This window comes from Engystomops pustulosus, chromosome 5, assembly GCF_040894005.1.
Source record: "Engystomops pustulosus chromosome 5, aEngPut4.maternal, whole genome shotgun sequence".
NCBI lineage: Eukaryota > Metazoa > Chordata > Amphibia > Anura > Leptodactylidae > Engystomops > Engystomops pustulosus.
In genome coordinates this window covers 26,004,726-26,072,681 of record NC_092415.1, presented here as the reverse complement: position 1 = coordinate 26,072,681, position 67,956 = coordinate 26,004,726, and the positions used below count along the sequence as shown (strand labels likewise).

The 67,956-nt window shown below is 43.6% G+C and overlaps 2 protein-coding genes across 5 annotated transcripts in view; both read right to left on the bottom strand.

Moving 5' to 3' along the window:
* Positions 1 to 30,417: 30,417 nt before the first annotated feature.
* On the bottom strand, positions 30,418 to 38,605 carry KLF10 (KLF transcription factor 10). 2 transcript variants are annotated; one of them, XM_072151410.1, is made up of 4 exons: positions 38,478 to 38,605; positions 34,690 to 34,935; positions 33,744 to 34,551; positions 30,418 to 33,026 (listed from the first exon to the last, which is right to left on the bottom strand). In XM_072151410.1, exons 1-4 carry the CDS (start codon positions 38,556 to 38,558, stop codon positions 32,767 to 32,769), a joined length of 1,395 nt encoding a protein of 464 aa, XP_072007511.1. In that variant the 5' UTR covers positions 38,559 to 38,605; the 3' UTR covers positions 30,418 to 32,766. The 2 variants fall into 2 exon arrangements, with proteins under 2 accessions (XP_072007511.1, XP_072007512.1); XM_072151411.1 differs by lacking the exon at positions 38,478 to 38,605 and adding an exon at positions 36,366 to 36,422.
* A 27,036-nt stretch (positions 38,606 to 65,641) lies between these two features.
* Positions 65,642 to 67,956, bottom strand: part of AZIN1 (antizyme inhibitor 1) — a 20,009-nt gene continuing 17,694 nt past the window's right edge. For all 3 annotated transcript variants that reach the window (XM_072151406.1, XM_072151409.1, XM_072151408.1), the window contains exons 10-12: positions 67,725 to 67,837; positions 67,432 to 67,646; positions 65,642 to 66,314 (exon numbers count right to left, since the gene is read on the bottom strand). In XM_072151406.1, the coding sequence (XP_072007507.1) occupies positions 66,212 to 66,314; positions 67,432 to 67,646; positions 67,725 to 67,837 (431 nt within the window). In that variant the 3' untranslated portion in view covers positions 65,642 to 66,211. The remainder of the gene's footprint in view (positions 66,315 to 67,431; positions 67,647 to 67,724; positions 67,838 to 67,956) is intronic.

The window sequence follows — 67,956 nt, the reverse complement described above, 5'->3', positions numbered from 1 at the left end:
AGAATATAACTACTATAATACGGCCCCTATGTACAAGAATATAACTACTATAATACTGCCCCCTATGTACAGGAATATAACTACTATAATACTGCCCTCTATGTACAAGAATATAACTACTATAATACTGCTCCTATGTACAAGAATATAACTACTACAATACTGCCCCCTATGTACAAGAATATAACTACTATAATACTGCCCCCTATGTACAAGAATATAACTACTATAATACTGTCCCCTATGTACAAGAATATAACTACTATAATGCTGCCCCCTATGTACAAGAATATAACTACTATAATACTGCCTCCTATGTACAAGAATATAACTACTATAATGCTGCCCCCTATGTACAAGAATATAACTACTATAATACTGCCAGCTATGTACAAGAATATAACTACTATAATACTGCCCCCTATGTACAAGAATATAACTACTATAATACTGCCCCCTATGTACAAGAATATAACTACTATAATACTGCCCCCTATGTACAAGAATATAACTACTATAATGCTGCCCCCTATGTACAAGAATATAACTACTATAATACTGCCCCATTTGTACAAGACTATAACTACTATAATACTGCCCCTATGTACAGGAATATAACTACAATAATACTGCCCCCTATATACAGGAATATAACTACTATAATACTGCCCCCTATATACAGGAATATAACTACTATAATACTGCCCCCTATGTAAAAGAATATAACTACTATAATACTGCCCCCTATGTACAAGAATATAACTACTATAATACTGCCCCCTATGTACAAGAATATAAATACTATAATACTGCTCCTATGTACAAGAATATAACTACTATAATACGGCCCCTATGTACAAGAATATAACTACTATAATACTGCCCCCTATGTACAGGAATATAACTACTATAATACTGCCCTCTATGTACAAGAATATAACTACTATAATACTGATCCCTATGTACAAGAATATAACTACTATAATGCTGCCCCCTATGTACAAGAATATAACTACTATAATACTGCCCCTATGTACAAGAATATAACTACTATAATACTGCCCCCTGTGTACAAGAATATAACTACTATAATACTGCCCCCTATGTACAAGAATATAACTACTATAATACTGCCCCCTATGTACAAGAATATAACTACTATAATACTGCCTCCTACGTACAAGAATATAACTACTATAATACTGCCCCCTATGTACAGGAATATAACTACTATAATACTGCCTCCTACGTACAAGAATATAACTACTATAATACTGCCTCCTACGTACAAGAATATAACTACTATAATACTGCCCCCTGTGTACAAGAATATAACTACTATAATACTACCCCTATGTACAAGAATATAACTACTATAATACTGCCCCCTGTGTACAAGAATATAACTACTATAATACTGCCTCCTATGTACAAGAACATAACTACTATAATACTGCCCCCTATGTACAAGAATATAACTACTATAATACTGCCCCCTATGTACAAGAATATAACTACTATAATACTGCCTCCTATGTACAAGAATATAACTACTATAATGCTGCCCCCTATGTACAAGAATATAACTACTATAATACTGCCAGCTATGTACAAGAATATAACTACTATAATACTGCCCCCTATGTACAAGAATATAACTACTATAATACTGCCCCCTATGTACAAGAATATAACTACTATAATACTGCCCCCTATGTACAAGAATATAACTACTATAATGCTGCCCCCTATGTACAAGAATATAACTACTATAATACTGCCCCATTTGTACAAGACTATAACTACTATAATACTGCCCCTATGTACAGGAATATAACTACAATAATACTGCCCCCTATATACAGGAATATAACTACTATAATACTGCCCCCTATATACAGGAATATAACTACTATAATACTGCCCCCTATGTAAAAGAATATAACTACTATAATACTGCCCCCTATGTACAAGAATATAACTACTATAATACTGCCCCCTATGTACAAGAATATAAATACTATAATACTGCTCCTATGTACAAGAATATAACTACTATAATACGGCCCCTATGTACAAGAATATAACTACTATAATACTGCCCCCTATGTACAGGAATATAACTACTATAATACTGCCCTCTATGTACAAGAATATAACTACTATAATACTGATCCCTATGTACAAGAATATAACTACTATAATGCTGCCCCCTATGTACAAGAATATAACTACTATAATACTGCCTCCTACGTACAAGAATATAACTACTATAATACTGCCCCTATGTACAAGAATATAACTACTATAATACTGCCCCCTGTGTACAAGAATATAACTACTATAATACTGCCCCCTATGTACAAGAATATAACTACTATAATACTGCCCCCTATGTACAAGAATATAACTACTATAATACTGCCTCCTACGTACAAGAATATAACTACTATAATACTGCCCCCTATGTACAGGAATATAACTACTATAATACTGCCTCCTACGTACAAGAATATAACTACTATAATACTGCCTCCTACGTACAAGAATATAACTACTATAATACTGCCCCCTGTGTACAAGAATATAACTACTATAATACTACCCCTAAGTACAAGAATATAACTACTATAATACTGCCCCCTGTGTACAAGAATATAACTACTATAATACTACATATATACACAGAAGCGAACATGCAAAAAATCAGTATGTATCATATACAGCTACAGAAAACACATGAGATCCTCACCTATTGCATCCAGTGACATCAGGTGACGTCTCCCCGGATTGTACTCGTTCCTCATCTTCTCCATTAGTTCCACCATCTCCTTGTCTCTTCCTCCAGGTACACAGCTTTCCTGCAGAGGTTACCACACAGACGTCTTATGTTCTGCACTTTCCCATTGTCCCTTCTTCTGCTACCACCAACACTGTGCCCCAAATACTGTAATAGAGCCCCCTGAAATATTAGTACCACACAAATAGTGCCCCATAATGTAACATACTGTAATGGGAAGGATATTTTATTTCTTCTATTCTCTCCTTTAACCCCCTTAACCCCCTTAACCCCCCCCCCCCCCCAGTATTGATAGAGCTCCGACTATGACCCAGGTGTAATAATAATGGCCCTGGCCTACCCCAGTCATAAAATGAATGCCCCCAGCCTGCCCCAGACATAGAATTAATGGCCCCAGCCTACCACAGACATAGAATTAATGGCCCCAGCCTACCCCAGACATAGAATTAATGGCCCCAGCCTACCCCAGTCATAAAATTAATGCCCCCAGCCTACCCCAGACATAGAATTAATGGCCCCAGCCTACCCCAGACATAGAATTAATGGCCCCAGCCTACCCCAGATATAGAATTAATGGCCCCAGCCTACCCCAGACATAGAATTAATGGCCCCAGCCTACCCCAGACATAGAATTAATGGCCCCAGACTACCCCAGACATAGAATTAATGGCCCCAGACTACCCCAGACATAGAATTAATGGCCCCAGCCTACCCCAGACATAGAATTAATGGCCCCAGCCTACCCCAGACATAGAATTAATGACCCCAGCCTACCCCAGACATAGAATTAATGGCCCCAGCCTACCCAAGACATAGAAGTAATGGCCCCAGCCTGCCCCAGACATAGAATTAATGGCCCCAGCCTGCCCCAGACATAGAATTAATGGCCCCAGCCTACCCAAGACATATAAGTAATGGCCCCAGCCTACCCCAGACATAGAATTAATGGCCCCAGCCTACCCAAGACATATAAGTAATGGCCCCAGCCTGCCCCAGACATAGATTTAATGGTCCCAGCCTACCCCAGACATAGAATGAATGGCCCCAGCCTACCCCAGACATAGAATTAATGGCCCCAGCCTACCCCAGATATAGAATTAATGGCCCCAGCCTACCTCAGACATAGAATTAATGGCCCCAGCCTACCTCAGACATAGAATTAATGGCCCCAGCCTACCCCAGACATAGAATTAATGGCCCCAGCCTACCCCAGACATAGAATTAATGGCCCCAGCCTACCCCAGACATAGAATTAATGGCCCCAGCCTACCCAAGACATAGAAGTAATGGCCCCAGCCTACCCCAGACATAGAATTAATGGCCCCAGCCTACCCCAGACATAGAATTAATGGCCCCAGCCTACCCAAGACATAGAAGTAATGGCCCCAGCCTGCCCCAGACATAGATTTAATGGTCCCAGCCTACCCCAGACATAGAATGAATGGCCCCAGCCTACCCCAGACATAGATTTAATGGTCCCAGCCTACCCAAGACATAGAAGTAATGGCCCCAGCCTGCCCCAGACATAGAAGTAATGGCCCCAGCCTGCCCCAGACATAGAATTAATGGCCCCATCCCACCCCAGGAAAAGAATTAATGGCTCCAGCCTACCCCAGACATAGAATTTATACCCCCAACCTACCCCAGACATAGAATAATGCTCCATGCCTGCCCCAGATATATAATAAATGCCCCCTGCCTGCCCCAGATATATAATAAATGCCCCCTGCCTGCCCCAGATATATAATTAATGCCCCCGCCAGCCCAAGATATAGAATAATGCCCCCCCAGACATATAATTAATGCCCCCTGCTAGCTCCAGGTATACAATAATGTCCCCGCCATATAATTTATGCCCCTTGCCAGCCCCAGATATAGAATAATGCCCCCCCCCCCGCCCGAACATATCATTAATGCCCCCTGCCAGCCCCAGATATACAATAATGCCCCCACCATATAATTAATGCCCCCTGCCAGTCCTCGATATACAATAATGCCCCCCGCCCCAGACATATAATTTATGCCCCCTGCTGGAAAATTCCCGGTGGGTACAATGGCCAGTCCGCCCCTGCACATCACTGACCAGTCCACCAGGGTTTCTCCTTGAAAAGTCAAAAGTCTACCCCGGCCTGGGCCCGTGCTCAGCTTATTCAGTAACTACCATTGACTTGCTCACCGCCTCTCCATTCATCCTGCTCTCCAGCAGTCCCCCCTACAGAATACATCATCGGCCATAGAGTACAGGTGGTCCCATACTTAAGAATACCCAACTTACAGATGACCCCTAGTTACAAACAGACGTCTGAATTTACTGTACTTTAACCCTAGATTGCAATAATCAGCTATAACAGTTATCACAGGTGTCTGTAATGAAGCTTTATTGTTAATCCTGGTTCTTACGACAATCCAACATTTTTAAAATCCAATTGTCACAGAGGCCAAAAATATTTGTCTGGAGCTACAATTATAAAATATACAGTTCCGACTTACATACAAATTCAACTAAAGAACAAACCTACAGAACCTATCTTGTACGTAACCCGGGGACTGTCGGTATATTAACACACAGATTATTGTCTGTTATGCTAAACCATCAATTATATCTGAAGCGGTGCTGAATCCATAACCACAGTCATAACCTACAGAGATATTAGGGGTGGCATCTCTGTAGCCACATGTAAACAAAGGAGTAGATGTGGCATTACTGGATCCCCCTCCTAATGTACATATCCATTAATATGGTCTAGAGAGGGGGTGTCAAACTCATTTTCTTCAGGGGGGGCCACATAAGCCTCGTTGTTGCCTTAAAGGATGAAAGATTATAAACCAGGCACTCTGACATACTGGTGTGTGCCCCTTCTGTCAGGATACACTTTTATTGAAGTTATTTTTAATATTAAAAGGCTTTAAAAATTATGAAAAAGAGTCTGATGGGTTCCAGGCTCCATTAAAACCTATGTAGCCCAGAGCCTTTCAGGCTCATTTGCATAATTTTCAAATGCTTTAAAAAAAAAACAAAAACTAGGAAATAATAGCCTAAAACAAGAGTGCACTCTGCATATTAATGAGGCGCATCACTATTCATAAATCTGATTCTATAACTTTTTGTTAGTGGCTTCTGTTCATATAAAAATATCCATAAAAATCTTGATGTAATCTCTCTTGATTCCACTAGGGGTCAGTATACCATTGTGTCATACAGTGTTTCCACGCTACTGTGGCTGCCGTCCTTCTCATCAGATGTGTCTGTCCTGTGGACTATTCACTACATGACTTTATTCCTTCCTCTCGCTGGTCACTTCCACTTCTATAAGATTATCACTCGTCTCTGCAGCAGAGATACGGTCATCTCCATACTCCTACGACTGACCATTACAAACTACACCTGAAAATCCTGAATTATCACATGGAATAAATGTGACAGAGATATGAGTGCAAAATGGACTGTAATTTGGGATTAACGTGAGTAGGGATTATTTCATGAAACGGACAAATCAGGATAAATGAGGCTTTTGAAAAAGGGAAAACTGGATTGCAAACTGCGCACTTAAAGGGAAACTCTACTTTTCCCCCATTATAGTACTAGCCCCCTCATGTATCGCTGGAGAGGAAGTGTCACTTTATAAGCTTTTATCTTGGGTTTTATAGCAGCTAGGTAACAATGGTTCTGGTACTGTATTAAAGAGGATTATCTAGTCTTTCAACAGCATCAGGCCCATGGTTCTATGAGTTACAGAAGCGGAGATACAGGCAGTTAATCCCTTTGCGGGATACCGCCTAACTTGCTGATCAGTGGGGTCTCAGTGCTGAAACCCCCACAGATCGTGAAAACGAGGGGTCGGATGGGGTCCCAGGTACCTCCGTCGGACCCCTCGCCGTGCATAGAGATTAATGGAGCTGACAGAGATCGTTGAGCGCGGCGCTCGCCAATTTCCGTCAGCTCCATAGAAGATTTGTCATCTTCTGGAGCTAATCACCTTTTCATACTTCGGTGCACTGAGCTGTGGGTGGTGTCATTTTGTGCAACTTTTAATGATGTTTTCAATGCTACCATTTTTAGGACTGTACAACCTTTTGATCACTTTTTATAGAATTTTTCAAAATGGCAAAAAAGTGCCATTTTCGAATTTGGGCGCTATTTTCTGTTATGAGGTTAAATACAGTAAAAAAAAAAAACATTCTTATATTTTGATAGATCGGGCATTTTTGGACGCAGTGATACCTAATGTGTTTATGATTTTTACTGTTTTTATATTTATATCAGTTATGTGCAAAGTGTACATTGTAATGAATGGGTTAAAAAGAGACAGTCTCGGGTCATGGCGACTGATTGCCACTCCCCGATGACGTCAAGGGGAGCAACGGTTGTCAACAAGATGGCTGCCGCCGGCAGCTTTGCCTTTTTTTTTGTAAAGCCGGGACATAAGAAACAAAAAGAAGCGTAGATCCTGCCATAGGGGGCGCACACCAGTATGTGAGTGTGCTTGGTTTACAATCCTTCATCCGGATGGTAGATGTCCTTTAAAGGGTAAATAATTTAAAGCCCGTGAGCCCTCTACATGTACCCACACCCCACGCTGGTGACAGTTGTGAATCGCGTCCTCATTAGCATAAGTCTCCACTCTCGTGCCTCCGCGGTGAGCCGTATACCCTAGCGCCTGCGCAGTTCGCTGCTCGGTAGCTCGATACACCCGGCAGCAAACTTTGCATGTGCGGAGTCTCTAGGCAGCACTCAGGTACACAAACTACAGAAATTGTCAAAGATCAGCTACAATCAGACTAAAATCTAAAATCTTTGTCTGACCCAAAGCTGTCATAGTAACGGATCACTGCTCCCTGATGACGTCACGGGGAGCTACGTTCTAAGCCAATATGGTTTGTATTTCCATTACTGTCCATATTCATGCTATAGGTAAACATGACCCCTTGTGACCTTATTAAGGTCAATTTCATAAAATGCTAGTGGAGCAGGGTGACCTGGGTGCTGGCACATTATAAATAGGTGAAAGGGAATCTGTGACTGTAATTCACTGATCAGTAGAGATTAGACGGCATGGCGCCAGGGCGACACTACTGGATTATTATACCGGTGCTTCTATGTATACAGAACATGGAGCCTTATTTTTTCTTTCTTAAAGAATATCTACTACCAGGATGAAGGGTTGTAAATCAAGCACACTGACATACTGGTGTGTGACCCTCTGGCACTCATCCTCTCCACCAGCACTCATTTTAAATCCGTCGATGTGAACAGTTATCTGGACTTCCACAGTGCACACCACACCCCATGGCTCCGCAACATCCCCTACGGACAATTCAAACGCATCCGAAAAAATTGCTCAGACACTACCACCTTCATCAACCAGGCCAATATCCTCAAACAAAGGTTCAAGGACAAACACTACCCCAAACAACTAGTACAGGATGCATACACCAAAACACTATCACTCACCCAGAACCAATGCCTTCAACCCAGCAACCCAATCCCCACACCCCACCAACAACCGAGCAACAAAACTACCCCCCCATTCAACTTCATTACAACATATAACACCAGCCATAGCAATATCAAACGCATCCTGACCAAACACTGGCCCATCCTACTCAGTGACCCCCACCTCAAACTCTCCCTACCCGAGCGACCATCAGTTACCTTCAGACGTGCCAGAACCCTTCGTAATATTCTCGCCCCCAGCAAACTCAAAACAACTACAAAAACCCAACCTACCACTTTCCTGACACTCAAAGGATCCTATAAGTGCGGCACACCTAGATGTCTATGTTGCTCTAACATTCAGCACAAGAGAAAAACCTTCATCTCCACCACCACAGGCGAGTCCTTCGAAATTGTCTCCTTCCTCAACTGCCACTCATCTTACATCATTTACCTTCTGGAATGCCCATGCAACCTGCAGTACATTGGCAGAACCACCCAGGAACTACACATCCGTATGAATAACCACAGGTCCAACATTACAAATGGCTACCTGAAGCACAGCGTTTCGAGCCACTTCGCTCTCAAACATGGCAAGGATTTCAGCGACATCAGAATTACCCCGATTGAAGAGATACCCTCCACCACCAGCAATAGATTTCAGAGACTTCGCCAACGAGAATCATACTGGATCTACAAATTGGACACCCTTTCCCCCGCTGGCCTAAACGATATGGTTGAAACATCATTCTAATCTCGCATCTATATCACCCCTTCCCCTGGATTCCATTATGATTATTCCCGACTACACACTTACTAATAACCTTTTGTTAACATCTTTCTGCTAACCATGTTCCATATTACGTCCATGTGCCTTCACCATCTGTTTTTTGATTCCCACACTGTATTGTACTTTCTGTATTCATTTAGATTTATTTTTCTTTTCTTTTTTTATTATTATTATATTTACCATTTTTTATATATATTCTTGTGTACATTTCTTTGTATTTTTGTATCTTTTTGTATTTCTTTGCATTTTTTGTACTTTGTGGTTTTTGTACTTTTTGTACTTTGTGTTCACACCCATATCCATATGTATAATTAAGTAATTTAAGTTCACCAACTCAACTCATCATATCATATTTCATCATATATATTCCATATATATTTCCTACCATTGATGCCATCGTCACCCATCTATTCACTTATCTAATAACTTATCCAATATCCTCAATACCTAATATTCATTCATTATGATTCATCCCGATTCTCCCAATACAACTAAACGGCTTCATCTATCTATAGACCTACATTCCACTCTATGCCACACAATTCATTATCTATTCCTACCCCTTCATCCCCTTTTATAACCCAAGTACTCATTGACCTTCCCTAGAGAACATTATCACCATTAAAACTCCCGTTCTGCCACCATACAATCACTTTAACTCCCTTTCTGCCACCATACAATTACATCATCCTCCGTTTCCACTCTCCGCTCTGAGACCCGCGCAGGCGCACTGCCTTCACACCCTTCAAACGCATCTGCCAAATCAATAAAAAACCGCGTGTCTTCCTGGCGCGCCTTCACTCCATCCCGCGCCAGTGACAGCATGCAGCCCTCTTCCCCGCTACACTGAACGCAGCGGTAAGTTTCTCTTCACACCAACACCCCCTCCGGACCTCCTTTACCCCCGTTCTTCACCCTTCCATCGCTCTCATTTAAACTCATTTATACCCATCTTCCCTCCACCAGGATCGGACCCCTAGGCAGCACAGCATCTGCCACAAGCAACAGCAGGCCTTTCTGCAGGTACCCTATTACCTACACCTATCCCTGCAGTCACCAATCATTCCCATATCTGTCTGCCAACTCTTTGTACATACATTTATTCATCCATCTATTTATCTATTTATTTATTTATATATTTAATGGTATTTTTACTATCTTATTTCTTTTCAATACACACATAGTTGTATACATATATCTATCTTTATATTTTCATATATATACCTACACTATTTATGTGTCGACCCAATGCCTAATGTTGAATTTGACGTTCATCATTTTTATAACCCTGTTTTTATAACCCTGTTCTTAACCTCTGTGTCTTATACTTATATATATTTTACTAATTACTAATTACTAACCAGTTTACTCTATATGTCTTTTTCTGTCTGTTTTTACCATGCAACCCCACAGTGTTTGACCTGATGAAGACGCCAATACGGTGTCGAAACGCGTAGTCACAGTTCTAATAAAAACTAAAAACTCAATACATTTAGGGTGTAGCGCGTCTCACTACTCGACCCCGTTTTTTCCTCCATTTCTGTACACATCTGGATTCACATCCAGTTCCGGGGCGAAACGCTGCAACACCACCCTAACACCTCTTTCCCGTTTTTTGTGCATACATTTTTGGCGCCTAGCTCTCGAATATCCCTTGTTTTTCTCTTCCCTTCCTAATATACAGAGACACAGACATCAGCTACACATGAATCTGACATGTTCTGCTATAACATGGCTGCCTGGAGCTGCTGTATCTCTCCTATACACACACATGCACACACAGGCTGCAGGGGGCGCCAGCACCAGGAAGCACATCATTATACAGCCTCACATCATTATACAGGCTGTCAGTCAAGCACTGGGGGTGTGGCTGTGCCTCCCACTCATGAATAAGCTGGACAGCTTGAATATGCTAATGATTCATTGGACATTTCACAGGTCATTTGCATACAGCTTTAGGACCTCATTGCTTAGGTTTACAGGCATGTAGAGGGACAATGAAGGGATAGAGGCAATGCTCTCTAATGGCAGTTTATGAAAATATATTTAGTTTAGGGGGGTTATTTTGCATGACGGGTTCTCTTTAAGGGGTAAATAATTTAAAGGTGTTTAAAGAGGATCCTGTTCTCATTAATTGATGGAGCAGCATGACACCCGCCCCATTCCTGATGCTCATCCTGCAACTCCACCCATTAGTGAGAATGGGACCGCTGTTCTTTGGATCGCTAGGGGTTTATTCTCGTGGTCGCTGAGGGTCCCAGAAGTCAGACCCTCACCAATCAGCTTGTTGTGCCCTATGCTGTGGGGATAGGGGATAACATGCTTACTTGGTACAACCCCTTTAATATATTGACCCCATAGAGCAGGAACCTATCCATATCTGAGAATAGACAGAGACGACATGTAGCCAGTCAGGGCATTCCTGCTAGGGACCCGGAGGACCCGGATATAAGCAGTGAGGACACATGAACAGACTGGGAAGACATATGAGAACCTAGACACATACAGTAAGTGATGACATACTTATCTGAAAAGCCTTTATAGAGACAAGAATATCACAGTTTTACGCGTTGACGGGAAACAAACTGGACCGAACTATTCATGATTTTCCCGTACATCGCTACAGCATATGACGGTGCTATATAAATAAAACTATATTTCTATTATTATCATCCCCTTTCACATAATAGGGATAAGTGACTGATTGCCCTGGAAGATCCATATAAGTTAAAGAGGACTTGTCACCCCTGAAAAATACCCCCACCAAATATGTTCCCCCTAATCCTGTCCCCAGACCCTTTATATTTATTACATTTTGATTACAATTTGTGTGTGAAAACTTAGTTTTAATAAATAAGAGGTCGGATCGTCGTACAGTTCCCCGGGCAGTTGGCCGTATTCATGGGGGGGGGGGGGGGGGGGGGGGGAGACCGACACACCCCCTTCACGCCCCTGTCAATCAGGGACCTGTAAGAGTAGCCGGCAGCAGCGCATGTATTGTGCCACCGCTGCCGGCTCTATGCGATGCGGCACGCTGACAGCGGCTGCAGAGGGGCTTATTCACCGAAAATTCAACCGGCGCTGAATGTAAATGCATTTTCAACTGAGCATGATGCAGCTGCTACCTAAAATGTCTTAGGACAGCCCAAAATGTTTGCAAAATGTTAAATACCTGCCGCCTATGTTAACTTTATCCACACAGAAGCATCCACCCCTCCGTAGGGCCAATAAGCAGAGGCCTTCCGGCTCTATAGGTTAATCCACTTTTATATTATATGTAATATACTATACATTTTGCGGCTCATAAGATATATAAAGTTTCTCTTTTACATGCACAGACCAGACTGAAAGCCCCTGACGGCCCCATCTATCATCAGCAATGGTTAGAGATTCCTCGCCTGTAAACAGGACGGTGTGTCCCCCGCCCCCCATGTGCTTCCACCAAGGTACTTTCCGTCTTTTCAAGTTCATTTGACCTTGTGGGCTTCCCCTCATAGCTACAAATCCCCCAGTTTATGCCTGCAGCTGGTAGATGCCAGGATGCTCCGCTCCTCCGTCTATTTTCAGCTCCGCTACATTCCTGTACAACGTGGAGCCGTTGACCTGTTCATTTTCTGTCTTCCTAGAATAACTTGTGGCATTGCAGGAAAACTTAATGTAGATCTGTTCAACCTAATAGCACGTGGATGGCAGTTCCCTGAAACAATAATTGTCCTAGCAAAGCTACACTGACAAGCAGTGATGGCCACCAACTCCAAAGTAGAATTTTTTTCACCATTCTTAGGCAATCAGTGCCAATAGTTTCCGCACAATACCCCGTACCCGCCTCTTATGGCTCCAATCAAGCTGATTTTATTACTATAATTGGATCTGCGGCTCCTTGGGGTCACTAAGAAGATATACACCAGATATGCATATTAGGTTCTGGACTGTCAAGTAAACTATAGCCTGGCACCACCCATGTGATGTAGTGACCCTGAGTGGGGTCTCTCCGGAAAGTTATCCTGGATAACTCCGGTGCTACAAGGGAAGAGTGGCCATCTCATTCCTGCTAGTCACTGCTGGTGATCTCAGTGTCCTGTCTGAGTAGGGAAGGTTGAGCAACTAGGCCACTTACTGACCTTAATTTTGCACTATGTTGCATGTCAACATTAGCTCACCAGGGCCTGACCGCGCTGTGGGGAAATCGGGATTCCCTGGGACCGTAGAGTGACAGAAATATGTCATGGTTGCTCCGCGAGAACAAGCCTCGTCCACGCCTATCAGGGCCAGTGGGGAGAAGCAAGAAAAGTGGAAGGCTGCAATGTAGAGAAACAAAAGTTTCAACATACGATAGACATCACTTTTTAACCCTTCAATAGTAGGCATGATGTACTGCAGGTGTCAATACTACATTTAAGCAGTAGGTGGCAGCAAAGGATAGTTATTAAACATGATAGATGTCAAAGAGGGGAAACTCTAGCCTTACAGGAGAAGGAAGCCTAAAGGTAGCATGGAAGAGCTGGCCTTTGCAGTCGACCAGGAGACTAACTGGAGCTAAATTTAGTGATGACCTGTCCACCAGGTCATTACACAGGTTAATTATAATATTTTTATATTCATGTCCTTTAGCTGTTATATGGTACTAGGCAGGCTTTCTTTATTGGTTGGCAGCCAAGAACCTTCCAGATTGGGTAACCCAGAATTAATAACACCTCTGGGGTTTTGTGGGGATCGAAGTGGTGTAGCAAAGTCAGAAAGAGTAATGGAGAAGCAGTATGTTAAGCGAAATTGCAAGTGGTGTAGTAGAGTCCAGTGTGCTGAGCAGTGAAGGTAGGGAGCCAGCTTGCAAACCTTTATTGCAGAGCTGCAAAAGTCTGTTCCAGCCCCAGAGTTAAGTGGATATTTAGTATTAAGTGGACAGCATCAAGCCTGAGGAAGCCAACTGGGCCAGAGTCTCAGCCTGCTACTAGAGATTGAGCATTTCACGAATAAACAACTGTAAGTTGGATACCATCTTGGTCCTCGTCTTTAACTGGGAGGACAGTTACCAGCCAGGCGGGTCCCATTTGGATCCTAACAGCTGTGGTATAGTGGAAAGATCATCATCAGCCTAGGGAGCTCCACCGTGACCACCCAGCTAGGGCTCACTTGCTTCCTGGGTATCAGAAATGTAGCAGCCCCAATAGTCCCCCCACCTGTTTTATAACATCACCCATCAATAGTTCTGACCTGTATTAAAAAAAGACTAGTAATATCTAAATTTAGAGATATAAGGCGACCATTGCCCTGTGCTCCCACGTCTCACACTTTATGAGCCAGGAGATAATATTTCTTTCCGATAGCACGCCCATAAAAGAGAAATGAAATTAGCTGTATCCCTCAACAACATCTCTAACCAGACTAATAAAATGTAATTCATCTCAGATCCAAGGGTAATATATCCTATGCTGCCACCGTAGCACATCATTAAAGTGTAAACTGGATTATATTTGAAGCCTCATAAAATATGTTTTATACTACCCGCTGACACAGATATCTGTGAAGCAACACCACAGAGGGGCTCCGGTAATGCCCCATAGCACTTATGGCTCATTAGCATAATTATAAAAGTTGATTTTAAAAGGAAGGAGGCCATGGATAACAAATATAAGAATATAACCACAGTCACATTCCCTGGATCCATGAGCTTCCGGCAGAGGTAAAAAGCGTGGGCGCCAACATCTTAGCTTCGATTGCCGCTCCCCATAACATCATCGGGGTATTCATGATCTGTTGCTATGACACATATGGGGCACATTTACTTACCCGGTCCTGCGCGATCCCCGAGGCGCATTGTCCGACGATCATGCACAGCTGCCGCGATTCATAAAGATTGTGCGCCCGATTTCCTACATGTGTGGCTTCCCCGCTCAGGTCCGCTGGAGTTCACCATCTTCTTCCCGGTGTATGTAAGTGCATGGCTTGCGACACAATTTTGTAAGTTAAATCCCGCGGTTTGTCTGAATCCGTCGGATCGTCCTCACCAATCTGATACTGTTGACCTCTCCTGAGGATAAGCCATTAGCATCAAATATGACCCTTATATGAGTGGACAACCCCTTTAAATCTTCTCCAACTCCTTGCATACTTTTATAGGTGTTTTCTAAATATTTTGTGTAAACGTCTGTTGTCTATTATGTTATGTTATTATGTTATGTGCCCCTCTATATTCCCCAGTAGGGGATAGTAGTAGGGTTTTTTCTTTCTCTCTTCTGTATATTCTTATGTTAAAATAAAAGTGTAAAAATTCACTGCCCCCCAGCTGTATGCGGCAGTACACAGGCTGCTTTTGTTTCAGCAGAGATCCAAATTGAGACTTTCCGGATTTCGTAAATCTTAGTACAGAACGTCCTCTTGATCAGAGAGTGACATAGCCGCCACCTCTAAATATGGCAACTTGATGCTGCCCTCCTGCCAGTCACCTCGGGCAGCCTGTGCCTCCTGCCAGTCACCTCGGGCACCCCGTGCCTCCTGCTAGTCACCTTGGGCACCCCGTGCCTCCTGCCAGTCACCTCGGGCACCCTGTGCCTCCTGCTAGTCACCTCGGGCACCCTGTGCCTCCTGCCAGTCACCTCGGGCACCCCGTGCCTCCTGCAGGGAGGTTCATGTTGCTGTTTACTAGAAAAGCAGCTCAGAAGTTCTTCTACTTCCCAAGTATTGGGGGTAAACAAGTAAAATATTGCACAATGACACCATCTTCTCCATACACCTCCGTGTTCATCCAGCTACAGAACAGAGGGATATACAGGGTTATTACTGTACGCATACGACTGTAAGTGGACGCTTGCCAGGGTACATGGAGGCAAAAGAGGTCACTGCTCTCAGATACTTCACCATAATCGCCTTTATTTATGGCCATGAAGGTTACGCAGGGGAAGCGAATCAAGATTTACCTAATTCTTCCAAGAAATTGTCCTTGTTTGCACTTTGGAATATAATGTGGTCGAGGATATAAAAATATCACTTAAAAGGATTGTCAACCACACTTAAAGGTATTTGTTGATTGGCGATGAAACCCATGTAGATGAAGTCCTGTTAAAAGAGTATTGGGGCTTATTAACTAAGGCCTCTTGCACACTAGCGTTGCGTTTCACGTGCGGGTGCAATGCGTGAAAAACTGACGTTTTTGCTGCGTTTTTGTTCCATTTTTCCTAAAGAGTAATTTGCGTTTTTGTTGCGTTTTCGGCGCATTTTTGACGCACGATTCAATGGGAGACTCGAGCATATTTCAAAGGGACCATGGTTTGGGATTAAAATGTGTTATTTAATTGAAAAATAATGTCTTCTTATAATTTGCAAACATCTGCGATCTATTCTTCACTGTTCCGCGCGTATATTATCTCCCGACAATTTAGCAGATGTGAAGAACAGTGAAGAATAGAATAAAATCATTGTACACAGTGAACACAGTGACCACAGGATCATTTAAGATAAAAACACAGTGCAGAACACAGTGCAGAATAGATTACAGATGTTCGGCACATCTGCTTACTTGTCGGGAGATACGCGCGGAACGGTGCGGCCAAAATAGCATGTGAAGAACAATATATATGTGTGTAAAGAACACATTGCAGATGTTTCCATACATCTGCAATGTCTTCTGCACACATATATATTGTTCTTCACATGCTATTTTGTTCGCACCGCTCCGCGCGTATCTCCCGACAAGTAAGCAGATGTGCCGAACATCTGTAATCTATTCTGCACTGTGTTCTGCACTGTGTTTTTATCTTAAATGATCCTGTGGTCACTGTGTACACTGTGTACAATGATTTTATTCTATTCTTCACTGTTCTTCACTGTGTTTTATTAATTAAATGATCGTTCGCGAGCAGGGGAAATAATGTTATTCTGGTCACCTAGCAACCCTTACGTTAAAAACGCATTGCACTCGCATTGCACTTGCAATGATTGCGAGTGCAATGCGTTCTTGATGCATCTCCATAGACTTGAATGGTGCGTGAAAATTGCGCGTGACTCGCAAAAATAGAGCATGCTGCGATTTTGACGCGCGTGCAAACGAACGCAAGCACGCGCGTTGAAAACCACGCAAATGGAGAAAGACCCATTGCATACAATGGGACAGAGTGCAATGCGAGTTCTGAGCGTCAAATGCACGCGCAGAACTCGCGCGTGAAAAACGCCAGTGTAGAAGGGGCCTAAGGGTCGCCAATCGCACTTAAGTCGGGATGTTTGCTGTTTTTGGGATTTGCACAGGGGTTTGCGCTGGGATGGGATTGTGGCACACCTGCACTTTGGGCGCGGGTCGTCGAACGATCAGACTGATTTGGACTGAGCACAGGATTTAAGTTTCAAATTTTTTTCCAAGACAATGCACTTACATACACCAGGAAGAAGAAGGTGAACTCTGTAGGACCTAAGCGGGAAGCGACACATGCAAGATATCGGGCGTACAATCTTAGTGAATCGCGGCACAGAGCATTATCATCGGACAATGCACTTTCTGTGAACTCCTCTGACCTAGTAAGTAAATGTGACCCATTGGGGGTCATTTACTAAGGGCCCGATTCGCGTTTTCCCGATGTGTTACCTGAATATTTCCAATTTGCGCCGATTTTCCCTGTATTGCCCCGGGATTTTGGCGCACGCGATCGGATTGTGGCGCATCGGCGCTGGCATGCACGCGGCAGAAATCGGGGGGCGTGGCCGAACGAAAACCCGACGGATTTAAAAAACATTTAAAAAACAAAAAGTGTCGCGGGACTTGCACTTCACCAGGAATAGGCCGGTGAACTTGAGTGCATTCCAGCGGGCCTCGGGGAACTTCAGCGCAGCAGCAACACCTGGTGGACGTCGGAGGAACTACCTTAGTGAATCCCGGCCGGACCCGAATCCACCGCAGAGAATGGGCCGCTGGATCGCGAATTGACCAGGTAAGTAAATCTGCCCCATTATCTTCATGAACAGTTTTAGCCCATAGGGAAATAGAATCCACACTTGATACTATTTCCTAGTGGAGCAAAGGACCTCAGATGATGCAGGACCTTTTGCCACTGGGAGAACTGCAAAGAGAAGACAGTAAGTACCTGTCTAAGGTCTGTAAGGAACATAATATAGATGAAAGGAGATCTACATTCAAGATCCATCATGATAAACCAGGAGCACTTACTTGTAGATCCCGGCACAGTAACTGTGGTGATCTTCCTTCAAAAATCAACGTTACCAGATCCCCTCGGTAGTGTAGCTTCAGAGGTTGTCACACTGTAAGGGTCCATTCACATGCGGTATGCCCGCCGTGTGCTGGAGAGGAGGAGGTGGCCCCTCCGCCCTCCATAGAGAATAGCGGCGCACGGCCGCACACACGCCAAAAGATAGAGCATGCTCTATCTTTTTGCGGTGTGTGGGCCGGATCAGTGCCACACATGTGTGGCACCGTATCTGCGCCGCTATTGCCGTCTATGGGGACGTACATGCGGCCGCAAATTTGCGGCCGCATGTACGTCCCCACAGACGGCCATGTGAATAAGCCCTAAAGCAGTTAGCCCCCCCCCCTTCCATCTGTGTGAGATTATATTAGGGAGGGGGAAGGGGAACACATGCACCTGCACAGTGTTATACCATGTGAAGCTGATCAGCATGGAGGGGTTTTAGTAACGTCCGCCTGCTTTGCCTCAGGAGAAGCCACAAAACTTACATTTAAACATAAATACAACATTAACTCTTTAGTAGCAGCACAGAATTAAATGCAACTAAGCACATTCTTACTCTTAGGCAGCTTGATAAATCTGCCCCAATACTTTAACAGGGTAAGTATGATATGGATTATCCTATGAGGGTCTTATTCTTACTTAGTTAAAATGGCCCCCTTTAGTTGTTGCCACATCCAAGAAAAACATCTGCCCCCTGTAGGCTGCAAGTAAATAGTTCTCAATATTGTGTGTGTTCCCGAGTTTGAAAGACTATGCTTGGAGTGCCAATTGCATTAACCTACTTTTCAAACCTACATTGTTTTTTTGGTCAGGTTTTAATACCTTAACCCAGTAATGGCGAACCTTTTATAGACCGAGTGCCCAAACAACATCCAAAATCCACCTATTTACTGTGACGTGCCAACATGGCATTTTAAGAAGTAGCTCATTGTTACCTGTTCTTTTAATATTTTCATTGGCCGCCCAGAGGCCACCAATAGCGTTGAAAGAAGGAGGGCAAATTCAGACTATCGTTGTAGCTTCTCTCCAGGGTCTCCCTGTACGGGAAGAATGGTGGGTCCAACAGGATGACCTCCAAAGATCTTCTATCAAAACCTTTTAATTTTTCGTGCAGTTCCAAACAGTCGCTTTAAAATAGCGCTGAGAGCAGTCGTTTGGGACTTCAGGAAGATTCTGTGCATTTGGTCCTGTTTGGTGAACTCTGTCCCAGGGCAATGGCATGAGTGCCCACAGAAAGTGCTCTGAGTGCCACCTCTGGCACCAGTGCCATAGGTTCGCCACCACTGCCTTAACCCCTTAACGAGCTATGACGTAATAGTATGTACAAGGCCATTAAGGGAGTTTGGAGAGGACTCACAGGCTGAGGTGAACTGGCACCGATCGCAGGTTGTGAACTCTTTAAAGGGAACCTGTCATCGGAAATTGGTCTCATAAACCCATACCAATTTGAGGTGAAGCAGCTGAACACCTTCCACATCATTTTCCTTTATGAAAACCAATAAGTCCAGCTTCAAAAACGGAATCCAGAGTTGGGAGAAAACATGCAAGATGTATTTCGGCAGTTTAAAAAGAGACATGGTAGTCATCCAAAATGCAGGAATTCACACTGGGTAAAAAGAGGCAAAAAGAAGAAATCGCCTACAAGTTTCAGAAAACAATTTCCTTACTCATGGCTGAGTAGCATGTGTCCTACCGCTCCATTCAATGGCATGGGAGTGTCGGAAATTGCAGTGCACAACTACCATACAAACCAATGGAGAGGTCAGATGCATGCTTAACCTGCAATTCCATAAACCAGTAAAAACTAATTTTCCTGACTATTGGGACCCCCGGGTCCCATCAGTTGGACCCTCACCGATCAGCTTGCTATCTACTTTACTGTGGATAGGGGATAACTTGCTAGCTGGGGTACAACCCCTTTAACTAGGTGCACTACCTGCCTAACACTGGGTAAAGGTTATGAGGACTAGAAATCTCTATTTCATAGTATTTTTGCTTCCTGGAGAGAGTGTGTGCACTGCACCAGCGAGGCTGGAGATTAAGCTACGATGGAGGTACAGTTACAGGAATGTTCTTTCTAGGAAAAGACAGACATGTCAGAGCAGATGTATGTTCCCACATGACATATGACTACATGTGTCTCCGCCAAACGAAGGAGCACAATTTACAATAATAGATGCAGTGTTACAGATGTGATGCTCATTGTTTAGGTTGACAGCTTTATTTGCTATGAAGGATGTTTTATATTTGAAAAAAAATGTTTGCATCATGAATTGTATTAGTTATGTGTTGTTGGGTTATATTTACTATATAAAGACATTGCAAGCCGCTGTTACACAATGCAATTAAAACACATTGCAAAGTCACCGGGCAAAACGCATCATTATAATTGATGGTAAAAAGGCCTACGTGTTTAGAGCTGCGCTATTCCTGATGTGTTAGCTTTTGAATTGCATTTTGAAATTTCAAGAGCATCTGGATTAACCCCTCCCCAAATACACATGTGTTTATACCTAAATACTTGCATTTGGTAAGTAGTCCCACTTGTTTTGCCACATTAAAAAACACTTAGTAGCATTTAGGTCAAAACACATTCCAAGCACCATCTAATGAACGCAGCCAGGAATCAGAATCCGTCATGATAAACCAGGGACACTTACTCATAGATCCGGGCACCGTGACTGGATCTTCTTATATTTGTTATCCATGGCCTTCCTTTTAAATTCAACTTTTAAAATTATGCTAAGGAGCCACATGGTGTTCTGGAGGGTGTTATACCAGAGTCCCTCCGTGTTGCAGTTTCATACATGGCCATAAGGTTTTATAATGGTAATTTGCATATACTCCAGAATGTTATAAAGAGTGATCAGCTTAACAGCAATTAATTGCAAAGTCAATGTTTGCCTAGAAAATTAACTTTTTCCCCCAAAACACATTTCAACTTCATTGCAGGCCTGCCTTAATAGGAGCAGATAACATGGTTTCAGTGATTGCTCCAGTAATGCAGGTGCGGGTGAGGACAGGGCTGGAGATCAGTCTGTCATGATTAAGTAAGAATCACACCACTGGACACTTTACAAGGAGGCTGGTGCTAGGTATCATTGTTTCTCTTCTGTTAACCATGGTTATCTCTAAACACGTGCAATCATCATTGCACTGCACAAAACTGGCCTAACAGGGAAGAGTATCGCAGCTAGAAAGATTGCACCTCAGTCACCAATCTATTGCATCATCAAGAAATTCAAGGAGAGAGGTCCCATTGTTGCCAAAAAGGCTCCAGGGCTCCCAAGAAGGACCAGCAAGCGCCAGGACCGTCTCTTAAAAGTGTTTCAGCTTGGGGATGGGGCTCCCAGCAGTGCAGAGCTTGCTCAGGAATGGCAGCAGGCAGGTGTGAGGCATCTGCACGCACTGAGAAACTGCGGAGACTCTTGGAGCAAGGCCTGGTGTCAAGGAGGGCAGCAAAGAAGCCACTTCTCCCCAGAAAAAACATCAGGGACAGACGGATATGCTGCAAAAGGTACAGGGAGTGGACTGCTGAGGACTGGGGGAAAGTCATTTTCTCGGATGAATCCCCTTTCCGATTGTTTGGAACATGTGAAAGACACCTTGTTGGGAGAAGACAAGGTGAGCGATACCACCAGTCTTGTCTCATGCCAACTGTAAAGCCTCCTGCAACCATTCATGTGTGGGGCGGCTTCTCAGCCAAGGGAATCGGCTCTCCCACAGTCTTGCCTAAAAACACATCCATGAATAAAGAATGGGACCAGAATGTCCTCCAAGAGCAACTTCTCCCAACCCTCCAAGAGCAGTTTGGTGACAACAATGGCTTTTCCAGCATGATGGAGCACCTTGCCATAAAGCAAAGGTGATAACTAAATGGCTCAGGGAACAAAACATAGAGATTTTGGGTCCATGGCCTGGAAACTCCCAAGATCTTAATCCCATTGAGAACTTGTGGTCAATCATCAGGAGACGGGTGGACAAACAAAAAACAACAAATTGTGACAAAATGCAAGCATTGATTTTGCAAGAATGGACTGCATAGATACAGAACTGGAACTAAGCTTGCTACATAGACGTAGCATCAGAACCGTGAATACAATGGATGTAAATGGATATTGTATCAGAACCAAACCTACCACATAGAAACAGCACTGTAACCAAGGTTACAACATGGATACAGGTCCAGAGGTACCAGAATTCGGGCTCTAGGATGATGCAGGCAGAGCAAACTGAGCCCTTGACTGGAGTCCCACTATTCCACCCCCTTCCCTGATGGTGGCCATCTTGGGTCCCTCAGAAATAAATAGAGAAAAGGGCTATATGGGACCTCCATTCTTGAGCATCATATTACGTTGATATCCCCTATCCTAAGGATAGATGATTGAACCTCCCATAGAGACCAGAAACTAATGTACATGACTAGGTTAACTTAAAGGGACCATTTGATTTCATGCATTATAAACCAAAACATACGTTGAGATTGCTGTAGCTACACCGATGCAGACACATATCTTGTTTAAAAAAAACCTCATCTGAGTGGTTTTGCTGAAAAAACAATTATAACATTCTGGACCTTGGGAAATCTGGGTTGCATGCTGCTTGTCGTTTATAAACACATTACACGGAGCTGTCTACACTGTCCAGACAGGACTAATCAACCTGAGCTGGATGACTCATACACAGTAGCTGGGGGCTGGTGCAGCAATTGATTACTTCTGCCTGTCAGGGACTACACAGTGCAATAGGAGAAGCACCAAGCTAGGCACAGGAGTGACGGAGTGTAAAGGGACGGATATTTTTATCACTTATTATGCCGTATAACGGTTAATATCACTACCTTAATTGTACTGTTTACAATATTCTGTATCTTCTGTATGTACATGAACAGACACTTCCCTTTACACATAGCCTCATTATCCTGAATTGTATAATTGTTTTTTCAGCAAAACCACTCAGCTCAGGCGTTAAACAAGATATGTTTCTGCATCAGTGTAGCTACAGCATTCTCAAGGTGTCTTTGGTTCATAATGCATGAAATCAAATGAGGACACGAAGGTTGCAAAACAACAATCAATACTAGGATCCCAAATTAAACTTGCCGGGGAAGTTTCTACTATAAAGATTAAATTTCCTAATGGATAATTTTGATAATACGTTTTGATGGATTTAGCAACCTGCTGCAAGACATGACCTGCTAGCTATCTCTTATAGAGCACCTACACCAGCTTGTCCATCCTCTGCATATCACATGGGATAGCCACAGTCCTCAGTATTGGAGTAAGGAGTATATGTGGTATTATGTGAAAGATTCTAGATTATTGTGCTTGTATTTCTGCTATTCTCTGAATTGTGTCTATTTTAAGAAGTGCTCTCCCGCACCCAGGGAGGTGTTTGTCGACCATAAGGGTTATCACTGGGATGACCTCGACAGAAGAACTGACTCTCTGAGAGCTGGCGGGATGAGAATGTGTCCTGTCAGCAGCACTGTTTATTTTTGGCTGTCTGAGAGTAGCAGTCTGTTCCCCACGACTTATGTTGTACATGGTACAGTGTCATTACAGTACGTGTTGATATGAGTATTTTTCCTCTTAAACACCAAGGTGAACTAAATTTTCGTAATAAAAGCTTTGAACAACTTTGACAACTTTTATTTCTTTTCTGTCTATTGTACTTATAAAGAGACTAAAGATCTTATGTATACAATTAAGACAGTCAACGCAATCTCTCTCCACACTAACAAGCCTCTTTTACAAACTCCAGAAAGCCAGGCATCTCCTACCAACTCACAGCAGACAGCTCAGTGTGATACACTTCCATAGTGCTGTATCCCATCTTCAGCCACTCCTCCTCCCATCTCACAGCAGACAGCTCAGTGTGATACCACTCTATGGTGCTATATCCCATCTTCAGCCACTCTTCCTCCCATCTCACAGCAGACAGCTCAGTGTGATACCACTCTATGGTGCTGTATCCCTTCCTCAGCCATGCCCCTCCCATCTCACATCAGACAGCTTAGTGTGATACTGCTCTATGGTGCTGTATCCCTTCCTCAGCCATGCCCCTCCCATCTCACAGCAAACAGCTCAGTGTGATACACTTCCATAGTGCTGTATCCCATCTTCAGCCACACCCCCTCACAGCAGACAGCTCAGTGTGATACCACTCTATGATGCTATATCCCATCTTCAGCCACTCCTCCTCCCATCTCACAGCAGACAGCTCAGTGTGATACCACTCTATGGTGCTGTATCCCTTCCTCAGCCATGCCCCTCCCATCTCACAGCAGACAGCTCAGTGTGATACACTTCCATAGTGCTGTATCCCATCTTCAGCCACACCCCCTCACAGCAGACAGCTCAGTGTGATACCACTCTATGGTGCTTTATCCCATCTTCAGCCACACCCCCTCTCATCTCACAGCAGACAGCTCAGTATGATACCGTTCTATGGTGCTGTATCCCTTCCTCAGGCATGCCCCTCCCATCTCACATCAGACAGCTCAGTGATACCGCTCTATAGTGCTGTATTTCTTCCTCAGCCACCCCCACCCATCTCATAGCAAACAGCTCAGTGTGATACACTACAATGGTTCTGTATCCCATCTTCAGCGACTCCTCCTCCCATCTCACAGAAGGCATCTCAATGTGATATAGTTCTATGCTCAGTGTGATACAGCTCTATGCTGCTTTCCTGCCCTCCCTCAGCCAAACCCCTTTCCCTTCTATCTCACAGTAGACAGTGTGATGCAGCTCAATCCTGAAGCTTCTCTCCATCAGCCATGCCACTTCCTCTGTGTGGAACACTTTCTGTAAATTCTCCTGTCAAAAGGTTATTATTCTCAATAGAAAAAAGACACAAATTAACCCCTTAGCATAGCAGTACATCTTGGTGTGGCAGCAAGTATATGAGACTTCTTCATGTATACTGGGTGTTTCCTGCATAATGCAGCAAACACCCACCACTAACACTCGTGATCAGTTCTGACACCGATCATGGGTGTTAACCATTTCAATATTGCCAAGAAAGCCATCGAAGATGCCGGCAGTGGGTGGTCACTGAAAAGTTTATTATGTTTCTATAGCTGTATTATCTGGGGGCGGGGTAATTCTAATATACATTCATTACCTTATTGCGGCCATTTGCCTGCTAATCCTCTTCCCTCTGCCTCAGCCCCACTTCCTTCAGCCTTGCACTCTGGTTGTCATGATGAATCTATATTTTGCAGCAGGAGATAACAGGATGATTTTCACGGGAGGGGTTGAGCAAAAACATCTACCTTTGCATAACAGGAAGTCTGGAGCTGAAGTGCAAGTCTGTTCTCTCCTGTCTACTGTCTGCCTTCATGTTCACACACACAGTGGGGCACATTCACTATGAGACATGCACCAGTTTCCTGTTAGACTTTGCACATTCTTTTCTGTTAAACTGTCCGAGATACATTTGTGTCACACGCGACCGTCCAACAGGAGTGTGTCCCACTCCATATGTTAAAAGTGCACCAAAAATAAAAGGTGCGCACTGAGCCATGCAGAGGGTGCCATATTTATGAAAAACGGGAGCCAGAGTGATGGTACCTGCTGAACAGACTGGCGGACACATCCATCCTAACAGGCAGTGTGCACAGAAGTAGATTTTTGTGCAGTGAACTACTGTGTATTCAGTACATGAAGCAGGGATCCAAGCTCAGTGTCTTTCCTCTGTGCTTTGCTCTGTAGAAGATCTCTGTTCAGCAGCTACGCTGAGGAGAGGCTTCAGCCTGAGATACTGGGGGTCATTTACTAAGGGCCCGATTTGCGTTTTCCCAACGTGTTACCCGAATATTTCCGATTTGCGCAGATTTTCCCTGTATTGCCCCGGGTTTTTGGCGCACGCGATCGTATTGTGGCGCATCGGCGCCAGCATGCACGCAATGGAAATCGGGGGGCGTGGCAGAACGAAAACCCAACGGATTCGGAAAAACCGCCGCATTTAAAAAAAAAACAGTGTCGCTCGGCACGTGCTTACCTTCACTCAGCCCGACTCGGTGAACTCCAGTCCGATGCTCTTCAGCGCAGCAGCGACATCTGGTGGCCTTCGGAGGAACTGCCTTAGTGGATCGCTGGAAGACCTGAATCCACCGCAGAGAACACGCCGCTGGATCGCGTATGGGCTGGGTAAGTAAATCTGCCCCACTGTGTCCTGATTGGCTGTGTTTGTGTTGGTGCATGAAAGGAGATCTCAACATTATGGGAAGTGGGTGAAGCTGCTCTGACCTCAATGCCTTAGCAGGAAGTGCCCGCCCACTTTAGGAGAAGCTGGAGAGAATTTTACCAGTAGGGCTTATAGATATATCAGGCTGGATCTCAGGCTAGGAAGAAGCTAGAAGCATGATATGGGTATTGTTGGAAGTGTTGTACAAGGTTCTCTCTATCCCTGTTAAGACAATTTTGAGCAGGTAACTTCAAAGTAACGTTTTGAAGAAACATCTTTTCTACAACAGTAAACATCGAATTTTGTAAGCCAGGAAGCATACGAGAATGGGACAGAACTTACGGTGCCCCTAAGCTGCTCCCTTGACCGATAAATAATGGATGAAGCTTTGTTCTTGTGGCTCCAACCCTAGTATATAACAGTTGATTGGTGCAGTTTCTAGGTGACATACCTACAAAGATCAACTCTTAATGGCCTAACCTATGGATAGGTCATTAATAGTTTTAGGCTGGAAATCCCCTTTAAACAGGATTCTCTGCAGTGAATCATCCATCAATTACCTTTTTAACAGTTTGTTGGGGATAGTAACTAAGGTGATGGTTTCTTTCTATTTCTCTTTCCACCCTTTCCTTCCTTCCTTCGCTGATATATTACATGTATGCTTTCATTTTGCAGCAATTCTTTGGCTAAAAGGTGCCCCGGGAACTGGGGAATTTCCCTGAAAAATTCCTGTGTTTTCTTCCCCTTTAAAAGAACTGATGAATGATGATATCAGATGGCTCTCATGCTGCAAGGATAGAATGGACACAAAGCCATAAAGGGGCCGTTCTGCAAAAGTAACTTATCCCATATCCATATAATAGGGGATAAGCTGCAGATTGTAGACAATTAGGCCTCATTCACACTGACGTTCTGGGAATGTATATTTGCAGCCAGATATACGTCCCCATAGTGTACTGACACTGTCAGAACTGATTGGACAATATCATTGTATGCAGGGACATGAACCCAAGTATTAGTTAATTCATATTTTTCAAAACATAATGGGGCTTATTTACTACGGGTCCGCGGATCACATTTTTGTCGGACTTCCTGACGTTTTCGGGATTTGCACCACAGGGAGAGGTATTTAGAAGGGGATTGTATCGCACACGATCAGATTTTGGCGCAGCGGCGCCGTCTTCCATGCGACAGAAACTGGCCCGGGGCGGGCCGTCGGACGATCCAACTAATTCGGACTGAGCGCGGGACTTAGGATTCAAATTTTGTCGCATCCAATGCACTTACATGCACCAGGAAGAAGAAGGTGAACTCCGGCGGACCTGAGTGGGGAAGCAACACTTGCAGGACATCGGGCGCACAGTGAATCGCGACACAGTGCATTGTTGTCGGACAATGCACTTTCGGGAACTTCGAGGGACCGGGTAAGTAACTGTGCCCCAATAAATTGAACAGTGCAAAATTTAGGACTATAATGACTTCCTAAAATGTCATATCATGGGATGTGATAGATCCTATATTTTACTAGCACTACCCCAGGCCTCAAATCTTTACCATAGGCAAAAAGCATGAATACAGGTGGTCCCCCTACTTAAGAACACCCCACTTACGGACGACCCCTAGTTACAAACGTACCTCTGTATGTCTGCAGTTAAGCTTTATTGTTAATCCTGGTTCATATGACATATGACATTGTCGCAGAGACCAAAAAAAATTCTGTCTGGGGTTACAATCTTAAAATATACAGTTCTGACTTGCATATAAATTCAACTTAAGAACAAACCTACAGAAGCTATCTTGTACATAACCCCGGGGACTGCCTGTATATGAGAAAAAGAGCTATCCTTGTGTTCTATCTTAGTGTGACAGCTCTTCATGTTCCCTTCCTCCATTACACATCACTGGATGTAGAGATTTATCCCGGGCAGGAAACAGGAAGTGGTGGAGAAGAGGTCACTACAGGAGGAGCTTCCGCTATGTTTGTGATCTGCAGGGTCCATAAGGGTCTGTTGTGAAAACATGTAACTTCATACTAACCTAACAGTAGTCACATACACATAATTCCAGCCTAACCCTGACCCTAAATCTAATCGCTCTACCACGTCTGTATTGAAACCTCTTCAGGACGCAGCCTTTTTTTTTATCCTTTTTCATTCTGCACCTTCAAAAATCGTTTTTTTTTTCTATGTACAAAGCTGTGATATGGCTAATTTTCTGCATAACAAATTGCACTTCACAGTGATAATAATTTATAATTTACAGCACACATGTAAGTAGCAGGACTGCTGAATCACTTGATGATCATTCAGGGATTATTTCTATTAAGGGTGATGCACGTGTGGCATCATCCTAAAACAGTAAAGATTGGCCAACCCCTTTAAATAATAATAATAAATCTAATAAATCTTCCAAAGCATTCTTTGTAAACTAGTGTGTTGAATGTTCACCGGTCTCTATACTGAGTACAGCAGAGAGTAGGAGCCATAGGGCACTAAACATAATGCCTATAGTTTCTTACTGTGGTGCAGTTGCTTTTTTATTCTCCCTCTCCATCCATAATTTATGATTGTTTTGTTTTTGTTTCGGTATCCTCAGAGATTATCTGAGCTAGCAGTGAGTAATGCTCTCGATTGGTTTGTCTTCCGGTTTGTGTTCATGCTTTGAGCAATGTACGATTGCATTGTGTGTTTTTATTAGGACGTTTTGTGCATTGCAGACATTGCATTGAGCGGCTTGTAGCATCCGTCCTATAACGTCAGGTAGAAATTGTTCAGACAGATACGGATGTGGTTTGTGTACTGAATGCTAGAGGGACTTTGTGTTCTTAATGGGCATTTTGCCTAAATCATAAAATAAATGCCAATTTCTAGCTCTATGGAAGTTACCACAACTGTAGTGGAATCAAGATCCTGCATCCATGTTCGCCAGGGCCGCCATCAGAGGGGTTTAGTGTAACTGTGTTCAAGGGGCCCGAGGAGGAGAAGGGCCCCAAATCACAGAAAACCCTCTTCCCTAACCAAGTGCAGGGAACTCACCGTGAATACAGAGCCGCATTATCATTCTGTGTGGGGCCCACAAAATATACCAGTCAGGGGCCCCAAACCCCTTGTTGCAGTTCTGTTATCCACTATTATTTTGCTACCTGGTGGGTCAAGGAAACCCTGCTCCCATGTGGTGCAAGTCCCCTCCATATAAAAAATCCCTCCCCTCCGACATGCAGTGCCATTTAAAACAAACAAGCTCTACAAGGTTCTGTTTCTAACTACTGTGCATCCATCCAGCCCCATGTAAATACACCCCTTTTGTCTCTCCAGCCCCAGGTAAATGATATCACTATTGTCCACTCCCACTGCACATCCAGTCCTGCTCTGTCTCACACACCTTAAATTCTGACTCCCCCACACCCGGCTCCACAAGCCTCCACTGTTCTCCTCCATGAACTGTCCTGTCTGCACACATATCTGAGGCTTCTCTGTTTCTTGGTGATGGCTCCGCCCCCAGTTGCAACAGGCCACACCTCATCCATAACATGCAAGCAACCAACTACAGCCTAACATGATGCTCACATAACCCAATTGCATGACATGTGATCAGCTCGAAGAGCAGCCATTTTCACTCCACTACCTGATACACTTGGAAAGGGCCCTGGGACTAATTAAAGGGCCAGTAGCAATTTAATTCTTCATTACAATGTATGTCCACAACATTTTTCGGAAGCAAAATGTAGTTTAACCAACTAATTACATATTACCTTTTATATTAATGACCCATTTGAACATCAATTCAACTTATTCCTGGATTACCCCTTTAACTTTAGACCTCCTATTTGTTTTAAATGTATTTTTCAGTTCAACTGGGCCACACCCATTTTCTGTGAAGCCACACCCCTTTTGTTGTAGATCATAAATTTGGTGCCAATCACAACATCTTTCTGCCCTAAATAAATTGAAAATATTCCCCCATTTTGTATAGAATATTGTGTGTAATAATATCGCCGTCCACTCACCAATGATACAAAATTGTTCTTTATTTTATTTTTTTTTTTAATTGTATAAAGTACAACATATGAAATACTGTGCAAAAAGTATATATATAAAATAGCCACAAGAATGTCCCTTCTGGTCTGTGCGTTTATCCATTCCTAGAAGGAACAAGTAAAGGTCTTCTTCATACATGACATTCTAGATCATCTCCAGACAAAGCCACGTTCACATTACAGACGTCTGTGACCAAAGTGCAGTTCAAAGAAAACAAAAATGAACAAAATACATAAATTAAGAATAAAAATGCACTTAAAGCAACTGAAACCCGCAGATTCTTCTCTTACTGTAGTATAAACCATGAAGAATCGGATACTGTAAACATTTAGAGGGGTTGGAAATCGTCACCTGTACCCCATAAGATGTCACATCCAGAAATACTGACATAAAGCTAAGCTGTCAGCCATAATAGTCATATATACGTGCAGGCGTGTACTTCCCCTGAATACCTGGATGCGGAAACTAGAGTATAACATATTGATATGCATAGTCACGCATTGAGGGAAGTTTTGTTGTCAGGTATCTAATAATTCCAGTGTACATTGTGTGCGTTCACGGCCATGGGGCTCAGTCAAAAAGATTAAAACAGGGCAAGTACTCGGCCCGATATGTGACCATAGACTCCAAAAAAGACGCCAGGTAGACAATGCACATAAAGACAATGTAACAATTCTGGAGCATAGTTTTACAGCTCTGCTTTGTGTCGTTATTTTACATAGAAATTAAATTGACACGTGGGATGGGGGGCCGTTATCCAATCAGGGTTAGGCAAGCAGCCCACGATCCTGAGGTCGGGATCTTGTACATCATAGTGTTATATGATACAAGGAGTCCCTTCTTCCCAGCAGAATCATGTTTTCAGTTCAGAGCTACTGTTTTGCTGGAGAAAGGGGATCCTTGCATCACATAGCACCATGATGCACATGGTTTTGTCCTCAACACTGTCTGGGATATCCGGCCAGCGTGTGGTTTGTTTTCAAAGACCAACAGTGGTCGCGTGCTTGTAGCCTTAACTTTGCCAGACAGTATAGACACACACCCCTGTGATAAGAAAAATGGTAACACCCAATTGCCAGCAACGGCTCGACACATAAACAATACTCCAAACCCGGTATTTCATGAAGAACACCAGTATTTAGTCAAATGAAAATAATTATTTTTGTTTGATTGGATACATGGTGAACCCCGGACCAGGGCTGACTAATTGCGAGCACTCTCCACGCTTTCTCGACATACGACTTAGGGTTTACTGTCCGTACTAAGCCAAACATGTCAGGAATTGTGATGGGACCTCAGTAGGATATTTTTTATCTATTCCCTGATTTTTTTGGTTGATGTCTGTTTGGCTATTCATTTGCTCTAATTGGCTCCTGAAGTGTATAATAATTTTTAGCCCCTGTGGGATAGTTGCCATCATACTAGAGATCACGTATGAACTCTTAGTTAATAATCAGGGATTTGTTCTATAAAAACAGTGCAAAACAAAAGAGTTTTCTCTCTTATCCTTTAAATTGCTGGAAAGTTTTTGCAATTCCAAACCATTTAAACTTAAAAGCTTAAAATAAAAATGTAATTTTCCTTGGACAGAATTTTCTTTTCTTAATCTCTCTTTTATATCTTATACCTTTACTAAAGGTGTATATCTAAAAAAAAAAAAAAAACACTTACCCCCCCCCCAAAAAAAAAAATGCCCTTGGTATCTTTAACAAGGTGCACAGGTTCCTAAAGGAATGGGAAAGGTTAAAGGTAACTTGCAAAAAAAAAGTGAAAAAAAACTGCATAATTCCTGAGTGACGTTAACGCATCGAAAAATACTACTGCCACTATAGATACCTATGAAAAGCTTAGTAAAGGCATTATCTGGTAAGCAGATCAACTATTCAGTACAACTGGTGCGTATAAACTAGTTCTTATATTAGCCGTAAGTAAATCAGGCACTGGTTACTATTCAGTATGGTCTTAGCATAGTCCTAAGTTATGTCCTCTTGACAGGTAACCTTAACAAGCTGACATTACAGGATAAGCAGTGAAAATATTCACACCCCATCATCCCGGCCACGTTGTGTCCTTGATAACTCTACACAAAAGTGTCTGCACATGATAGAGTTTGAAAATGCAGACAAAAATACATATACATGAACCTGAGTCGTCATCAAAGTCTGTCTGTATTTGCTACCGTTCCTTCTCGGACCACATTTCCTTCTGGGAAAGGTGGTTCGAACCAGACTCACATCCATAACGTAGTGGAAGTGATCTTCCATCATGGTTGGGACCATGACCAACTTTTAACCCGAGAGACGTCTGCTCTGCGGGCGGATTCACTGGACGGGAGCCGAGGACTGTGCCACTGCGATGTCACTTAGCCTGCTCACTTCCATCTGCCAAGTTGGAAGTTTTTTCGTTGAGAGGTGGCGCCGTGTGTGCTTGGTCAGGTGATCGCTGCGCATGAATCGACGGTCACACTTTGGACAGGCAAACTTCTTCTCTCCAGTGTGTGTTCGGCGATGCCGGGACAGTTCGTCGGATCGTGCAAACTTTCTTTCGCAGCCGTCCCAACTACAGCTGAAGGGTTTTTCTCCTGTAAAAAAAATTTAAGAAGATGTATAAATATACATTCAAAAATATGAAAATTACATTTACATGGGGGGGGAATTATTATACACTGGTGCAAGATGAAGTCCCCTGCCCCTCCGGAGCCACCAGATACATCGGGTAGCTGAGTTGCACAGCTTAAAATTTACGCCAGGCCCAGTCTGGCATAGAAATGTACCATGACCTGCAAACTTTCATGCCCCCTTCACACCCAGTAGAGGTGGCGAAAAGTAGGAAATAATGGCAATTACCGGTTGGTTCACTAGTAATTTTGATTATTTCAGGGCTTGTATGCCAGAAAAATGGTGTACATACCCTGAAAAGCGTCCCCCAACTGTGTAAAAATCTTCTAATGAAGTTAAAAGTTTGTTGACCCTAGTATACCCCCCTGTTCACTAACCGGACATAGTCCTGTGACTATGCATTTATGTAAAATTTGTGCAAATAGTTTTTCATGTAGTAAATAATTGAAGCAGAAAACCCAATCCATCGACATATTGACCAGTTGCTAAATGTCAGACAGGAGAAGAGGTGTGGTGACAACTACTTCTGCTGCCTACCGGTTCTGCATTCCTGAAATACTCTTTGCTGCTGTGACCACTATAGTGACAAGACTGCTGATTGTCTTTTGTTTACATATCTACTTCCAAAATTAGTAGCTAACCACCCGTTAGACTAAGTACTCTTGAGTATGGTAACTTACCTGTATGTGTTCGCATATGTGCCTTTAAATGGGAACTCTTGAAGTAGGTCTTGCCACACCCAGGCTGGCTGCAGATATGACTTCTAATTCGGGAGTTATCAAGGTGTGATGAGACTTTTCCTTCTGAAGGTGCAACGCCCGGTGCTGGTGCAATCGGTGATAGTCGATGACCACTGGACACGACAGTCTTTGTGCTCTGCACTACAGGCTGGGGCATTACAAACATCACTGCCCCTTTTGGCACTTGTGCCCCCATGTAAAACAGAGGCTGCATGACGGCTGGGGACTGGGCAGGAGCGTTTCCCACTACGGTTGTCACCATTGAATTATTAGAGGAGAAGGGAACCATTTGACACAAGACTGGCACCTGCGGCATGGCATTTGTAGGTAGCGGTGCGGAGACTAGAAGAGGTGGGGATGGGATTTTCATTGGAATGAGACAGGCTTCAGTATTTTCTTTGCAGGTAGGTGGATTATTATGTGCAGGCGGGACAGCGGGTGCTGTCTGTCTTTCAGTCTTGACTTGGTCGGACCTATTATTTTCACTTATACCAGGTGAAGCCCTTTGCTGAGTGCTGCTGTTTACAACAGGGCGTTCACAATTCTTTGGCAAAACCGGATGTTGATTGTAGAGCTGTGCGTCTGCTGTATGGCGAATGACACTGGTCACCTGGGCTTTTGGTTGGATTGGGTTTGTATTGCTATGGGTTATTGCACTTGCACTACTAGTGGCTGCTGGATAGGCGGTGCCGATGCCAGGGGAATGCGTCATCTCGAATTCAGAAGGGCTGTACGGTGGGGTCAGGCACTGGAAAGACATATAAAGAGTGGTAAGTATATTTGATATGTGAATAGTTATGCAATTAACAAAATAATGAAACTCTTTAAGGACGGGTCAAAGCAATACATTGTAGTGAAATTGCACAATAAAATTCGGGACACTTACAAAGGCTGGCATGCTGCTACCGCCTCCGCTGCTGCTGAACTCTGCTGTCATCAGGCTATCTTCACTCTCCGAGAGATCGGACGCCGGAGTAATCGGTCTCAGATCAGCGTAACAACTGGACTCAGGCTTCCAGCGGTTGCTCATGTACATAAGAGCCTCCACGGCTTCAAAGTCGCCTTTCTCTGGGGCAGATTTCCACGGGGCTCTACCAAAGTGATGATTTCCAAGGATTTCCATTTTATTCATCTGGTATGAAGGAAGAATACATTTGAGTTAGGCTGATTTATTAGGGGTTTGTTAATAAAAGCATGCCCACACTGGGACATATTCATCATTTTGGGCCACAGTATGTGCTACAGTTCTATTGTGATTGTTTATGTATTGGCCTCCATGACACCTCTATTGGGTGGTATGTCTACTTTTCTGGCAGTGCTAACATTTTAAGGAGAGTTGGCAAGTAGGATAAACCCTTAAAGGGACTTTTCCACTATTAATCCTTATTCCTAGACCAAAGAAACGGTGATAAATGCTTAAAGGGGTTGTCTCGGGTGGCTTTTTTTTTTTTCTATATGGGCATCCATTGTAGCGGGTGTGACAGAAGGTGCCGTACTGGTCCAAAGCACCGGAGGGACACAAGTATAAGGTGTTATTTTTACACCATTGAGGCCCATATAATTATATAATGATCCAAGACAACACTTTTAAACTCTGGAGGTCCTCAAGTACCTATGCAGAAAGATCAGCGTAGCCATTGATCTACTTATTTCTACCTTGGGACTGAAGCCCAAAAGCTAGTTTGGAGTTTTCCGGACTAAATTTAGAATCAATGAACTGAACTCAGTCTCTCCATTCAGTGATTTGAGATCCGGTACAGGAAATCCCGCAAGAGGACATAGGGAACTTCTTGGGCCAAAATTTTCCCATGGGTAGAAATTAGAGGACCGTATGTTTTTCCACTCGGGTTCGGGAATCCAATCAGTCATGCTTTTTTACTAGGCCAAGAATACGGCAAATTGACACCCCTAACAATGAGCAATATGTACCGGTCGCACAGGCTAAACCAAATCCAAAAAATTGGGTCCGCTCATCTCTACTCATGGGCAATGGGCGTGACGTAGATAGCCCAGAGCACCAATAATTTCCACTCACATTTATGACATTGGACCCCATATCTCTTAGTCAATTTGTAGGGGGTTGGGTAACACCCTAAGCGATCAGACACCCCTTATTTTGTGTATAAGGGGGGCGGTCACACGCTGCGCTGCGTTTCTAGGCGCAGGGGGCTTTGCCTTGGCCCAATCTCATTAGTGCTTCTAGTTAAACGCATGCATCAGTTTAGCGATCGCATGCGTTCACACGAGGCACGCCACCATTGCGCTAGTGCTGCATGTGACCGCACCCTAAGAGATAAACATTTATGGAAAACCCCTTTAAGGGCCTGTTCACATTGTATTTGGGCCATAATACTGATGTATACCTCAAGTGTGAGGTAAATATAGCATAGCTCCATGTATCAGGACATGTATGGTGTTGTACAGATGTATAGGTCATCTCCTTCCCCTGAATAAGCCCTTGTGGGTGTTTTATGATAACATGTCAGTCTTTATTTATTAGAAGCTACGTGCACACTTGGACTAGTTGGACACATTAGGTTATAATTATATTTCTTTTATAACCTTTACCCCCGCCCTAGTGGGCCTGCTGCCAGCACTAGTCATGTGTCTGGGGCACTCATTACACCTCACGTCAGCCTTTTGTGTTATTCTCCCACACGCCTCACTCCCGCCTTTCTACACCCACCTCCCCCAGTTACACAAACACAGTGTGCCGCGTCTTAGCCAATCAACGACCTAGGCGACGCCCATTGGCTGTAAAACCGCTACTTGGTGTCGTCGCTATTGGCTGGCGGCCTGCGGGGCGTGCGCGTGAAGGAAGCGTGATCAGCTGCTGCTTTACAACCCTCAGGAAGCGTGAACTCGGAGACCTGTAGCGCCGTTACCTTTCACCCAGTTTTCTGTCAAGTGCGCGCTCCCGCTCTATGGACATTTATATACACACACAGCGCGCGGGGGCGAGCGCCGCCTCTCCACAATAATACAGTAGTGGAGGCAATGAGCAGCTTTATGTCTGCGCTAAAGTCTATGGGGATAATGGCAGCAATTACCAGTGATGCCTCAGGCAGCCAGTACCTCACCATAGCAATAAACATAGTGCGCTAAAGAGCCGAATAACCACCTGTAATGTGTATATATAACACCCATATATGAAGACCTAACAAAGGTCCTCTATGGTGTGGCACTACAACTCCCAACATGCCCTGGAGGTTGTATAACATGACCTAGCTACTAAAATGTACACTATGTACCAGTATGCATCACATAATACCCTCCCAAACGGCTTGCAAAACAAAGAAAAGCGTCTGTGTTCAGACACTACAACCCCCATCATCCTTATTGGTTGCAAAACAAAACATCACCGCATCCAATGCACAAACTTGTCTGCTATATACCAGTATATGTCACATAATATCCTTCCAAGGACTTGCAAGACAAATAAAAGCATTAGTGTTGTAATACTACAACTCCCAGCATGCCCTGGATGATGTACAACATGATCTATGCACTAAAGTGTACCCTATGCATCTGTAGGAATATCCCCCCCCCCCCAAAAAAAAAAAAAAAGCCTTTGGGGTGTGACACTACAACTCCCAGCATCCCCTGAGGTTTGCAAAACAAGAGATAACTGTATTCAACACACATAAAATGTACAGTTTATACCAGGGCCCATCACATATCTCCACCCCAAGAGCTTACAAGGCAAAGAAAAGCCATTATGCAGTGACACTACAACTCCGAGCATCCCCTGAGGTTTGCAAAACAAGATATAACTGTAGTCAATGCACAAAAATGTGCAGTATACACCAGTAAGCATCACATATCACCTCCCCAAGGGCTTACAAGGCAAAGAAAAGCCATTATGTTGAAAGACTACAACTCCCAGCATGTCCTCAATGTTGCAAAGAGTTCACTATGTATCCTATATCCACCTCCATGATTCTTGCAAGACAAAAAAAACCCAAATTGTGTTGTGACACTGAACGTTGCATCCAATGCACAAAAGTGGCCATTATATACCAAAAGGTCTCATATCTGCACCTCCCAATGTCTTGTAAAACAAAGAAAAGCCCCTGTCATGTGACACTACAACTCCCAGCATGTCCTGGCGGTTGCACAACACTACAGTGTAAACTATATAACAATATGCATCACATAATAACACCACAATGGCTTGCAAGACAAATACAAACAACTTTACAACCTTTGTTGTGCTACTACGACTCCCAGCATCCCTTCCCAAAGAGCAAAAATAAACACGCCTCTTGTCACTTTGCAACTTGTGGCTGTGACACTACAACTCCCAGCAGGTGCTGAAGGTAACAAAGCACCCCCCCCCCCCCCCCATCAGAGCATTATGTAGCGGTATAATAACAAACAATTTCAATACACATAAGTTGCCTGTTGGGGAGTATTCACACACGCAGGTTGTACAATGCGTTTTACATTTACATTTTTAAGTTTTGGCTTCAAATACTGCATCAGAAAACCTGATGCGTGTGAATTACACCTTGAATTGTCACTACATTATTTTGTGATGTGATGTTGACCAAGTTGATCAACCAGATTGGATGAGTTTGTCGTCACATTGATTGGAACAATTCAATGAAATGATTCATTTCCTGAGAACTAGTGATCGGCTGTATGGAGTGTGAAGGGTTGGCACTGACTTACCTCGCAGGGCATCTGATGTGCAGTGTGAGGTGCTCTGTGCTGCTCTGGCTGCTCTATACTCAGCCTCTGCAGCTGCTCCATTCAGATAGTGCAGCAGCTCCTAGAACGTACACCCGGGCGGGGAGTGCCTCAGCCAATCAGCTGCAAAGGTGTGTAAGGCGGCGGCCAATCAGCGGGCCGGCCGCACGTGATCAGCTGCTGCTCCGCGGCGTGGTAAGGCTGTAGCGGGTGCGTGGTCCAGAGCGGCCGGGAAGTCCCATAGTGATGCAGCATCCCCGGCATCTCCACTCATCCAGGGGCGGGGGAGGCCGCGTGACTAATTGTCACGTCTCAATCCTTACTTATATTCCCTTCCCCCTCCTCAAAGACCACAAAATGCAGAGCAAGGTCTGGAGAGCTAATCTGTAAGCCCTGCGGCCATTGTGCCCAGGGGAATTCTCACATACAGTATATATATATATTATCTAGTATATAGGTGCTGTAAGGGCCCCCCACTCCATACTGATGCCCCACTAAGCCCTTCATATAGTATGATGTCATCTCTTCCCGCAGACAGTGTGAAGCCCCCTTGGCGTCCCCAAAATTTCATTTTGGGGCTTATTTACTAAGGGTCCCGCGGATCGCGTCTCCGTCGGACATCCCATCATTTTCGAGATTTGCGCCGCTGTGACATATATAGAAGGGGATTGTATCGGACGCGATCGGATTTTGGCGCAGCTGAGACAGAAATCAGGGGGTGGGCTGTCAGACGATCCGAAGGATTCGGACTGAGCGCGGGATTTAAGATTCTAATTGCACTTATATACGCCGGGTAGAAGATGGTGAACTCTGTCGGACCTGAGTGGGGAAGCGACACATGCAGGATATCGGACGCACCATCTTAGTGAATCGCAGACAATCGGACAATGCACTTTTTGGAACTCCGAGGGACCAGGTAAGTAAATGTGCCCCATTTTGTCCACCAAGTGCACATAGGGGGTAGAGTCTTCATCATTTTAAGGGTTTTGCAACCCACAGGTCACTTTTTTTTTCGAAAAGTAAGTGTAAAGTCGCAGTCCAGGGCGCGGATGCCATGGCCCCCTGTACTTACTAGAGCTGGTGACGGCGGCTACAGCTGAAATATTCACAGGGGAAGATTTCATTATGGCGCACAACGCCACCTCGGATTGGCTAAGTGACCGGAGTCTGTTTGTTAGTCCGGCGTGCTGCGCAGCAGTAGGGGGGAGTTGTAAGATTGGCGCACAATGCAACAACTTTTAATAAATTCTCCCCATAAAGTCTGATGTCCGCTCTATGGCCTCCACATTATAGTATAAGCGTTCATTCACACAGCTATGTGCTCGCCTGGATCGGATCCTGGGCCAGCACAGGTCAGGATGGAAAAGGGGTGATGATCATTCCTCACCCCTCCCCTCTCCATTGAAAGCCAAGCGACTGCACTGCAAATTCCACCCAAATATAGGACATGCCTTATATTTGTGAGATACTTTGTGCCATAGACCTCCATGGTGGCCACAATTTGGCTGCAAATTGTGTGGTCAGATCACGGCCCCCATCATGGTCATGTAGACAGCGCTCATTACCCCTACCCTTTACATTGAAAGGCGAGAGGCCCAGCTAGGTCACGGTGCGGTACACAGGTCTCGTAGTCCTCTATGGCGGCCATGATACAGCCACAAATTGTGTGGACAGATCCCGGGACCCCCATACAGTCATGTGCTTGATCGCATCCATAGGAGCAAACAGTTGCACTGGATTGATCACAGTTTTGAGGAGTAAAAATTGGCGCACATAGTCTGCACGCGATGAAATACAGAACTGTGATTAATGACCCCCCACCCAAGTGTTGACTGTATTGTATACGCATCTTTTTTCCACATCCCTAGGTCATCGTTTTTCTCTCACGTCCATACAAAAAAAAAAGAAGGTCAGCGAAAATTAAATGGCAGAACACCCGGAGCTCTTGAAGAAAAAAAATCTCATGGCAAAATTGTAAAGTTATGGAAATCCGTGGTCCGCAGGTTCAAAAAAATAGAACATGGTGCGATTTTTTAAAAACGCAGATATGAAAAAACTCAGGACGCGTTCACATGCGTTAGCTGGCATGAAGGTGCTTAGAGACCTACCCAGAGAACGTCATCCTAAAGTCACGTTGCATTTCTAAACGCAATCCAATCAGATCGTGGAGGGGCTTGGCCCAATCACGTAAGAGCTTCAAATGAAACACATGCGATGGGTAGCAAGCAGCACTTTTTTTGCATGCAAAACATGTGGTGCTTGCTACCAATCCAAGCTCATTTCATAAATACATCACCAGGACCAAGCTAAGTGCCAATCTACAGTACCAGAACCAAGCTCAGTGCATAAATACATCACCAGGACCAAGCTCAGTGCATAAATACATCACCAGGACCAAGCTCAGTGCAAATCTACAGCACCAGAACCAAGCTTAGGGCATAAATGCAGCAACAGAACCAAGCTACATGCATAGTGCACAAGATAAATTGTGAAAAATGAGGTTAGGCAATTAAAACGAGGGACACACCTAGGCTGTAAAAATGGCCGCTGTGACATATAGTGACTATATGTTGGTTTTACAAGCATTTACTCTAATTCTGGTGACTCACAGATGACGTCAGTTCTCTTTCATTTTCTCTTGGGTTTCTCAGTAGCCTTTATAGTAACCAGCGGCTTCCAGTACCAATATTTTTTTTTAACAGTACAGGCGGTCCCCTATTTAAGGACACCTGACTTACAGACGACCCCTAGTTACAGACGGACCCCTCTGCCCACTGTTGGTCCCATTACAGCTAAAAATTTTGAAACTCCAATTGTCACTGGGGCAAAAAAGAAAATTTGCCTTGAACTACAATTATAAAACATACAATTTTGACTTACATACAAATTCAACTTAACCTTAACCTTTCCAAACCTTTGGAATCTATTTTGTATGTAACCCGGGGACTGCCTGTATTGTCATATGTGCTTCTATAGAAATGATGAAAACTAATTTTTTAAATTTATTTTTAACCTAGTGGGAGCGGGTTGGAAAATTTTAACAGGGCAAGTATGAAACCCTCATAGGGTCCCCCATATTTACTGTTTGCTGTCAGGAGCCATGTGTCACGTGACCACTTTGGCAGCAGGACTTGGGACTTCCTGTAGTGTCCTGTGTCCTGCTGGCTTCCAGCAGATGGAGGGTTGCATGCGGTTCTTACTGTCTGCATCCACACCCCCCTCCAGCCTCTCATATTGGAGTGGTTATTACAAAGGGGGCATGAAGACAGTAATGACTGCATGATCCCCTTCTTCCACCTCCATCCAGCAGGACATGGGATGTTACTGGAACTTCCAAGTCCTGCTGCCCAGGGTCTTGTGACTGGTCGTTCCTAGATGTGTACTGTACACCTTATCAGGTTAATTGTAATATGGGTGACCCTATTAGGGTGTTCTGCATACATAAAATCCATTCGCGAAATCCAACTAAAGTGCGCCCCACGGACCCTTAGTAAATAAGCTCCAATGTCCTAACTATATTTTGATTGGGGGGGGGGTCTTTTTATTTGATAAACCCCCAGGAATAACTAAATCTGATCCTGCCTGGGCCAAAAAATCAATTGAATAAATTTGTAGTCACATGAGAAGTTTTCACAAATTTATTTGTGCATAGCACCTCCTGCTCTATAAAATGTTGCCTGTAGATAGGACACTATGTACAATCTGCTTAGCTCCTCCTGCTCTATGACATGCTGCCTGCAGATAGGACACTATGTACAATCTGCTCAGCTCCTCCTGCTCTACAACATGCACCCTGCAGATAGGACACTATGCACAATCTGCTCAACTCCTCCTGCTCTATAACATGCTACCTACAGATAGGACACTATGTACAATCTGCTCAGCTCCTCCTGCTCCATAACATGCTGCATGCAAATAGAACAATACGTACAACTTGCTCAGCTCCTCCTTCTCTATAACATGCTGCCTGCAGATAGGACACTATGTACAATCTGCTCAGCTCCTCCTGCTCTATAACATGCTCCCTGCAGATAGGGCACTATGTACAATCCACTCAGCTCCTCCTGCTCTATAACATGCTGCCTGCAGATAGGACACTATGTACAATCTGCTCAGCTCCTCCTGCTCTATAACATGCTGCCTGCAGATAGGACACTATGTACAATCTGCTCAGCTCCTCCTGCTCTATAACATGCTGCCTGCAGATTAGACATATATAACATGACATGATGCCTTTGATATTCTTCCTAAATGACCCTGGCTTTACAAAGAGGAATGGCGGCATGGAAAATATGTTCTTTAACCCTGTGGCCTATCATGTCCATGTATGAAATATAACACATTTTGCCTCTGATGACCGTGAGATAAAATGATTTGTACGAGGTCTTGAAAAATGAGAAAGCAGCTACAGATGTGGCAACTGCAATGTCATATCCCCGCAGAGACCAGAATGGAGAGAATACATGTGTCCTCTGTTCCCTTATAATTGTCCTGACTGCAATAACCTTAAACAAGCTTCCTCAAAAAATGACATCTTTCCCAGTACAGGTGTCGGAATATGGTGGAATATTTTTTTAAAATGTACTTTTTTTTTTGAGCACTATATAAAGGAATTATTATTTATTATTATTATAATTATTATTTTTTATTATTTATTTATTTATTTGGGTTTTTTCAAGGCAATAAGATAAAACAATTTGTAATGTCTGTCGCACTGACCCAAAGAATAATGGGGAGGAGTCATTTGTGGCGCACAGCAAAAGCCATAAAATAAAAACTCTTAAACAAATAGAGAAAATGTGGGGGGGGGGGGGGGGGGGGGTTTTGTCAATTTTACCGAACTTGGGATTTTTTTTTCCCAGCTTCCCAGTACATGGCACTGAATATTAAACGGTGTCACAGGGAAGCACAAAACAAGCCCTCATGTGTTTTTTGTAAACAAAAAAATTTAAAAGAGTTATGTTTTTTGGGTGGGTAAGAAAATTAGGAAAGATCTGCTGTGCAATTGTAAAGGAAAAAAAATTAAAAACTACAAAATAACGACAGCTAGACATCTCCTGCTTAATGTGTGCTTGCAACTACTTTACTTTATTTCCATGTTACCCAGAAAAAAAAAACCCTGCATATTTGTAAGTGAGCGGGTGCATGTGGGACGGGATGGGTGTGCCAGGGGGTGTGTGGAGGAGGAGGCCATGAATGCCTGGCTTATGTAATGTTCAGCAAACCCCTACGGTGACACTAAACGAGTGTCTGGGGAGATGTGTTTTCCACAGAGGAGAGGACGCTGCTGTAATACCGATGTAAAAAATATAAGACTAAAAAAACATGATCTATTTATAAGGAGAAGCGGACACGCGCCAATGTGAGCTGTATAGTGTAGTACACGTTACGTAAATAATTCTGGGAAAAGCTTTCTACAGGACACCTGTGATGTTCATATAGGGCCAGATATTACAGAAACACAGATCTAGAAAGAGTAGGACGTGCACTATGGGGGTCATTTATCTTACGCCAGTGCTCTGCGCGCTGTACTCCACGGTGCTGGATACATCAGGAGTCTCCGTCCTCCTGATGTTGCCGGTGCCCGGCTGTGCTGGTGTACAATCCTACGTGGAATACAGTTGTGCCGTTACCAGTAATAAGTTATAGTGAGCAGGACATAGTGGGGCACATTTACTTACCCGTCCTGACGCGTTCCCCAAAAGTGCATTGTCCGACCGGAATGCACATCTGCCGCGGTTCACTAAGATCGTGCGCCCGATATCCTGCATGTGTCGCTTCCCCGCTCAGGTCCGCCGGGGTTCACCTTTTTCTTCCTGGTGCATGTAAGTGCTTGATTTTGCGACACAATTTGAAAGTTAAATCCCGCGCTCAGTCCAAATCAGTCAGGTCGTCCGACAGGGCGTAACCCGATTTCTGTCGAATGAAAGCAAGACGATTTCAGGGCTTGTGCGCTAGAAAGTCCTAATACATTTTCCCCTGTGTTTTTTGGAATAAACATAGATTAGTTACAAATGGGTTAATAGCCCCTTAGATTTTTAGGGGATCTGTGTGTTAGAAAAACACGCCAAAAACGCTTTGACCCAAAACACAAAAGCTCTGAACAAAAACCCATGCTTTTGCAAACAGCAACAAACGTTTCTGCAATTACACAAAAACATAAAAAAACATAAATATGCAGGAATAAATTCTGCAGCGCTGTACAGATCATGGGGTACACGTAAATAAGACATTACAGCCATAAGGTCTAAAATACATAAATATAATAAATAATACTGAACGAACCAATCACCAGACACTACCTATAGTAACAGAATCCATGGTGCAAGCTTTGGTATTAGTCTGAGGCATTCCAGGGAATTGGTGCAGCTCGAGAGAAGTCCTGGAGACATGAGTGGGAGGTTCAAATGAAAGAGATGAATAATCTTAGATCTCTGGAATATATGATAGGCTGAGATGATAGAGGAGAGGTAGGGAGGTGCGGCATTGTGCAGAGCTTTGTGGATGAGGGTGATTAGTTTGAACTGTGTTCGGAAGGAGACGGGCAGCCAGTGCAGTGACTGACCAGAGTGAAGGCATCCGCGTAGTGTCTAGAAGAGTCTGGTCACTGTGTTAAGAATAAGTTGTAGAGGAGAGAGTTTAATAAGTGGAATAGCAATTAGTAGGGAGTTACAGTAGTCGAGGCGAGAGCTACCGTAATCAGAACAACAATTTGGGTTTTAGAGGTGTCCATGGTCAGAAGAGGACAAAATCATTTTGAGGTGCATGGGGAATAAACATGCGCTTATTTACAAAACGCTGGCGTTTGCTCATTCGAATGCATCATGTAAACGCGGCTTTATTGTCCTGTGGTCTTGTTGATAAACAACTTGTAGGACAATATTCACAACCATGTCAGAATTTACATGTTTTTTGTTTTATTTGTCCAAAAAAAAATGTCCCATCGAGCATGGCTTTATCATTTTATGCAAAAATATTCTGATGGAACCTAATCACAATAATTGGGTCGGTCAGTATTCTGTTCTGCAGATGATGGCGGCTCCTAACAGAAGGAGGTGTGAACAAAGTCTAACAAGGTCCTGTACAGTTATCAGGTCTCAGTCCTTTGTAATGTGTAACCAGACTGCAGCTCCGGTTACTTCTACGGACATACCAGCTGTTCAAGAAGTGCCCTGAAAAGGGAGAGACCTCATGGAATCCGGAAACTCCCAGGCTTTGCGGGATTCTCCCTCATACACCTGACTTGTGTTAATAATAATAATTCCTTGCTGCACAGAGCTCGCCAAATCAGTCCCTGTCCCCATGGGGCTCACAATCGAATCAATCTACCAGTATGTTTTGGAGTGTGGGAGGAAACCGGAGAACCTGGAGGAAACCCACACAAACACTGAGAGAATGTTATATATAACGTGGGCACATTATGATCATATAAAAGAGGGCACGACTGGCTGGGTTCTCTCGTCGTGTTAAAAGATTGTAATATGCCCTCTGATGGTGGCAAATCGATTGGAGATTGTGTACATCACCGCTTCATTCACCTGGACCCCTGTTTTTTTAAGGTCCAAGGGATCAGACCCTCCCCCAGCAATGTAATGTAATATTAGACTTTTCATATTTGGAAGCCACCATCACATCCCCAATTGTATTTGTCCCATCTCTGAATAGTACAAGCGGTCCCCTGCTTAAGAACACCCGACTTACAGACGACCCCTAGTTACAAACGGAGCTCTGGATGTTGGTAATTACTGTACTTTATCCTTAGGCTACAATAATCAGCTGTAACAGTTATCACAGGTGTCTGTAATGAAGATTTAGTGTTACTCCTGGTTCTTATGACAACCCAACATTTTTAAAATCCAATTGTCACAGAGACCAAAAAAATTTTTTGCCTGGAGTTACAAATATAAAATATACAGTTCCGACTTACATACAAATTCTACTTAAGAACAAACCTACAGAACCTATCCTGTACGTAACCCGGGGACTGCCTGTCATTTCTCTTAGAACATTCCGTATAGAATGCACAGAGTCGGATTACAGCTTCCCTAGTAATTCAGGGCATTGTCACTATACCCTGGCGGTCTGCATTACTGACATGTCAGCGCTATGCATTCAGGATGCGGCACTCCCACCCACAGCTGAGACATACGAATACCGGGTAAAGTGATCTCATTCACTGACTAAGAGGACGGCAAAGAGGATTGGCAACGTCACAAGCTAAAGATGAACATGCACTCAGCAGGCGATGAGAGTAGAGGGGGGGGGGGGTATATAGATATAGCTGCTACATAGGAGGGGGCATTGTATATCTACAGTAATGAATGCTGTGGACATCTTAAGTGCAGAGACTGAGAAATACTTTGCTTTAATACTGGGGATCATCCACTGTATCATCACGGTTAGAAGAATTTCTAGAGGTCAGTGGGTAAAGAACCTTAATAATAATAATATTTCTTTATTTATATAGCACACACAGATTACACAGCGCTGCACAGAACTTGCCATATCAGTCCCTGTCCCCATGGGTCCCACAATCTAATCAACCTATTAGTATGTTTCGGATTGTAGGAGGAAACTGGAGGACCTGGGGGAAACCCACACAAACACAGAGAGAACATACAAACTCTTTGCAGATGTTGATCTGGACGGGACTTGAACCCCAGACCCTGGCGCTGCAAGGATAGAGTTCTAACCACTGAGCCACCATGACCATAAAAGAAGTTTTACATGAGATCTAGTAATTTGATACAGACTGTAGACTTCATTCTTCCATTTTGTGTATACAGCTCCTGTGCAGACCTATGTTTCACCATGTAACAGACTACAAAGAAATGTTGTGTGGTCTGATTCCACTCATTTTCTAAAAGTACTGAATACTCTATATATTGGAATAAAATGCAAAAAGATTCAGGGGACCGGGCTCCTTGATCCCACACTTAGACCCAAAAGTAGCGCGGGAATCTGCACTCCTCAGATACAGTCAACATTATTCACCCAGTCAATTCTAATGGCTCCATGGAGTAGCTGAAACATTGTGGGTCACATTTGCTCCAGCTTTTAGCACCAGTGTATGATAAATGTAAATGTGTAAATGTGTTAATAATGTTCTCTATATCTTTTGGAGTGCTACTACGTATCCCATTGGAAAAAAATGCCGTGTTGAGTATCTGACTACACGGTTCATGCTTGTAGTCTGTTACCATAGAGACACTTAGATCTGCATAGGAGCAGTGGACTCCAAACAGTAGTGAATTTTTAATCAAGATAATGTATACGATTATAATCAAGAAATTATATCCTCAGTGCTACCCACGGTGGCTGAGTGGGTAGCACCTCAGCCTTGCAGCGCTGGGGTCCTGGGTTCGAATCCCACCCAGGTCAACATCTGCAAAGAGATTGTATGTTCTCTCTGTGTTTCCATGGGTTTCCTCCGGGTCCTCCTGTTTCCTCCTACACTCCAAAACATACTGTTAGATTGTGAGCCCCATGGGGACAGGGACCAATATTTCATGCTTTGTGCAGCGCTGCGTAATCTGTGTGCGCTACAGGTGAGGCTTCTCATCTGCAGCTGCTGTGTATGAGACCCTTGCCGCTCCTCTATAGGTGACATAACAGTTTTGGCTGCCTGATACCCCTTCTGTCCCATGTAAGACCTCAGGCGTGGTGTCCCACATGTGGGATGCAATGAATGGTGGAGCCTAATAGTATATAGGACAACTCACCCCTGTAGATAGATCTTTGTGACATGTCACCTGATCTTGTCCTCCAGAGGTGTTGGTGCACAGGTATTGTCATGGAAAGGCTCCAGTTCCTCGTAAAACTAGGACATGACTGATTCAAGTCATTGCCAAAACTGATTTTGTTTTCCCAAACTTTAACTTTTTTTTTTTTTTTTGAGGCAAGAAGTCAAATTCCAACATGTGACTTATTAATGTGATGTGACTTGTGAGAAGAGAATCCCTGAGCTCAGCAGTTCCTGCCCATGTAATGCCCGGGCACAGTCTAACTGTGCAGGTCTCACGGATAGTAATAGGTTTGCACAACTCACAAAAAACATTCAACAGGGGATGTCACTTTATACTGAACTATAAGGGACTTTAAAAGTAAGTTTTCACTGCAAAAAGGTAGAGATATTTGGTTGTTGGGTAAAATGTATAATAAAAAAAGTTCCCGCTGCAGTAATGAGAGGATGATGGGGGTGACACAAGAGCTTACAGTCTATGAGGATGATGGGGTGACACAAGAGCTTACAGTCTATGAGGATGAGGGGGTGATACAAGAGCTTACAGTCTATGAGGATGAGGGGTGACACAAGAGCTTACAGTCTATGAGGATGAGGGGGTGACACAAGAGCTTACAGTCTATGAGGATAAGGGGGTGACACAAGAGCTTACAGTCTATGAGGATGAGGGGGTGACACAAGAGCTTACAGTCTATGAGAATGAGATGGAGACACAAGAGCTTACAGTCTATGAGGATGAGGGGTGACACAAGAGCTTACAGTCTATGAGGGTGAGGGGGTGACACAAGAGCTTACAGCCTATGAGGATGAGGGGGTGACACAAGAGCTTACAGCCTATGAGGATGAGGGGGAGACACAAGAGCTTACAGTCTATGAGGATGAGGGGTGACACAAGAGCTTACAGTCTATGAGGATGAGGGGGTGACACAAGAGCTTACAGTCTATGAGGATAAGGGGGTGACGCAAGAGCTTACAGTCTATGAGGATGATGGGGTGACACAAGAGCTTACAGTCTATGAGGATGAGGGGGTGACACAAGAGCTTACCGTCTATGAGGATGAGAGGGTGACACAAGAGCTTACAGTCTATGAGGATGAGGGGTGACACAAGAGCTTACAGCCTATGAGGATGAGGGGGAGACACAAGAGCTTACAGTCTATGAGGATGAGGGGGTGACGCTAGAGCTTACAGTCTATGAGGATGATGGGGTGACACAAGAGCTTACAGTCTATGAGGATGAGGGGGTGACACAAGAGCTTACAGTCTATGAGGATGAGGGGGTGATACAAGAGCTTACAGTCTATGAGGATGAGGGGTGACACAAGAGCTTACAGTCTATAAGGATGAGGGGGGTGACACAAGAGCTTACAGTCTATGAGGATGAGGGGGGTGACACAAGAGCTTACAGTCTATGAGGGTGAGGGGGTGACACAAGAGCTTACAGCCTATGAGGATGAGGGGGTGACACAAGAGCTTACAGCCTATGAGGATGAGGGGGAGACACAAGAGCTTACAGTCTATGAGGATGAGGGGTGACACAAGAGCTTACAGTCTATGAGGATGAGGGGGTGACACAAGAGCTTACAGTCTATGAGGATAAGGGGGTGACGCAAGAGCTTACAGTCTATGAGGATGATGGGGTGACACAAGAGCTTACAGTCTATGAGGATGAGGGGTTGACACAAGAGCTTACCGTCTATGAGGATGAGAGGGTGACACAAGAGCTTACAGTCTATGAGGATGAGGGGTGACACAAGAGCTTACAGCCTATGAGGATGAGGGGGAGACACAAGAGCTTACAGTCTATGAGGGTGAGGGGGTGACACAAGAGCTTACAGCCTATGAGGATGAGGGGGTGACACAAGAGCTTACAGCCTATGAGGATGAGGGGGAGACACAAGAGCTTACAGTCTATGAGGATGAGGGGTGACACAAGTGCTTACAGTCTATGAGGATGAGGGGGTGACACAAGAGCTTACAGTCTATGAGGATAAGGGGGTGACACAAGAGCTTACAGTCTATGAGGATGATGGGGTGACACAAGAGCTTACAGTCTATGAGGATGAGGGGGTGACACAAGAGCTTACCGTCTATGAGGATGAGAGGGTGACACAAGAGCTTACAGTCTATGAGGATGAGGGGTGACACAAGAGCTTACAGTCTATGAGGATGAGGGGGTGACACAAGAGCTTACAGTCTATGAGGATGAGGGGTGACACAAGAGCTTACAGTCTATGAGGGTGAGGGGGTGACACAAGAGCTTACAGCCTATGAGGATGAGGGGGAGACACAAGAGCTTACAGTCTATGAGGATGAGGGGTGACACAAGAGCTTACAGTCTATGAGGATGAGGGGGTGACACAAGAGCTTACAGTCTATGAGGATAAGGGGGTGACGCAAGAGCTTACAGTCTATGAGGATGATGGGGTGACACAAGAGCTTACAGTCTATGAGGATGAGGGGGTGACACAAGAGCTTACCGTCTATGAGGATGAGAGGGTGACACAAGAGCTTACAGTCTATGAGGATGAGGGGTGACACAAGAGCTTACAGCCTATGAGGATGAGGGGGAGACACAAGAGCTTACAGTCTATGAGGATGAGGGGGTGACGCAAGAGCTTACAGTCTATGAGGATGATGGGGTGACACAAGAGCTTACAGTCTATGAGGATGAGGGGGTGACACAAGAGCTTACCGTCTATGAGGATGAGAGGGTGACACAAGAGCTTACAGTCTATGAGGATGAGGGTGACACAAGAGCTTACAATCTATGAGGATAAGGGGGTGACACAAGAGCTTACAGTCTATGAGGATGAGGGGTAACACAAGACCTTACAGTCTATGAGGATGAGGGGGTGACACAAGAGCTTACAGTCTATGAGGATGAGGGGGAGACACAAGAGCTTACAGTCTGAGGATGAGGGGGTGACACAAGAGCTTACAGTCTATGAGGATGAGGGGGTGACACAAGAGCTTACAGTCTATGAGGGTGAGGGGGTGACACAAGAGCTTACAGTCTATAAGGATGAGGGGTGACACAAGAGCTTACAGTCTATGAGGATGAGGGGGTGACACAAGAGCTTACAGTCTATGAGGATGAGGGGTGACACAAGAGCTTACAGTCTATGAGGATGAGGGGTGACACAAGAGCTTACAGTCTATGAGGATGAGGGGGAGACACAAGAGCTTACAGTCTATGAGGATGAGGGGGTGACACAAGAGCTTACAGTCTATGAGGATGAGGGGAGACACAAGAGCTTACAGTCAATGAGGATGAGCGGTGACACAAGAGCTTACAGTCTATGAGGATGAGGGGGTGACACAAGAGCTTACAGTCTATGAGGATTAGGGGGTGACACAAGAGCTTAAAGTCTATGAGGATGAGGGGGTGACACAAGAGCTTACAGCCTATGAGGATGAGGGGGAGACACAAGAGCTTACAGTCTATGAGGATGAGGGGGTGACACAAGAGCTTACAGTCTATGAGGATGATGGGGTGACACAAGAGCTTACAGTCTATGAGGATGAGGGTGACACAAGAGCTTACAATCTATGAGGATAAGGGGGTGACACAAGAGCTTACAGTCTATGAGGATGAGGGGTAACACAAGAGCTTACAGTCTATGAGGATGAGGGGGTGACACAAGAGCTTACAGTCTATGAGGATGAGGGGGTGACACAAGAGCTTACAGTCTATGAGGATGAGGGGGAGACACAAGAGCTTACAGTCTGAGGATGAGGGGGTGACACAAGAGCTTACAGTCTATGAGGATGAGGGGGTGACACAAGAGCTTACAGTCTATGAGGGGGATGACACAATAGCTTACAGTCTATGAGGATGAGGGGGTGACACAAGAGCTTACAGTCTATGAGGATGAGGGGGTGACACAAGAGCTTACAGTCTATGAGGATGAGAGGAGACACAAGAGCTTACAGTCTATGAGGATGAGGGGTGACACAAGAGCTTCCAGTCTATGAGGATGAGGGGGTGACACAAGAGCTTACAGTCTATGAGGATGAGGGGGTGACACAAGAGCTTACAGCCTACAAGGATTAGGGGGTGACACAAGAGCTTACAGTCTATGAGGATGAGGGAGGACACAAGAGCTTACAGTCTATAAGGATGAGGGGTGACACAAGAGCTTACAGTCTATGAGGATGAGGGAGGACACAAGAGCTTACAGTCTATGAGGATGAGGGGGTGACACAAGAGCTTACAATCTATGAGGATGAGGGGTTGACACAAGAGCTTACAGTCTATGAGGTTGAGCGGGTGACACAAGAGCTTACAGTCTATGAGGATGAGGGGATGACACAAGAGCTTACAGCCTACGAGGATTAGGGGGTGACACAAGAGCTTACAGTCTATGAGGATGAGGGAGGACACAAGAGCTTACAGTCTATAAGGATGAGGGTTGACACAAGAGCTTACAGTCTATGAGGATGAGGGAGGACACAAGAGCTTACAGTCTATGAGGATGAGGGGTGACACAAGAGCTTACAGTCTATGAGGATGATGGGGTGACACAAGAGCTTACAGTCTATGAGGATGAAAGGGTGACACAAGAGCTTACAGTCTATGAGGGTGAGGGGGTGACACAAGAGCTTACAGCCTATGAGGATGAGGGGGTGACACAAGAGCTTGCAGTCTATGAGGATGAGGGGGAGACACAAGAGCTTACAGTCTATGAGGATGAGGGGGTGACACAAGAGCTAACAATCTATGAGGATGAGGGGTTGACACAAGAACTTACAGTCTATGAGGTTGAGCGGGTGACACAAGAGCTTACAGTCTATGAGGATGAGGGGATGACACAAGAGCTTACAGTCTATGAGGATGAGGGGGTGACACAAGAGCTTACAGTCTATGAGGATGATGGGGTGACACAAGAGCTTACAGTCTATGAGGATGAAAGGGTGACACAAGAGCTTACAGTCTATGAGGGTGAGGGGGTGACACAAGAGCTTACAGCCTATGAGGATGAGGGGGTGACACAAGAGCTTACAATCTATGAGGATGAGGGGGTGACACAAGAGCTTACAGTCTATGAGGATGATGGGGTAACACCAGAGCTTACAGTCTATGAGGATGAGGGGGTGACACAAGAGCTTACAGTCTATGAGGATGAGAGGGTGACACAAGAGCTTACAGTCTATGAGGATGAGGGTGACACAAGAGCTTACAGTCTATGAGGATGAGGGGGTGACACAAGAGCTTACAATCTATGAGGATGAGGGGGTGACACAAGAGCTATACAATCAATTGGGGATTCACAGATATTACATTAGGACAAGAACAGTTGCAAGTACAGTACAAAATACAAGAGTTCAGTGATCAGGAAACACTAATCGTGACTCTGATCCAAACATCTGCCTCCACAGGGGGCCGTTTTCCGCTGCAACTGAGGCTCTTATAGATGCCCGAGTTACAGGTAAAAACCAGAAAGTAAAAAATAAATAAATGAAAAATATGAAATGTCCCCCATGGGTCTTTTTTTTACCTCATGAGGGACATATAACATAGACTATACTATAAAAATACATTACCAAAGTGTTTTTATAGAAAACTAGCTTTTTCTGCAAAAAAAAGATATGGGAGGGTTTTTTTAAATTTGAAATTGTTCTATGACGGATCGGTTTCCTGAGGGGGAAGAGATGACTCCTCATTGGTCACTCCCATGGGACTACAGACACAGCTCTGCATAGAGAACTGTAAACTTTGATCTAACTTATCTTTTTTTGGAAAAAGCCGGTTTTACTATAAAAACTCTTTGGCAATGTGCACACTATTCTATATGGGGGCATGGGCGAGCCAGAAATGTTCTCTCCGTGTTTGCATGGGTTAACTCCGGGTCCTCCGGTTTCCTCCCACACTCCAAAACATACTGGTAGATTACATTGTGAACCCCATGGTGGCTTAGTGGTTATCATTATAGCCTTGCAGAGCTGGGTATCTGGGTTCAATTCCCAGGGTCAACATCTGCAAAGAGTTTGTATGTTCTCTCTGTGTTTGTGTGGGTTCTTCCAGGTCCTCCAGTTACTTCCCACACTCCAAAGGATACTGGTAGGTTGATTAGATTGTGAGCCCCATGGGGACCGATTTGGTAAGCTCTGTACAGCGCTGGGGAATATGTGTGCACTATATAAATAAATAATAATTATTATTATTTTAAAAAGTTCTCCTGATGACAGGTTCCCTTTCAGGTCAGAAAGGAGTTACAGGAGAGAGACAGAATTGTTGCTGTTTGGTAGGTGATCAAATAAATAAAATTAGCAATAAAATGCTAATTGATTATTTACTAATCGTACAATTTTTGTTTAGATTGTGTCTCTCAAAGTTGAAGTTTTACTTATGATAAAAATTCCGGACCTCCCCATTCTCTGTAGGTGGGAAATGTTACCAACTCGCTGTTGTATCATATACCTATTGTCCCCAGTGTACATGCCTCAAGGTGATATAACAGCAGCACAAACTAGCAGTCCTTGAAGAGTCACGCACACATGATGTAACAAGAAGCAACACTGTATCCTAGACATACAAAGCAGAGGGATGAGACATCATACACGACTATGCACATTACTAATGAGCGCCCGCTGCAGACAAAGCACAGTACTGGATGTATGAGTATAGAATATGTCCTCAGGCGGGAGAAATCCCCATCATGTCTCAATTTGTTTCCCAGGTCCGTTGCACACTTGGCCTTTTGTTGAATTTTTATTCAAGTTTTTATTTATATATCTATATTGCTGCATGGTGGCTCAGTGGTTAGCACTACAGTCTTGCAGCGCTGGGGTCCTGGGTTCAAGTCCCAGGGTCAACAACTGCAAAGAGTTTGTATGTTCTCTCCGTGTTTGCAGGGGTTTCCTCCGGGTCCTCCGGTTTCCTCCCACACTCCAAGACAAACTGGTAGGTTGATAAGATTGTGAGCCCCATTGGGGACAGGGACTGATTTGTTAAGTTCTGTGCAGCGCTGCGTAATATGTGTGCGCTATATAAATAAAGGAATTATTATTAATTATTTTGCAGCATTTTGATTTTCTAAAAAATGATATCTGTGACATTTCTCAAAACTATGTTATTTTATTCTGATCTCTTCTACACCACAGGACAGGTGCTAATGTCACGAGGATCCATCACCAGCCCCTTATTCCAACACACCACAGTCATGCCTTGAATGGAGGGATGGTTGAGTCCCCATATATTTAAAGGGAACCTATCATTAGCCCTTTTTCTGGCTCTCCCCATAGAGAATAGTGTGCACATTCCAAAGAATTTTTATAGTAAAACTGTCTTTTTCTGATTAAGAAAAGTTGAATGAAAGTTTACCTTTCTCTCTGCAGAGCAGTGTCCCGAGTCACATGGGAGTGGCCAGTGAGGAGCATTCTCCCCCCCCCCCCTCACCCTATGGAAACCGCTGCGTCATGTGTCTATTTAAAACAGGAGGGATATGGGCGTTTTTTATATATAGGGATATAGATGCATGACGGAGAGGTTTCCCAATGTTGGGGGGACGGTCCTCACTGGCCACTCCCATGGGACACTGCTCTTCAGAAAGAAAGGTAAACTTTAATCTCTTTGGGAATGTGCACACTATTCTCTATGGGGACATGGGGGAGCCAGAAAAAGGGCTCCTGATGACAGGTTCCCTTTAAGTAAAGCAGCATCACTTAAACTCTAGTGGTAATAGGTTGTGATCCAAATAATGTGGGTCCCAAAGATCAGGCAGACGTTAGCTATTCTGTGGATATTGAATGATTTTAATAAAACAAACAAAGTAGGCAGCACTCCAACTTTAGGAAAGTGAGAACATGTAGGTTAGTGCTGGAGCGGCCATAGAAGGGGCAGAGCTTCATTATCATAATGTTATATCTGTTTTATCAGCAAAACCACTCAGCACAGGGATTAACCAAGATCTGATCCTGCATCTGTGTAGCTACAGCATTCTCATGGTATGTTTGCTTCATACTGCATCAAATCAAATGGTAGGTTTCCTTTAATAAACCCACACATGTTCACTTTCCTAAAAAGTGGACCTGATGGATCGTGTCCTGGGGTAGCAGTCACCATTCCTAAAGTTAATCATTGTAGATTTTTGGGAAATATCCTTTCATCTTTGATTCCTGTGTATTGTTGACCAAGATGCTATGCCTCACTTTACCCTCTCTAGATATTACGTGGCAAAAGTACAGAAATAAGTTGTGATACATGACCCACCACTGCCCTCTGGTGCTGAGTGATAGGATTGCATCAGTCACTATAAATAATTATGGGGCACATTTACTTACATATCCGCGGAGTTCACAGGAATTGCATTGGCCGACAATAATGCACCGTGCCGCGATATCCTGCATGTGTCACATGTTCACATGTTCTATCCATGATCTTCCTGAATAGTATCCATCATTCATCATACTGGGGCACATTTACTTACCCGTCCGGAGGAGTTCACCTAAAGTGCATTGTCTGTGTATAATGCACTGTGCCGCTATCCACGAAGATCGGGCGCCCGATATCCTGCATGTGTCGCTTCCCCGCTCAGGTCCGCCGGAGTTCATCATCTTCTTCCTGGTGCATGTAAGTGAATTGTCTTGCGACACAGTGGGGCTTATTTACTAAAGGTCCCGCGGCTGCATTTTCGTCGGGTTTCCCGACTTCTCGGGGATCGCGCCGGGAATGTGTTGCATGCGATCGGTTTGTGTCATAATCGCGCTGGCTTTCACACACACAAATTGGTGGGTGTGCCGTCGGACGATCCGACGGATTCGGAGAACGCGCGGGATTTAACATTTAAAATTGTGTTGCAAGCCAAGCACTTATATGCACCAGGAAGAAGAAGGTGAACTGGTAGTCTTGTTCCAGTACTAGCAAAAAAGTGTCAGTGCTCTACTCCACAATAGGTTCCTATTCACATTCGGTCATGAGGAATCTCACCACCCATTTTCTTCAGGTTAGGAATAGAGGTCTCCTGGGTCTAGCGTCCTTTTCCCTGTCTCCACTTTCTGGACCGACGCGTGCACCCCGTCTCACTCTCGTGCCCGAGGTTCGTCCAAAAAACATTTGAATCCTTAAAATCAAATCCTTAAAATCAAGAGAAGCCAAACACCTTGCCCGACCCAGGTTTCGCCTCTTCAAGCTTCTTCCAGACGCTGAACCCAGGAGACCTCTATTCTTAACCTGAAGAAAAGGGGTGGTGAGATTCCTCATGACCAAATGTGAATAGGAGCCTATTGTGGAGTAGAGTACTGACACTTTTTACTTGTTCTGACTTTTGGCTTTCGGGAGTGTGCCTTGTCAGTAGCTCCTCTGGATACATTCTGTTTCAGGAACCAAACCGTTTCTTTTGAAGATTGGTTCCAGTACTGTACTTATGTAGTAAGATTGATTCTGGTATTGTATTTATGTAGTAAGCTCTGGTTTTGTATATATGTAGTAGTCTTCATAATCATGCTGTATCTATGTAGTAAGCTTGGTTCTGGTTTTGTATGTATGTAGTAGTCTTAATAATCATACGGTATCTATGTAGTAAGCTTGGTTCTGGTTTTGTATGTATGTAGTAGTCTTAATAATCATACGGTATCTATGTAGTAAGCTTGGTTCTGGTTTTGTATGTATGTAGTAGTCTTAATAATCATACGGTATCTATGTAGTAAGCTTGGTTCTGGTTTTGTATGTATATAGTAGTCTTAATAATCATACGGTATCTATGTAGTAAGCTTGGTTCTGGTTTTGTATGTATGTAGTAGTCTTAATAATCATACGGTATCTATGTAGTAAGCTTGGTTCTGGTTTTGTATATATGTAGTAGTCTCCATAATCATGCTGTATTTATGTAGTAAGCTTGGTTCTGGTTTTGTATGTATGTAGTAGTCTTAATAATCATACGGTATCTATGTAGTAAGCTTGGTTCTGGTTTTGTATGTATGTAGTAGTTTTAATAATCATACGGTATCTATATAGTAAGCTTTGTTCTGGTTTTGTATGTATGTAGTAGTCTTCATAATCATACAGTATCTATGTAGTAAGCTTGGTTCTTACACTGTAACTATGTATAAGGTTTATTTTTAAATGTAAATAAAGATTAAAAATTAGTTTTTTTTTACTGTATCTATGTAATTAGCTTGGTTCTGGTGGTGTATCTATATAGAAATATTAGGTTCTAGTACTGTACTTATGTAGTAAGCTTGGTTTTGTTATTGTATCTTTTTAGTAACTTGCTGCCATATGCCTATGGAAGATGCTGAATCCCACATGCCCGATCCTTCTTTTCTCTGACTTCTTGGTGCGGAGAAGGGCAACAAATTAGATTGTCAGTCTGTCTTGTTGAAAGAAATGGTTTTAGATGATGTTTTTGCAGTTTTTTGCCTACTAGTAAAATCTATTCAGGTCGAGCCTGGCGTAGTTTTACCCTGTGGCACAGCCGTCGAATTGATTTGGATAAGTATATGTATCCCTGCAGGACTATGGTGGCGGCACAGGGCACCACATGGCGGTACTAGGTGCCTCTGTAGTATGTGGCACAGGATATTACTGAGAGCCGGGAGGAGAGGAGGAAGTTTTAGATCATCGCTTCCAAACAGCGTATGACATGTGAACAGGTTTCTGGAAGTAGGTGAAAGGGCTTTGTGCAAAGAAAAAATGAGTCACTTTTCATAGAAGACAGACGGGTTATTTATACATTATAAGAAGCTGGGTATACTGGGGGCTTCCTCCAGAGGGGGGTGTGCTCACAGACTCCTGATGCCTAAAAGAAAAATATAAAGGACAATTTTTTTATCCATTTGCTTTGTACTCCCTATTGTGAGGTTATGTCCTGTATACAAAGCAGGGAATCTGCTGCCAGGGGCAGATTTACATCAACACCTCCCATGCAATGGCTGGGGCCAATGATTTTAGGGGGGGGGCACACTGATGTTTAGGCTTTTTCCCATCTCCTAATGCTCCAGGTCTCCTGCCGTGCACATGCATTCTCCAGTGTCTATTGACTGCCTGGACAAGTTTGGTTCTGTATCTATGTAGTAATCTTGATTCTGGCAGTATACCTATATAGTAAGTTTGGTTTTGGTCCTGTATTGATGTAGTAATCTTGATTCTGGTAGTTTATCTATGTAGTATGCTTGGTTCTGGTCCTGTATGTATGTAGTAATCTTGATTCTGCTAGTATATCTATGTAGTATGCTTGGTTCTGGTCCTTATGTATGTAGTAATCTTGAGTCTAGTAGTGTATCTATGTAATAAGCTTGGTTCTGGTCCTGTAGCTAGATAGCGAGCTTGGTTCTGGTCCTGTATCTATGCAGTAAGCTTTGTTCTAGTACTGTATTTAGGTAGTAAACATGGTCCTGGTCCTATATCTAAAAAGGGAGATTGATCCTGATACTATATCTAGGTAGTGAGCTTGGTTCTGGTCCTGTATCCATGTAGTAATCTTTACTTGGGTTGTGTATTTATGTAGTAAGCTTGGTCCTTGTCCTATATCTAAGTAGTGCGCTTGGTTCTGGTCCTGTATCTAGGTAGTAAGTTTGTTTCTGGTAGTGTACCTATATAATAAGTTTGATCCTGGTACTGTATCTCGGTAGTAATCTTGATTCTGGTAGCGTATTTATGTAGTAAACTTGGTTCTCGTACTGTATCTAGGTAAAAAGCTTGGTACTGGCCCTATATCTATGTAGTGAGTTTGGATTTAGTACTGTATCTAGTTAGTAAGCTTGGTCCTTGTCCTACATCTAAGTAGTATGCTTGGTTCTGGTCCTGTATCTAGGTAGTAAGTTTGTTTCTGGTAGTGTACCTATATAATAAGTTTGATCCTGCTACTGTATCTAGGTAGTAATCTTGATTCTGATGTATCTATGTAGTAAGCTTGGTTCTGGTCCTGCATCTAGATAGTGAGTTTGATTATGTTCCTGCATCTAGGTAGTGAGCTTGGTTCTGGCCCTTTATCTATGGAAAAAACTTGTCCTGGTTCTGTATCTAGGTAGGAAGCATGACCGTGATCCTATATCTAAGTATAATGGTTAATAATGGGACTATATCTAGGTAATGAACTTGATTCTGGCCCTGTATCTATGTAGTATACTTGGTTCTTGTACTGTATCTAGGTAATAAGATAAGTGCTGGTCCTATATCTGGTTGTGTATCTATGTAGTGAGTTTGGTTCTGGCACTGTATTTAGGCAGTAAGATTCTGGTACTGTACCTATGTAGTAATCTTGATTCAGTTGAAATAATAAATATTTCTCTCTATAGCACCATTATATTCTGTGGCACTTTACAGATAATGGGATATATACACAAACTAAATAAGACATTACAGGGTAATAACATACAATAGGAAGGGCCCTGCCTGTAAGAGCTTACAATTTAGGAGGAAGGGGTGACACAGGAGGTGATAGTGCTTGTACAATGGCCCAGCCATTTGTATAAAGGGATACTATAAATAATTACATTCTATAGATATGTATGTAGTGAGCCTGGTTCTGTGCAGACTCTATTCTTCCAGTTATAGGGAGACCTCCCTGGAAAGCCTCCAGCAGTCTGGAAGACATACACAGGACCAGCCAAGTAACCGGCACAACCTAAACAATATGTGCAACTAATGCCAACAAACTCCGCATTTCCTAAATTCTTCTCTGTTGAGACCAGTGCCCTTTCACCTGCTATCAGAAGCCTGGTGACCTGACATTGGATATAAACAAGTTAAACTGCGGGAAGCACTTTTAGGTTTCTACAAATCAACAGCTCTTGGAATGTAGAACATCTTTGCCTATTATCTTGATGACCCATGTGCAGCAGTTTCTTTGCTTTCCTCCTCAGGTTAGCCTGGCTTTGATGGGTTCCCTTATGAACAATAGAAAAGACACATGGGCTGCTGCTCCATGCTCACAGAAGAATAACGAGGGGGAGGTCATGTGACAGTGCTCTCTGTGTGTGTAGCAGAGCTGAGTGGGTTCCGTGTTGTGGTTACTGGTGTCTCCTACACATAGTGAGGTACAAGATCTCCCATGTTCCCTAACAGTTAACAGTCCCCCATCCCAGTCTGTGGTTCTACAGAACTTTCTGTCTCTCTCCTCATGGTACACCCTCTACCCCACCTTGTGCTCTGCATTTTAATTCTTCGTGCCCCCTTAGCACAGACTATACACTTCATGTAACGGTTTTACTTATAATTTGTACCACTTATTACATGTCCCCTGCTCCTCCATGTGATGGAAGCTGCCAGGCTAGTCACCATATACATCCTGTATGTACACTGTGCAGTGGATCTACGTGTAGGAATCTCACTGGATTTGCTGCTAAATTACTGAATGTACACAAAGTATCATGGGAACTGTGGGCAAAGCGAATTGGACTCTGCTTTATAGAACATACAGGAAGAGGTTAGTCTCCACCCACTTAACCACCAGTTAGGAAGATTTTTGCCAAGAAGCTTTAGAACACAATAAGGGCATCGTTCAATTTTTAACCCCTCTCTGACCAAGCCTTAAAAGCTTTTACTGACCGGAGAATTTATAACAAATTTTCATACTTACTGGTTTAAGGGCCATAACTTTTTGTGCAATATCGTATATTTTTGCTGTACGTTTCTAGTAGTTAAAAAAATAAAATGGGGGGGGGGGGAGGGATTTTTATTTACTATTTTAGGGGTTAAAGTTAAAAACTGTATGGTATATTTTTTTTTCCAGTTTTCAAATGAACCCAAAATGGCAAACAAAACGACTATGACAATTGTGTTTTTTTTTTTCTTTTTATAGTGAAGCAGGGTTTTTATTTTATTTTATCAGGGAATGTGTGTATTTTTAAATATTTGCTGATATGTAATGTGTTTGTTAACTTTATATGTATCCCATGAGTTCATAAAAGACCCCAGGGTGACATTTCCACCTTTTTAGTTTTAACTTGCAGTTTTCAACCCTAACTAAGGCATTGACCCTCTCTTGCCCTCTCCTCAGTGCAATGCTGTGAGGATCAGAGAAGGAAAAGGCGCTAAAACCACCTGTCCCAACTCTGTGGGGTCTCCAGCAGGGGCGTAACTACAGTGGTAACAGCCATAGTAGCTGTCAAGGGGCCCCATCATCCAACCTGACAAAAGAATGGACACCATTATATGCATATACATTGTACAACATAATATGTATTTAACATATATGTGATGTATATATGCTGTCTCTGTGATGTGTATATACTGTATGTCTACACAATGTATGATGCGTATATACTGCATTATGCTATATATATATGTACAGTGTATACCGTGCAACTGTAACTCACATTTGTGAGCATATAAATATGTATATTTAAGGGGTAAGGGGGCCCCATTCAGAAGTCTGATATAGGGCCCTGCCTCTCCTAGTTAAGCCACTGGTCTCCCAGCTTCCTGACAGAACACTGTCCTGCTCCCAAGTGTTGCCGAGGAAGAGACTAGGCATTGCCTCCCGCTCTACAGACCCACCGGTCACATGATCGCTGGGTCTGATAAAAAAAATAAATAAATGTGGAAAAGTCCACCAGGGTCTGGAGCCGATGTCTTGTCAAGTGGGGGATGTTGAGCGGAAATCACTTAAGACAATTTTGTAAAATTACAGGCAGTCCCCGACTTACGTTCCGAGATTCATACATCCCGTAGATACGAACGGGACCCTCTGCGCCTTGCACTTCACACGGAGGTGCCAGGGATCAGGTAACTAAGGATGTGATCTCACGCTTCCTTAGTTACAAGTCAGTGGGCGGAGGACTTCTAGGCAGTCTACAGCCGGAGCTTGCAGGTAACTACTTCCCGTACTTGCTGCATAGATCGGCAACCCGTATACGATCCCCGGCATCAACATGGCTTGTTTGTCTGGAGTTACTGTACATCAAAATATACCAGTTCCGACTTACAAATTCAACTTAAGTACAAGCCTCCGGTCCCCATCTTGTACGTAACCCGGCGATTGCCTGTAATCCAAAGTTAAGCTTGACAAGACATCTACCATCAAAATCCCTCATGATAAAACAGGGACATTACTCATAGATCCAGGCAGTGTGACTGGTCATCTTATATTTCTTATCCATGACCTTCCTTCCAAAATCAACTTTTAAAATTATACTAATGGAGCAACTTACTTGGCCAAGGAGCTCATCCAAAGTGCATTGTTCCGAAGATCATGTACTCTGCCGTGATCCACATAGATCATGCACCAGATATCCTGCAGGTGTCGCTTCCCCACTCAGGTCCGCCGGAGTTCATTTTTCATGGTGTATGTAAGTGCATTTTCTTGCGACACAAATTGAAAGTTAAATCATGCGGTCAATCCGAATCAGTCAGATCGTCTGACAGCACGCCCCCCTGATTTCTGTCACATGAAAGCCAGCGCAGCTGCGCCAAAATTTGATCCTGTGCGACACAATCCCCTGCTAAATACCTGACCCAGCGCCACATATGCCGAAAACCATGAACAATCGCAACCCTTTGTAAATAAGCCCCACTGTGTCAGATTCCAGAAGGCAGAGAGAGGGCGAAGTGCTTAGGGAGCAGGGGGAATGCCAGGATATTCACCAATCTCAAAAACAAGACACCTGTGATGTGGAGGATGTGGATCCCATTCTCATCACTGGATGGAGAAGCAGGTGTAGAATTGTCCTGTCACTACAGCCATTAGTGGCAACAGGATGCACATTGTCCGGATTACTAGGTAGTGCGTTTTTGTAATCATGGAGGATGCCAGTAGTAGGACCCTCATCGATCACCCATCCCCCTTATCCCATGGATAGGGAACTAAGGAAAATCGGCTTAGCACTATGCAGAACACTTCCATTCCATGTAGTAGTAGACGACAATGGATGTAATTTGTGTAGAATGATAGATCTGTGGTCACCTAGTTACCAGAATGCTGTAAATAAACCACCGCAGTGACTGAAGGAATATTGTATTAAAATAAACAGGTCACCAAAATTTTGAAAATAAATCTAATTTATGAGCAGTATCAATGCACAGAAGGCAGAACAAGACTGCACAACGTTCTGTACTGATTGTAGATGAGGCCGGCTGCTCCACATCAGTACAGAGCTCAGACTCCTCCCCATCATGATCTTCTTCAAAGGAGGTCTTGTTACAGGACACCACAACCATTCTTTCAAAGGAGCACTCAGCTACCCCTTAGCCTTGTGCTCGGTCCGGGCAAGCACGCGCTGTGTGAACGTAACCTTACAGGAAGATATTTTCTACTGAAAAGTATCTACCTCTAGTGCCAAAATAACTTCCGCTGCACTAATAGAATTGTCGCTCTTGGAATAATTTGTTTCCCATTTCAGAAAAATCTCAAAGTGCAAAATCACCATCCAGACAGGACTGCAGATTATTTACAACTAAACTAATGTTTTACATCATCTACACATCGCACCAGACAGTGGCGACATCTGGTGGTTGTAGTAAATCTTGCAGAAGCTTGTGAACGTCTCTGGGAATTATTCTGCTGATTTTACAGAAGAAAGCAAAAGATCTGTATCCTATTGGTGAGATAGAAATATATATGGTAATGAGCCGATGTATCTAGCAGTAATCCTCATGTACAACATGTATGACCCCGGAGCTGCATTCACTGTCCTGTCAGCAAGGCCACAATTGTGTAGGCAGTTCATATTTCTGTGACATGCTGATCATATCCAAAATGGCATCAAAGCTTCAACACATTGGGCAGGATTTTACAATGTGTCTCGGGTTCCACCAGCCTACAGCCAAAGATCACGGGTCTTTATGTGCCACATTTATTACTGCGATAATAAATTCTGGTGCAGTACAAGACTGACTTTATACCTCTAGTTGGTCTAAACTGTGCACCAATGATTTTTCCCATGGAGGACATGGGAAATAGGAGGACATGCTTCTATTCCCTCAAGTCCCCCTCATAAAAGGATAGAACATAGCCTAGACCAGTGGTGGCGAACCTATGGCACTGGTGCCAGAGGCGGCACTCTGAGCCCTCTCTGTGGGCACCCAGGCCATCACCCCAACATGAACTTCACCAGACAGGACTCAAAGACTCTTCCTACAGAACCTTCCTACAATGATAGATGAATTTGCCCTCCTCCTTTCACCTGCGTTGGTGTCCTTAGGAGGCTGAACGATTAAAGTTGTCAAAGAACAAGGAGAAATAAATTACTGCTTAAATTGCTGCGCTGGCACTTTGCTATAAATAAGTGGCTTTTGGTTGAAGTTTGGGCACTCCGGCTCTAAAAGGTTCAACATCACTGGCCTAGACAAATGTGGTGCACGGCATTTTAGTTTTTTGGGTTTGAATCCACCAAAGTAATAATTTCACTGCAAAACTTTCACATGTGGACTTCCTCCAGTATTTATCTACTATGATGCACTGATCTATAACTAGTGATCTCAGTGAAGTGACCCTTGAATTATCCATAACAAAGCCATGAGTTCTACACAAAAGTTTATTGCGATCATGTTACTGTCAGGTTTGGAAAAAAAGAAGAAAAAAAAAGGAAAAGAAAATAAAAATACGATGCAATTTACATTTATTAAACTGGTCAAAGCACAAATTTACACATTCTACACACACTAGACAATTACTATGTCACACACTGGTCTCTGATAGACGTGTTGTACTGGAGGAAACAATAAATTTACAAGACTAACAGGAATCCTTAGTATAAAAACTGTACTTATGTAAACTTACAAGGAACCCAAGGTAATGGCTTCCATCTCAACTAAGTCATCCATTTTGTTGCATATTTTATTTTATAACTGTGCAGGGGATGGAGAAAGCTGGCACATGTACATGAAGACATAACTAACGCTCGCCCCAGTGGCTCACACTTTAGCTGCTTTTTTTTTGCCTGGTCCCATTTTTCATGTTACTGAACTTCAAGTTTTGAATTGAGGTTAATTCAAGGAGTTGTTTTTTTTTCTTCTTTCCAGTCTGGAATGTGGCCCAGGCAAGCTGAAGACTTGTACCTGTAGATGTCATCATCCGAGTCGTGAGTATTCCTAAGCTGCTGCAGAGAAGTTGTCATCGCCGTACTGATAACAAGGCACACACAGGCTCCTCATCAGGGTGTCAGACATTATCCCAGCATCTTGGATTTCATACCTGGGGATAAACACATTAAACTAATTGGCAAGAGCCAGAAATAAGTGCAATTACCCAAGTTCACTTCTAGCAAATAGCCTTAACAAGTCAAGTGTTAGATTCTGTATAAAATAAACTATTGGAGGAAAAATGTCTTCAAAATACAAATGTTTCCAAAAAGGTATAAAGGGACTCCATTTTAAACCATGAAACCAGCAGCCCCCACAGATAGGGTATAAAATTTACTTTCCAGAGTTCTTTATTAGGTGAAATCACCTGTTTACCTAAAATAAATCTCCGCAAAAGTCAAATGACAAAGTGCAGAGAAGTCATGTTTGCCCGAGATGAGCGAAGTATAGAACCTGAATATGCCTTTGATGTCATATTAAAGATGAAGAATCACATCTTTTCAGATGAGGCTGGTAGTTCTGATAGAAAGTGGATCTTTATCCGCAGTTCACATTTATAATCTTGACCTGTCTGTACACCTGGTTCTGTAGCTTGGAATCCTTAAGTGATCTGTAAGGTGAGATTCTAATCTAATGGCCGTTTCTAGATACTATGCAACCAAAGATAAGAGTTCTGAAGTGACATTCTCCATGCAGCCTCTAAAACAGCAAAATATGACCGATTTCCACATGATTTTAGCAATTGTTTTAACTATGAGAAATCTCACCTATATACCCCGAGGCAATCCTAGAAATGACATTTCATACCCTACCTGCAGCTGCTGGTAGTTTAATGGAGTAAATTCTTATGTAGCAGCACATTAAGACACAAGTGATTAATGAACATCTTCAAGGTTATACAGGTGAGCAGGGACATTTCCCCTCAATGTTAACACAATATTAAACTACACAGGTCTAAGACTTTTTGCAGTGGATTAGCCTTAACAGGGAGAGTGGCAAGCAACAGATAAGATGTTTTCAGATTATAGTGGCCAGGATGAGGCCTTTTCAGGGTTTATCTGTGTAAATGTAGGCGTAACCAGCAATCCTACACTACAACATGTTATATTACTGTACACAAACAAGATATGAACTGATAAGTTTTCCCCTTACACCAACTGTGATTTAAACTTCTTGATCCTTTTCAATACCCTAAAGGCAATATTTATAACAATGCTACAAAATCTTACCAGTCACTGAACGACATGAAGTTGTACAGGGACGGTCTTTCGACATCAGAAAATGCTGACTGATCATTAATGGTACCAGATCCCATGTTCTCAAACACAATCCAGTCTCCAACATTCAGTTCAGGCAGAAGACAATGGTCCACAATTATGTCAAGTTCGTCATAAGATGGACCCAAAAGGCTGCTGGCAAACAGCGGCTCGTCGTCCTTGTAAGCCTGGAAATAAATGACAATTGTTAGTTGTAAGGCTCAGATATGAGAGCTATAGATATTTGGATAGTAACAGCTGCTTACCTTATGTACTCTGGGGGCAGTATTTAAGCTTTCAGATAGTTTACTTGCAAAAGATCCATAAACTCCATCATTCAGGCAATAAATAAAAGCTGGTCCGTTACTTGTTTGCTTTCCTGAAATAAAAGCAAGAAGTATAAAAATATGGAAAAACACAGGAAAAGGAGTTGTAAATTGTGTCAATATACCCAGAGCAAATCATACTCATTTAAGATTGATTCTTAAAGCACAGCAA

Excerpts from the sequence above, each read along its gene's own strand:
- KLF10 (XM_072151410.1), bottom strand. The coding sequence starts at position 38,558 with ATGGAGCAGCTGCAGAGGCTGAGTATAGAGCAGCCAGAGCAGCACAGA. Across the intron at positions 34,936-38,477 it reads CACATCAGATGCCCTGCGAG|ATGAATAAAATGGAAATCCT; the intron begins GTAAGTCAGTGC and ends CCTTCATACCAG. Across the intron at positions 34,552-34,689 it reads GTAGCAGCATGCCAGCCTTT|TGCCTGACCCCACCGTACAG; the intron begins GTAAGTGTCCCG and ends ATGTCTTTCCAG.